Source organism: Schistocerca serialis, chromosome 1 (genome assembly GCF_023864345.2).
Source record: "Schistocerca serialis cubense isolate TAMUIC-IGC-003099 chromosome 1, iqSchSeri2.2, whole genome shotgun sequence".
In the NCBI taxonomy this organism is placed as follows: domain Eukaryota; kingdom Metazoa; phylum Arthropoda; class Insecta; order Orthoptera; family Acrididae; genus Schistocerca; species Schistocerca serialis.
Genome location: NC_064638.1, coordinates 70,410,009 through 70,470,956, shown reverse-complemented (window position 1 = coordinate 70,470,956; position 60,948 = coordinate 70,410,009). Strand labels below are relative to the sequence as shown.

Sequence of the window (60,948 nt, the reverse complement as noted above, 5' to 3'; positions counted from 1 at the left end):
GTTTCCGTGCTCTTACACAGCAACTGCCACTGCCCCAATCTTTTTAGTTCAAATGTGTCTGCTGCATGTAGTGTTTCTGGCCTTACCACCCTTTAATAGTGACTTAGTTTCAAGTTTCAGTACAAAGACTTTTTGTTGTATGTTTTTTGTCATATGTAGTGCCCTTTCCATTTTATGTATCATACCCTTAATTTCTATGTCTGTCTCTTCTTTTGTATTGCTTGTTACCCACTCTCATATACATTTAAGACAGTTTGCTTCAGCTACTGTATTGTTATGAATTTCAAATTTTTTTCTTTTTTTTGGGGGTGGGGGGAGGGAGACACACAGCACACATCATTGATATTTGTCGTGAAGTGTGTCTTTTCAAATGATATTTATAGTCCTGTTTTATCTGCTTGGGTTCTGTAGTTTTGTTATTTGTTCTTTGGCACTACTGTATCCAGTGAATCACTCTATAGTTATTCATTTGGGTTGAAACCATTAATATGGGTAGATTTCCTCCATTCTCTTACTACTTTCTCTAATATGCAGTTGAGAAGTAGAGGTGGTTGGCTATCTCCCTGTCTTACTCCTGATTTCATATTAATATGTGCTAGTCCCTTTCCTTTGCTCATCATCATACTCTTTGTTTCTGTTCTATTGATTCTCATCCCATATTTCACACAAGCATCATTTAGACCTTTCAGCATTTTTTGTACTGTCCATTCACTGTCTGCCACTAATATCATGTCATCAGCAAATCGTATACACTCTATCCTCTTTCCAGCAATACACACTCCTCTTTTTCCATCTAGGCCTTTTGCTATAATTTCTTCCATGTACAAGTTAAACTTCTTCCATGTACAAGTTAAACAATAAAGGCCAGGGTCAACAACCCTGTCTAATGTCACTTCCAAATCTGCATCCTTTTGAAATTTCATTTCTAATTCTTATTCTACTTTCTGTGGTCTATACGTGTTCTGTAGCAGTTGTGTATCCTTCCAATTTACTCACTTCCTCTTCAAAATATCCACAAGCTTGTTCCATTACACTCTGAAGAATGCTTTTTCCAAACCAAAAAACAGCAAAAATCTTTCTCCCTTTCTCAATACATCTTTCCCCTATAATACTTACAAGATCTTGTCCCTTGTGTTTCTTAAAGTTCCTTTCATTATTTCTGTTGTTTTTTGTTATTGATTCCAAATTATAATGTTGGTTAGTCCTAGACAGAATAAAGTATGCAGATGTGAAGCCACTATTCAAGAGTGGGGATAAAACTGTCTAACCACCACCCAATTTCCCTTCTAACAAGTTTCTCCAAAGTTCTTGAAAACTCATTTATAAGAAAATTGTTGAGCACCTGAACATCCACAAGTGTCTTCGCCAATGTCAATTCGGATTCCAATCAGGCCTGTTAACTGATGATGCTATATTTGCATTTACCAATAATGTTTTAGAAGCACTGAACAATAGATTAGCTTCAGTTGGCATATTTTGTGATTTAACCAAGACCTTCAACTATGTGAACCTTGAAATCCTCCTATCAAAAGCTGTCTAAGTGGCACAATGGGAATGTAACTCCGATCATACCTACCTGATCGAAAGCAGGGGGTATTGCTTAATCATAGAGTTGGCACAATAGCCTCGTCTGGTTGGGGAACAGTAAGTACAGGAGTGCCACAAGGTTCTGTGCTGGGCTCCTTCTTCTCTTATTTTTATTAATGACCTTCCACACTGTACAAAAGCTTCTGTCAAGTTAACTCTCTTTGCAGGTGATACATCTCTTTTAGTAGAAAAAACACCTGACAGTGATATTGCAACATCCGCTGTGTGTTCAATTATCTCTTTAAATGGTTCACATGCAATGGCCTGATTTTAAATTTAAAAAAAGTACATTCATTTCCATGGGTCTGATTTAAGTCTAAGCTGTGATGATCAAGATACACATCAAGTATATTCTTCCAAATTTTTAGGCCTCCACACCGACAATAAATTAAATTGGTTGTGCCACACTCTGGACTTGAGAAAAAGACTCAGTTTATCAATTTATGCTCTACGTATTGTAGCAGCAACTGCAAATACTGACTCTGTTAAGGCTGCTTATTTTGGCTATTTTCATTCATTGCCGTCATATGGCATAATGTTTTGGGGTAATCAACCAATGGCAAATAAAGTATTTGTCACTCTGAAAAGAGAAATACGAATTGAAAATGGAGTGTGTAGGAATTATTCATGCAGAAATCTTTTTAAAACACACAAAAGATTAACAGTGACCTCACAAAGTTTCCTTACGTCCTTTCTAAGGTAAGAACCTACCCACGCACAAAATCAACAGTGACTACCATGATTGTTGCAAAGGACCAAAAAAAGACTTGCATGTGGATGGAAAAAAAATTATCTTCCGAAACACTCTTTTTACTCTCTTGATGCTTTCTTTGACATAACACTTCTATTTATTGAAAGCCAGATACGGCATATGTACTTGTAATTTTAGCTGTTACCACATTGTTTTATACCTCTGTTTTACTTTGGAAAGTGCCTATGCTTGTAATTGTTTACATATTTTGTTCCTTTACAGATATTGCGATCGATATCTATTAGCGTATAAGTAGGCTACTCTTCTCATGTATAACTGTGACTCGTTTCACATCCACACAACTGTTTTGTATATTGGATATACGGAGCACGAATAAATAAATTAGTAAAAAAAAGTCTATCAATTGACTCACAGGCATTTTTAAAACCTACAAAAGCTATTACGTATTTCAAGTTCCTGATTCTACTCATTTCTATTGCATTCTTTACATTTAATACTTGCTCCGCATAACTCGTTCTCGTCCTAAGTCCCCCAACAGTTGCTTAAATAAATCAACTGAATCCCCCTCGATTACGTCAACTATAAAATTTCCTACGTCAAAATTGTCCCGCTCCCATCCGTTAAATGTCTGTGTCAATGTCACAATCTGAAATGCGTTGTGGAATACGGAATCAAACCACCAGAAGTGAATGTTTTGGGGTAGCTAACATGGCGGATCTTCACTCTGGGTCAGCTTCAAGTTTGTGACGTAATAAAAACAACTCTTCTAATTTCTACCTCCAACTGTTAAATCCATGGAGGTAAGAATTCTTATCTCCATGGTTAAATCAACCAAGAAACTTATTCTAACATCCTTGGAATCGACGACGAAGGTTTCTTGGAGGTGGCAACCTTCGAATAATGGTCGAAGATGGCAACGCGATCTTAACTGAGGCACTTCAGCGATTGGTCATCCTGTAAATTTGAAATGCTTTGCTGATCAGTATCTCTGGTGCACAAGTGGTCATTAGTAGGATACTGTCAAATTTGAAAGTTGAACTTCAGTAGTTTGAAGTAACTTCGAGATGAACTGCTCACTGAGTTGTTTAAGTCACCTTCTGTGAAATGGGCAATTCAGTCAGTGCATCAGTTCAAGTGGTGTACACATTAATGTATTAATCATCGTGACATACGAAGTCACAAGTAAGACGACACACCTCCTTTTTCCACAATGAAGATAAACGAGAAGAATTTGGCCGCATTTGCTTCCTCTGCAACACCAGTGGATAGGGAAGGCTGGCTTGTGAAAAGGGGTGAAGTAAACAAAGGTTACCAAAAACGCTGGTTCGTTCTTAAAGGAAATTTATTGTTCTACTTCGAAAAACGCGGTGATAAAGAACCAGTTGGCGTGATTATTTTGGAGGGCTGTACCATAGGTATGCTCTTCCTGTTTACACACTAAGAAAAAATAAAAAGGTTGTATTTTGGCCTCCCTCTCCCTCTCCCCCTCCCGCCCACACACACCACTCACATTATTACCCAGTGTAAAATAATTAGGTATCTCACGTTCAATGTTTCCAAATGAGCTTCATTTCCAATAAAATAGCTAAAGTATAGTACATTGTGTGTAGTCAAACTAGTACAACAAAGAGAGAGATCTTGCAGTTTCAAGTTTACTTTCTGCTTAATCACAGAGTTCTACAAGCTGATAAAAAGTTATTCAATCTCACCATTGTTTATAGACCTGATTGGAATAAAAATGAATTTTTATTTTCCACGAAAGGCTAAATTAGTAAGTTGTACTTACAGGTACTGTGTTATGAATAATCTGTACCAAAGTATGTACATATTGAAAAAATAATCATAAATAATTATGAATTACAGTTAAATGTTTGTGTACACTGATTCCCTTATGAAAATAAAAAAAAGGGGTCAAGTGAGAAGGACATCTGGTACCTCACTTTTTTGGATAATTGCACCATGAAAATGGCCTACTCTGCCAAATCAGCCATTGCAGTTGTGACCTCAGCTACGTTTATTTATGTATATTATGTTTAAAATTAAAATGTGTTGCATGGAGACCATTCAGATTTGGCATGGCTTGGAAATATGGAGAAGTACATGTAATAAAGAGTTGTGTAACCATATTTTTTTCGAAGTGTCCGAGATGTGCCAAAATTTCCTCCGTAATTTGAGAATACTGATTTTTCCTCTACATTACAAAGCATGTATATTGGCTGGAAACCGGCTAACTTTATTACATAATAATTTGCATGAAAATAATTACTGAGACTGTATAGTTTTGTTACATGATACAATACAAGAAAAGAGATAATCTGCTGTTTGCCTTATTTATTGTAGTGTCTACGGGGGGGGGGGGGGGGGGATTTTATGAGTGGATCACTGGAAGAGATCCTATAATTAGTTGCCTAGATAACGCACTTAAACAATGTAGTTTTCATGCGAAACAGATAAATTCTTTCGTAGTGTACCTGACTCTCGCATTATTTTCAGAGTTGGCTGAAGATGAAGATCAGTTTGGTTTCAAAATTGTGTTCCATGGTCCTGGAAATCGTAGTTATGTTCTTGGCGCAGAGTCTCAAGAGAGCATGGAGCAGTGGATGAAAGCACTGGCTTGTGCAAGCTATGATTACATGAAACTCATGGTTGCAGAATTACAAAGGCAACTGGATGAAATGGAAGGTAATAACTTACATGTACCACATGTCAACCTTATATTGGAGTGTGGTAGGTAGTAACTTACACATACCACATGTAATTCTTATCTAGGCGTGAGATTTGGAGCTGCATCTTCTCCTCCATTTCATGTTTTTGGCTTTAAGCTCAATCCATCTCATCAAGATCTCACCACTCATTTTTATTTCTTTTTTTGCCTCAACATCCAGGTTATTGATATGCTAAAACCGCTTCAAATAGTTGTATTTGTTGTACAGCATTTGCTCTATTACTTGTTTGACTTCAAGCAATGACCTTTAAAATATTATCAGTTTTGTCATCATGATTTTTGTATTCCTTCTTGTTACATTTATGAGGGGTCTTCAGTAAGTAATGCAGCACAATTTTTTTCCTGAAAGCGGGTTGGTTTTATTCAGGATTCCAGTACATCACATTATTCACCATTCCTTAGGCTATAAAAACCTATTTTTCTACATAATCTCCATTCAATATGATGGTCTTACGCCACCTTGCTGGAAGGGTCTGTATGCCCATATGGTACCATTCTACTGGTTGACTTCAGAGCTAATGTCTTGCTGCATCAATAACTTCCCCATCATCCATGTACTCTTCCCACAGAGTGCATCCTTCATTGGGCCAAACAGATGGAACTCTGAAGTTGCAAGATCCGTGCTGTGGGGTGGATGAGAAACAACAGTCTAGACAAGTTTTGGGAACTCTTCTTAGGTGTGCAGACTTGTGTGAGGCCTTGCATTGTCATTTAGAAGGAGAAGTTTATTTGCATTTTTATGTGACAAACAAGATGAAGCGTTTTCTTCTATTACTTGATGGTAGCACAATACACTTTAGGGTTGATTGTTGCACTGGGAGAGAAAACATCAAAAGGAATTCTTTCAGGGTCCTAGAAGACCGTAGCCATGACTTTACTGGCTGAGGGTGCAGCTTTGGATTTTTTCTTCATAGAGGAACATGGATTGTCATTTTGTTTCTGGTTCAAACTGATGAGCCTGTTTCATTACCTCTGACATAATTTGACAAAAAATTGTCATTATCAGCCTCATAACATGCAAGCCATTTTTCACAGGTCTTTCATTACTCCTTATCATCTTCTATTTGATAGCGTAGAAACCAGCAGGCACACACCTTCGATTATCCCAACTGGTGGGCAAATGTATCATCACTATCAACAGAGACGCCCAGTTGTGCAGTGAGGTGTGTTATTGTGATTTGTCGAACACTTTGAATGAGGGTGTCTGCATGTTCCAATATTGGAGGAGTCACAGCTGTGTGCAGTCAGCTGGTACGCACCAAGATCAGACTGGTTCGTGCAACCTTGTTGCTGTGATGACAGACATCCCCCCAGGGACTCTCAACTGTTTTGTGAGTATGTGCTTGGCACACATGTGGCCCTGACTTAGAGTACTCCTTCATTTTCTGTGCTACATGTCTATCCTCCTCCTATTCTTTCTCTCCTCCCTTTGGGACCAGGTCTTGTGTACAATCGGGCAACCAAAACGTGTGAAGTATGAGAAGACTTAGGTGCATTTCATTTTTGTCTCTCTCTCCTTTCTTGTTCAGACTTCTCGTGTCCTTGCTCCGCTTTGGCATTTTGTCTTTCATCTTTGCTGTGCATGTCTGAAGGCTTGCTCACACATTTGATGTGTAAAGGGCGACTGGATACTGCGTAAGACCCAGCATCCAGGTCGACAGGTAGAGTTCGCGTGTACCCTCTGGTAAAGCCAAGGCCCAGGGAGTGGTGACTGCCTGATATGTTATCTTCCCAATTGCCAACTGGTCCCTCTGTCTGGAGTTTGGGAGGTGTGGCATGAGGTGTAAACAATGAAATAAGGGAGCCCACAGAAGGAAGGAGCACGGTATCAGAGCTGCTGGCAATCATTAGCGGGATTCACTTGCAGTGAGTGCTCAACTCCATCAATGCAACATTTGTCTAATAAATGTAAATGGAATGAGACCAGGAGGTCAAAACTTCTCTGCAGAGTACCCGTTAATCATTCAGAAAGGTGTGGATACAATTGCATATGCTCTAAAAGTCCTGCCCTCGCTTACGCAATGGAACTTGCTTCTAGAGACAGGCAGTGCGCCTTTCAAGACCAAAAACTGCTAACTGCTTATAGTTTTGCACCTCCACAGATACCGCATTCATGTAGAGACTCATTGAACACTGAATCCTTCACGTGGTGTCATAAACTTGGTTGCTTGATGGTATGACTGAGGGAGATATACAACATTATCTCTCTGATCAATGCGTACCCGCAGTACATCGGGTTATGAAGAGGGCTGATGCAGATTAGTGCCCATCCGCACCTTTTTGTTAATATTTGATCGAATGGAGCTCTCATCAAAAAACATGGCAGGCTACGAAGTCGTCAACTTCAGACCCTACATGCCAAACACATTGCGTTGCTACCAATGTCAGTGTTATAACCATACTCAGAAGTCCTGTGAAAATGCTGCTGAAAGTTTAACTTGTAGCAAGTATGATTGTAATAGCAGCTGTAAGCCTGACCTATGTGATCTGACCCCATGAATATTGCATTGGAGAAGAACCATATTAGAAGATACAAGATATCTATCTTCTACGGGGCAATTGGTTCAGTGGCTACCGAATGCCAGATTTTGGATGGGTTACAAGGTTCTGAGGCTGGAGGTTCCTGTTCCATTATTTCTTCAGAGGTACCATTAACCTTCATGGGTCAGTCATATGACTCCTGGGTGGAGAAGCAGCTGGTGATCTGCACTGGTGAAATGGAGGTCGGCTGGACAGAGGTGTCACTGTTGTAGAGACACTCTTTGTTAGAGAAGGGGAAGAACATTTGTCTTTTACTTCTTAGAACATTTGCATTTGTCAGATGTGGACCAAGACATTTGCTGACTTTAGGTGCACAAAAATCATCACAGGAGTATTCCTTTCTAAATTTCCATTCTTCTGGTTGCATCACAAGTGAACTCACCATTGTGGGCGAAGGATTTGTGGTGTGTTGAGCAACTGTAGTGTGCGGAGATTAGGACATCACTTTAGCACTAGGTGATTTTACAACCACAGCACTGAACTGGAGGTCGTAGGTCTGCGTGGCCATATCTTTTGTGGGTCGTGACATAGCAACAACAGTACTGTAACTGCCCGATAATGTATACAAGGCTTTTTGATAGCTAATATTTTGCAAGCAAAATTTCTTTTCTTTCACCCAGAGCTCCTCAACAGCTCACTAATCGAGGTATGCAGGGCATTTGTAAGATGAGGCGGCATGTTTGCCAGTGCAATTGATGCAGTGTGAAGGAGGAGGTGGGAAATTTCCTCATGAACATCCTTGCTACAAGTTAAACTTTCAGCAACATTTTCACAGGACTTCTGAGTATGGTTATAACACTGACATTGGTAGCAACGCAATGTGTTTGGCATGTAGGGTCTGAAGTTGAAGAAAGAAAATCACACCTTCAAGATGGCTTTGACGTCTTACAGTTTATTCCTGTAACTCCAACTCACAGGGAAGTTATGACACTCGTTTGGGATGACGTCCATAACTAAACCATTTCATTGAACACACAGCTATAAGCTGTTGCTGTCCGTCTTTCATTTCCCAGTTATACCTTTTCATTTAGTAATATCTACATATCCCGTCATCTGATCTCAACAGGGCAGATGTACTGCAGCATTCTGCTCAGCTCCTTCAATCCTTTTTGCTACTCCGCAACTTCAGCGACCATCATCCCATTTGTGGCTCTCTGAGAACCTGCCCAAGAGCTCTCTCCTGGTAGATATTATCAACCGGCTTATCTCATTTCTCTCAACACTGGTGAACACACATTTCTTTTAAGTTCCACACACACTGTCTTGGATATGGATCTCTCGTTCTGTAAGGCACAGCTTGCCCACCATCTAGTGTGGTCAGTCCTTTCACTCACCTACTCAAGCGACCACTTGCCTTCCATAATTCTACTGCTAACTCATGTCCCTTCTGTGTGCAAGAGCAGCCTCCTGAAGCTGACTGGAGGCTCTGCTCTTCACTGGCACCTTCAGCAAACATATCCACAGCAGTGATGATCAGGTAGACCACCTTATGAATGTTACCACCGCAGAATGTTTCATCCCCTGAATCTCTTCCCTACTGCGACATGTCCCAGTCCCCTGATGGACTGAGGAATGCTGCGACGCAGTTCACGTGTGGAGATGTGCTCTCTGTGTATTTGAATGCAATCCCACAAAGGAGAACTGTATTCATTATAAACAGTTGCATGCAAAGTGTCGTTGCATTATCAGCGATAACAAAAAGCTAGTTGGATCTCTTTTACTAATTCTTTTAACTGTTTTACTCCATCTTCTGTTGTTTCGGGTAACCTACATCGGGTTTCTGGAATCAAGGTACATCTCCTGATTCATGGTTTGACTGTAGCAAACGATGTCATTGTGGACCCTGTTGATACTTCCAACACCTTGGGTAGATATTTGGAGAGACCTCGAGCTCCCCTGGTTACCATCCTGTCTTCCTACCTCGTAAATGAGTGGAGGAAGCTTGGGAGATATATTTCCCCTCTCAGAATCGTGAATTCTGCAATACCATTTTTACTATTAGGGAGCTTGAACATGCTCTCACCTCATCATGATGCTCTGCTCCAGGCCTTTACAATATTCACATTCAGATGTTGCAGCACCTGTCTCTTGATGGCAAGCACTTTCTCCTTCATACTGTTAATCACATCTGGATGGACGGCTCATTTCCCAGATGTTGGCTTGAAGTAACTCTGTTCCCCGTACTCAAGTCTGCTAAGGACAAACATTATCTGTCCAGCTGCCACCCAATTTCCCTCACCAGGAGCATCTGCAATGTGATGGAACACATGACCAGTGGTCAGATGGTATTTTGTCTTGAGTTCTGGAATTTGCTAATGAATGCACAATGTGCAGTGCACAGTGCAACTGCTGTGCAGTTGATAATCTCATCACCTTGTCAACCCATGTTATGAACAATTTTGTTTGGAGATGCCAGACAGCAGCTGTGTTTTTTGATTTTGAAGAAGGCTTAAAATAACTGCTGGAGGACGGGCATCCTTTGTACAGTCACACATGGGGCTTCCAAGGCTGTCTGCCCTATTTTATTCGGGAGTTTTTGGAAGACCGGATTTTCAAGGTTCATGTGGGTTCAGCTTTATTGAACACTTTTGTTCAGGAGGACTGGGCGCCTCAGGGCTCTGCTCAGGTGCCTTTGCTCATGGAGCATCAACAACGGCTTCCACTTTTTGGGATTACAGAAGTGTCCAATTCCACCCGTCTACCTTGACCCATGACATCATCAATATGGTGAAAATAGCTATTCTAAGCTTCTCCAATATGGCGGCTATGACATCACTACATGCATGCAGCAACACACACAAAAATACATATAAATAAGACAATAACATCTCACTCTAAAAAAAAAAAACAATCACACTAAAGGGACAACTGTGGGGAAATTGGGGGTTTTAGGGTGAGAACAAGAAAAATATAATAGTAAAAAAACACACACACACCACGATCCCAAAACACAAAATGATGAACAAAAACAAAAAAAATAACAAATTTACAACATTCCGCTGCAGGAATCAGACACTTCCCTTGACCTGTATATGTCAATCACAGGTGACGATATCAAAACACCAATACCTACAACTAGAACTATGAAAATTGGAATCTGGCATTTACCGTGACGCATATAGGTCAACCACAGATAACGATACCAAAACACCACCTACAACTATGAAAATGTGAATCGGCCATTTCCAGTGACATATAGATCAACCACAACCATTGATACCCAAAAAACCAACACCTATAACTACAAAAAATAAAACCAAAACCATAACCTCAAAAATCCACAAATCAAACATCCCTACATAAATTAAAACACGTTCAATACACGATAAATACACAAAACACCACAACTCGAGACGAATATACCACAAAAAAAAAAAATTTGCTACCACCAGCAAATTCTGGCACTGCAAACTAGACCAGCCAGCCCAACCTCAACCTGCCCCCTCCTGCCACACACACACACACACACACACACACACACACACACACACACACACACACACACACACACACACACATTAAACGTCTTACCACACTACAAACAACAAACCAATAATACCTAATGGAAAAAAAGAAAGGTTGATAACTCATTGAAAAAACTTCCAAACCTTATGTTTCAAGTTACAAACACTGCCACCACCGACTTCACACATCCAAGACCAAGGCTCAAATAAACCCAATACAACTTATTATACTCAGCACATACACACACATACCACCAGAGGGCACCATGAAACACAAGACGACATCTAAAAACACAACCAACTCATAAACAATGTGACTTAATGACGTCACACACCACAACACCCTTATGTCATGGGTCAAAGCAGACGGGTGGAATCTGACACTTCCATTGACCCAACTTTTTCAGCAAAAAAACTGTCTGTCTGAATTTATGGTGGATCGGAAGATCCTCCTCCATTAGTACCAGTCCCTTGTCTATTCAAAAATGGACTCTGGATGTCTTGTTCACTTATCTCCACAACTGTCTGTTTTATACCATCTCAACACAATCTACCATCAAGGTGTACGTTTGGCCACTGGAGCTTTCTACACTAGCCCAGTTATGGGTATCTGTGAAGTTGTTGCCAAACTATTGCTGTCATAGCGTTCTGATTATCTACTCAGCAGATACATGTGCCGTCTGTCCTCTGTGCCCAACCATCCATCCTATCCATCTTTTTTTTGAGAACTCCCTTGACTGCTAACATGGGGTAAACACAACTTCTTTGTTGCCTCCCAGAGTTGGTTTCTGTATACTGAATCAAAAGCTTAACCTTACATTACGTATCACATTCCCAATGAGTGAGAGTCCTTCACTGTCCTGGCTTCGTGCAGAGATCCGCATTCATCTTGGACTAATTCACTTCACAAAGCCATTACCCTAGATTCGACATATCCCTGTAAGTTTCTCAAACTTTGTGCGCAGCTTGGAGACAGCACCTTCATCAATATTGATGGCTCTAAGATGGCTCGAGTTACAAACACCGCCACCAACTACTTCACACATCCAAGACCAAGGCTCAAATAAACCCAATACAACACATTATACTCAGCACATACACACATATACCGCCAGAGGGCACCACGAAACACAAGACAACATCTACAAACACAACCAACTCATAAACACCATGCCGTAATGACGTCACACACCACAACACCCTTGGTGTCGGATGCGCCTTTGTCATTGGCAACAAACATTTTAGATACTGGCTTCTAGAACAGTGCTTAATTTTTTTTTTCAACTGCAGAGCTTTCCACCCTTTATCAGGTCACCAAGTACATCCAATGACAAAGGCTTCGCAGTTGTGTATTATGCTCTGATTCACTTAGTGACCTCCAGAGCCTCTGTGAGCTTTACACATACTGCTCTCCGGTTCAATGAATCCAAGAATGCCTCCATTTGCTCACTGATGATGGGACCAATGTGTTGTTCATGTGGGTCCTGCTCATGTCAGAATGTCGGGGGATGAAACTGCTGCTGCCAAGACTGCAGTCTGACTACCTAGGTCTCTTAGCTGTTCTGCCCCTTCAGATGATCTCTGTGTTGCTGCATGTATGAACATTGTGTCACTCTGGTATAAACACTGATCTTCACTATCTAGGAGCAAAATCTGGGAAATTAAACACCTCCCAATGGGTTGGACAACTTCCTCTTTTCCCTCTCATTGCAAGGAGATACTTTCAGCTAGGCTGTGTATTGGACACTGTCATTTCAGTCATTGTTATTTATTAAGTGGAGACTCCATACCACTCTGTGCTTATTGCAATCAGCCATTGATAGTGCGCCATTTTCTGACCCAGTGCCTATTTTATAACCTTTTATGTTTTAATGTATATTTGCCATCTGAGGTATCTGATATTTTAACAGATACAGCACGAGGTGTAGATCGCGTTTTATGAGGGTTGTCCATAAAATAAGGTTTCAAGGGCCTGCAGTTGTGAGGGACACTGTTATGCAGTATCTGGCCATCCTGTCATGTAGCTTGGTTCCCAATTTCCCACCCCGGCAAGCTGTCTGTGACACTCAGTCTTGGCTTGGCAGTCAATAAAGATCTAGCTCCCACTTGCTTTTCATGTCGGGTGTGAATTAATGCTACTGTGAAAAGTTGAAGGACCTTCACCGTGTGATCCAAAACAAGAGTCGAGGCATGCTCATGAAGGCAGTGCATTTCCATCCGGACAACACTTGTCCGCACATTGCCCACGTCACAACCAATCTCATCAACAAATTTGGGTGGGATACTGTAACACACCTGTCCTACAGCTCAGACATAGCCCCTAGTGACTTCTGTCTCTTCCCTGAAATAAGGAAACACCTCAGTGGATGCATTTCACAAACAGAGAAGAGCTGAAATTAGATGTTTTAAGCTTATGCCTGCATCATAGAACCCTACCACCATTTCATGAAGGTAGCTTAAAACCTACCTTTGTGGAATGGCAGGAGAGTTCTGCAATGCAGGCATACATACAATGGTACACCGCATCCAAAGATGCATTGATCTCGACGGCAATTATGTCAAAAAATAAGTAAAAGTCTAAGTTTTCCACACATGTATTATTCAGTGCCAATAAACATGCTTTTCATTGCGAAAAATAATTGGGAACATTATTTTACAGACAATTCTCATAATTTTTATTCACAGTAGTAATATGGTGAAGGAAATTTAATTTTCAGCCTTTTGAGCAACCTCTTCAGTGTGGAAGACAGACAATTCTCATAATTTTTATTCACAGTAGTAATATGGTGAAGGAAATTTAATTTTCAGCCTTTTGAGCAACCTCTTCAGTGTGGAAGTGATTGTTTTTTAGCTGTCCTAAACTGTAGGCTCTGAATATTATTGACTTCAGAGTCATTCGGTAATTGGCCATTTTAAATTATGACGTGGGCTCTTATGACCTCAGCTGTTTTGCACCCTGAAGAAGCAGCAGCAGCATGATGACAGGCACCTCACCCAACAACTCGCCATGCTTTTGTTCACTGCCAGGTCTCCTCAGACAATCTGCAAGCACCTGCGAATATCTGCAAAGCTCTGGTTTTCTGCCAAAAGAAACTCAATGACACCTCTTTGCTTGGAACACACCTCCATTTCACATGTCATTTTGAAGGCTATGTATAGTGCTGCTACCTGTTGGAACTTCATGAAACTGTAGGGGAAGCAGGAATACTCCATTATGTCCTGAACAAATTCCACATTTTTTCAACCAAAATAAGCCAAAAAACTAATGTGTTGCATTACTTACTGATGTGCCTTGTAGTACCTCAAAATTCTGCATATGACTTGCTAATTTTACATTGAAAGCAATTCTCAGAGACAGTTTCCACTTCTAAGGCACTCATCTATTCCAAGTTTTAACAACTTATAATTGAAAAGAAAGGTGGAATGTCCCCGTTGTCTGCTTATATGTTGTCAGCCAAGAATTATATTGGTGTTTTTCTCAGTCAAACATTTTGTTATTATTATTATTATTATTATTATTATTATTATTGATGATGATTATTCAAAATAGGCTTGAGTACAAATCAGTGAACAGCTGTTTCTTGACATTCTTTTCTTGTCAGTGGCCACAGCATTCGGTTGGCTTAATGAAGTTAGACATAAAAGAATGCTAGCAAACTAAAAGCTTGAAATTTCTTACTTGCAAATGGACACACAGTGACAGTTACACTTTAGGATGATTTGGGGGTAATTGGAGGGTCAAATGCCACAGTGGTGCACTGGGTCAAGTAAATGCAATGCTGAGGGCACCACCGAACCATAAACCAGACTCCCATAGTCAAGGCGGTATTGAACAAGGGCTCTGTATAGCTGCAGCAGCGTAGGGCTATCTGCACCCCAGTTGGTGTTGTTCAGGCAACGGAGGACATTGAGGTGCTGCCAGCACTTCCGCTTAAGCTAATGAAGGTGAGGAAGCCAAGTCAATTGGACATCGAAAACCAGTGCAAAAAATCGATACATCTCCACTACAGTGAGGGGATTGTCAGTAAGGTAAAGTTCTGGTTCCGGATGAATGGTACGACGCCAACAGAAGTGCAGAACACACGACTATGTGGCCGAAAACTCCAAGCCGTGGGCTACATCCCATGACTGTGCCTTGTGGATGGCTCCATGTAGGCGCCGCTCAGCAACACCAGTACTGGTGGAGCAACACGAAATGCAGAAGTTGTCTGCATACAGAGAGAGTGAGACGGATGGCCCTACAGCTGCTGCTAGACCATTAATGGCCACTAAAAATAGAGATACAGCAATACAGAGCCCTGCGGGACCTCATTCTCCTGGATAGGAGGGAAACTATGAGAGGCACCAACTTGGACATGGAAAGTAAAAAGTGACCGGAAAGTCTGGATAAAAATCAGGAGCAGGCTTAGAATACCCCACTCCTATAATGTGCCAAGGATATTGTTGTGTCGGTAGCTGGGCCGACACCGTGAAGTGGAGATGGCTGAAAATGAACTCTAGACTAACGCTGTAGCCGATAGGGCACGCACGGCTAAAGCAGACGGGCGTGAAGTCTGGAACATGAGAACTTATAAATGAATAAGAAGAAAAGTATTTAGATGCTTATTACTTATCTTTTTATTAGTCCTTGGAATACATCTCTCTTGAATACTCGTAAGCTAGAGGCACTGATACAAATGACGCCTTGCTAGTTCGTAGCCATTAACTTAGCTGATGGCTATTCTGTCTCTCGGCTAATGAGAGAGAAAGACTTCGTACATCTGGTCGGTAGCTAGGTTCTCGTACAACTGGGGCGATAGCTAGGTTCTCGTACAACTGGGGCGGTCCACTCTCGTATCACGAGACCTGCCTTGGTGGTGGCGCTAGGTCTGCGATCACAGTGGCGACACGCGGGTCCGACATGTACTACATGGACCGCGGCCGATTTAAGCTACCACCTAGCAAGTGTGGTGTCTGGCGGTGACACCACATTCCTCCCCCGCAAATCGGCGAACGGTCGTGAGATAAGGCTTCCGCCTGCCGTGGGGAGGACCACACGTTGACGTATGCGATGAGGTGGGGAGCCTAACAACAGGCGAGGCTGTGCCACCCGCACCCGGCCATTCGGTCCGAGGGGAGCTAGGAAACGCCTGAAAAACTAGTCCAGGGTGCACGTCAACATGCGGTGTATGCGCCCGTAAAGAGACAGGAGGGACCGAAGGATCAATTTCCATTGCGTCGGGGTAGCCGACGCGCGATGACGTCATGTGGTCCGGAGCGGGCGGGAGTTCCATGGCGGAGGACAGCTGGTCACGGGAAGCGATCGGCGGCGCGTGACCCTGGGAGGTGCGTGGCGGCTGCAACGAAGCGTCGAATGCGGGCGGCGCCGGCGGGAAAACAAGCGGCGGCGGCGGCTGCTGCTGCTGCTGCGGCGGCGGCGGCGCATCGCCATGGGGCAAAATGGAAGGCATCGTCGGTAACACCTGGGGATGAGGCGAGCCAGTAGATGGGTCCCCAGGGCGCTGACCGGACGGCACCGTCGCTGAAAGCAGACGGGGAGCGGCAGAACCCGAGCGACGACAGAGGCGCAGCTGATTGAGATGCCGACGCACCTCACCAGAGGCCCCCAAAACCAAATACATCGCGCGGCCGAGGCAGCGAAGAATGCGCCCTGCGAGCCAACGCCGTGAACCTCGATAGTTGCGATAAAATACAACGTCGCCTGGAGCAAAAGCAGGAGTCTGCCGCTGCACAGGAACCTGATGCGGCGGATGCAGCAAAGACATCAAGGTGCGATGAGGACGACCGTGAAGCAACTCAGCCGGCGAGCGACCATCTCGGGGCTGAGAGCGATACGAAGACAAAAAGAGCAACAATGCGTCCTCCCGAGAATGCGACTCTTTCAATTTCAACATCTGTGACTTGAAAGTCCGGACCAATCGTTCAGCGGCACCGTTGGACTGAGGCGAAAACGGCGCGGATGTCAGATGTTGAATACCATTGGCCTGGCAGAATGACTGAAATTCTGCGGACATGAATTGTGGGCCATTGTCGGAAACAATAGTCTGCGGAAGACCTTCAATGCAAAAGATAGCAGACAACGCGTGGATGGTGGCGGAGGACGTCGTGGAAGACATCCGGACAACAAAAGGAAAATTACTGAAGGCGTCGACCAGAACCAACCATCGAGCATTCCAGAATGGACCAGCAAAATCAATGTGCAAGCGTTGCCAAGGGGAAGTGGCTTTTGGCCACGCAAAGACTTTCCGCGGCGGTGCGGACTGTTGTTCGGCACACGCCGGGCACGAAGAACACATATTCGTAATCGCAGCATCGATTCCGAACCAAGTACAGTGCTGACGAGCAAGTTGTTTCGTTCGCACTATACCCCAATGTCCTTGGTGAAGAAGCCGTAAAACAGAGGACTGTAACGAACGTGGGACCACGACTCTGGACTGATCATTATCAGAACGCAACAACAAAACACCACGTCGAACAAAAAGTCTCTCCTTGTGAGCAAAAAATCTGCGAACCAACGGATCCTCGATCCGAGACTTTGACAAAGGCTATTGCGTAGCAACAAAACGTAAAACAGTAGCAAGGACAGGGTCAGCAGCTGTGGCTGTAGCGACACGACGAAAATCAATCGGAAACGATTCGACCACTTCATCGGTTTCCGAATCAATGAACATGCAAGCAAGTTCGGAAGAATCGAATGCTTGATCCTCAGCAACAGGCAAACGGGACAACGCATCGGCGTTTCCGTGCTTAGCAGTGGACCGATACAAGATATCGTAGCGGTACGGCGAGAGGAAAATAGACCAGCGAATGAATTTCTGCGCTGTACGTGGAGGTACAGGCTTGGTCGGATGAAAAAGCGATGTCAAAGGTGTGTGGTCTGTGATGATGGTAAAGTGACGACCATACAAGAAATCATGGAACTTAGTAACACAAAACACGAGAGCCAAAGCTTCTTTCTCTATCTGTGAATAATTTCTTTGCGCAGACGAGAGCAATTTGGACGCAAAGGCAATAGGGCGATCATGGGAGCCAACTTTGTGCGCAAGCACAGCACCGATCCCGAAATCCGATGCATCTACCATCAACAAAAGGGGTTTCTGGGGATCGAATGGCGTAAGGCAAGTATTAGAAAGCAACGCCGATTTCAACTGGCGAAAGGCGCGTTCACATTCCGTCGTCCAGACGAACGGAACACCTTTACGGCGTAAGCGATGAAGCGGAGCTGAAATAGAAGAGGCATTGCGCAGAAAGCGATGATAATAATTAATTTTACCCAACACACTCTGTAGCTGTTTCATATTTTGAGGGGAAGGCAATTCTTGTATGGCACGGAGGTGCTCCGGACTCGGATGTATGCCTTGGGCATTAATGACATGTCCCAGGTATGGTAAGTCACGAGCAAAAAACACACATTTGTCCTTCCTCAAGCGAAGACCATTTTGCCGCAAGACCTGAAATAATGTTCGTAAGTTCGCAAGATGATCTTCTTCTGTCTGTCCGGAGATCACTATATCGTCCAGATAGTTTGCTGCAGTAGGGACCGACGCACAAATAGTTTGTAAATATTGCTGAAACAAGGCAGGGGCGGATGCACACCCGAAAGGCAGTCTTTTGAAGCGGTATAATCCAAGATGCGTGTTAACCACCAATACGCGCTGGGATTCGACGTCCACCGGTATTTGCAAGTACGCATCGGCTAGGTCCAACTTTGAAAAATATTTTCCCGGGCACAGTTTAGCAAAAAGATCTTCCGGGCGGGGCAAAGGAAAAGTAGCAGTCACTAGCTGTGGATTCACTGTGGCCTTGAAGTCCACGCAAAGTCTCAATTTGCCGGAAGGTTTTGGCAAAATTACTAAGGGTGAGGCCCAGAGAGAAGCTTGCACACGTTCAATTACACCCTGTGATTCGAGATCGTGTAACGTTCTGGCGACCTCATCACGCAATGCGTGGGGAACATTGCGCGCCCTGAAAAAATTTCGGTTGCGCGTTGACCTTCAGTTCTAAATGTGCTTCATAGTTTTTAGCGCAACCTAAGCCCGGTGCAAAAATGTCTGCAAATTCGTCACACAGCCGAGAAACACTGTCTGTAGGCACAGTCTGATTCACTGATAGGACCTGATTTACAATAGACATGTTAAACAACTGAAATAAATCTAGACCAAACAAATTCACAGCAGAAGAAGAACGAAGAACGTAAAATGACACAAGTTTTGTTTGTCCCTTGTATGTTGCAAGAAGGCTGCACTGTCCTAACACAGGAATTTTCTGTCCGGAATATGTAGTTAGCTTAACATTTGCGGAACGCAACGGAGGTTTGCCCAGTTGTTTGTACGTGTCATGATTGAGCAATGAAACTGCAGCTCCGGTATCGAGCTGGAATGGTATCACTTTGCCTTCAAAGTCTAAGTCCACAAAAAGTTTATTGTCCTGCCGACTGCGCCAGAAGCCTTATCTCACGACCGTTCGCCGATTTGCGGGGGAGGAATGTGGTGTCACCGCCAGACACCACACTTGCTAGGTGGTAGCTTAAATCGGCCGCGGTCCATGTAGTACATGTCGGACCCGCGTGTCGCCACTGTGATCGCAGACCTAGCGCCACCACCAAGGCAGGTCTCGTGATACGAGAGTGGACCGCCCCAGTTGTACGAGAACCTAGCTATCGCCCCAGTTGTACGAGAACCTAGCTACCGACCAGATGTACGAAGTCTTTCTCTCTCATTAGCCGAGAGACAGAATAGCCATCAGCTAAGTTAATGGCTACGAACTAGCAAGGCGTCATTTGTATCAGTGCCTCTAGCTTACGAGTATTCAAGAGAGATGTATTCCAAGGACTAATAAAAAGATAAGTAATAAGCATCTAAATACTTTTCTTCTTATTCATTTATAAGTTCTCATGTTCCAGACTTCACGCCCGTCTGCTTTAGCCGTGCGTGCCCTATCGGCTACAGCGTTAGTCTAGAGTTCATTTTCAGCCATCTCCACTTCACGGTGTCGGCCCAGCTACCGACACAACAGATATGATGTTGGCAGGTGGTGTCATATGCTTTTCGTAAATCAAAAAAGACGGCAACAAGGTGTTGGCGTCTGGAAAAGGCTGTTTGGATGCCAGACTCGAGGGACACAGGTTATCAGGGTGTACGATTGTGGTTTGCGTCCGGTCTCTTCGGCTCATATATGTATACCCCCGTGGTGTACCTTCAGCTGGATTTGGCCCAAGGCCCGAAAGACTCATACACTCCTGAGGCCCTCCGCCAATGCTTTCTTTCCATCATTGCCGCATTTCACGGCTCTGACATACTCTATACCGACGGCTTGATGGTTGCTGGTTGAGTTGGTTATGCTTTTACTCTTGGGGATCGATCTGAACAATGCTCATTGCTGGATGGCTGCAGTGTTTTCACTGCAGAGCTGGTAGCCATCTCTCGTGCTCTAGAGTATATCCCCGCTCCTGCTCAGGTGAGTCCTTTGTCATCTGCAGTGACACTCTGAGCAGTTTATCAGCTATTGACCAGTGTTTTCCTCACTCTCGTCTGGTGATGGCTATCCAGGAGTCCATCCATACACTTGTCTGTTGCGGCCGCTTTGTGGTTTTTGTGTGAACCCTAGGTCATGTCGGCATCCTGGGTAATGAACATGTTGACAGACTGGCCAAACAGGCTATCAGTGTTCGGAATGTGATCTCCAGTCACTCTCACAGCAGAAAGTCCTGGGTACCTAGGGTGATGAATGGCACACCCCACCTTCACCCAACAAGCTTCGGGTCATCAAGGAGACTATAGGTGTGTGGCACTCCTCCATGCGAGCCTCTCTCAAGGACTCAGTTATTCTCTGCCAGCTTCGCATTGGCCACACCTGGCTGACGCACAGCCATTTATTGCGCCGTGAGAACCCACCTTTGTGTCCCTGTGGATCAGTGTTGACAGTGGTCCACATCTTGTTGGACTGTCCGCTTGTAGCTGCACTCAGGCAGACGTTTGTGCTGCCTAGTACACTCCCACACTTTTAACAGATGACGCTGCAATGGCAGGCTTAGTTTTAGGTTTTATTCGGACAGAGGGCTTTTATCGTTCAATCTGAGGGTTTGTGTCTTTTGTTTGTTGACTCTGGCCTTTGGCTTACAGTTTACGATTGGGGATTTGTCTCTCTCTTGGTGGCTGGCTTTTCCATTTTTGTTTCCAAGGTCTTTGTCTTTGTTGTTCTGTGTCATCCCTTGTCCTCTCCGTTGCTTGTTTTTATTCCTTGTGGATGTTTCACAGTCGTGGAAAAAGGGACCGATGACCTTTGAAGTCTGGTCCCTTCAACCCCACAAACCAACCATCCTAAAGGAAGGAAAACTAGATAGGCTAAATCTTTACAGAGAATGCAGAACGAACGCAAAGAGAACAGTTGTGATGAATGCACAAAGGTATCCTGACAGATATTGTCCAACAAGAGTGACAGTTTAGCTAATGTGCAAATAATTGTTATAGGAATGGCATTGGAATAATATGCAAATGTTAATGAGCAAACCTACAATGAGTGGAGTGAAATGATATTTTGGGAGCTGTTTCTCATTATTCACATAGAGAAATTCCCCTCAGGTGTCTCACGGTTCTTTTGTGAGTTTGAGCATGGCACTCATGGGGCCCCGAGCTATTACAGCCCCTACTTCCTTACCAGGCTGCGTTTTGTTCCCCTGCCCCTCCATCCCCATCCTCACTCCTTGCCCGCTGCCTCCTCCTTTCCCTCACTTGGTGTTGTTACTTATGTCAACCTGGTTATCCACATTGTTCTCTGTATTCCTGTGGTTTTGTCCTCCTCACCCTTTTTTTTTCTCCAGCTTGGCATTTTTGTGCCCTCTTTGGATTTTGACCACGACTTCTAAATTTTCTCCCTGTAATTTAAGCGATTTGTGGAAGAATTCCTTCCTAGCGTCATTGGTTGGATTCCTCTCCCCCCTTCCTTCCCCACCATAGCCCCTCTCTGCCCCACGAGGTCATCAGCACTTGTAGTCAGTCCGTGTGGTAGGGCTGTTATTATTCATATGGCTGAGCCCCCTGACAACACAGGGATCACACTTCTGATAATGAGCTGTTGCCTCCCCATATATGCGTAGGAGTGGTTGTTTGTCATTCTGGAGTAACGGCCACCGTGCCAGACGGCCCTTGCTGTGGCTGGGTGGTGCCCTTGGGATATCCCCTGATCTGAGTGGGTCATATCAGGGCAGATGCTTGGCATATGCAAAGTATCAGGCTCCAAAAATCTGGCCGTTCTTCTACAGCCATCTCTTCAGTTGGTAACGGATCACTGAATACTGCTTCTTGTGAGCTTATGGCCTTCCCGTCTGTGGCTACACTCTGGGAAGAGGGCCAAGCTCGCCATCTTGGAGTGAAATATTTTCCCCGCTACCTGGTCTGTACTAGGATGGACAGGAACACATCCACTGCCACAAAGCCATTATTTTATGTGGAAAATATCAAAGACAAGTTGGCTGAAGAGGAGTCTCTCAGCAAGATGCGGTCAGGTTCCCTGTTGATCAAAACTACTACTGCCACACAGTCAGCAGCTCTTCATGCTTGTGATCATTTTGGCAATATTCTAGTGTCCATTACACCTCACCAGTCTTTGAACGTGGTTCAGAGAGTCATTTTTCATACAGACCTCATCCTTCAAACTGATGAAAAACTTGGGACCAATGACCTCGCTGTTTGGTCCCCTGCCCCAAATTAACCAACCAACTTGATGCAGAACTCCGGGCTAATGTGGAATGATGGTGCATTTCCCATTTTGTTCAGCGTTTGCAGAAAGGTCTTTAGGGCAATCACACTGATACCGGTGCCTTTATTCTGGCTTTTGAGGGAGATAGCCTCTTAGAGAAAGTCAAGGTTATGAGTTATTGGTGTGACATGAAGCTGTACATCCACCACCCATGATGTGCTTTTGGTGCTTGAGTTTCAGGCACATGTCATTCTGATGTATGGTGGGCCCTCCATGTGGTGACTGTGGACACCTACTCCATGAGGGGAGCCCTTGTGTTCTGTCACTCCTACGTGTTAATTGTCACTCACCAGATTGCTTATGAGAAAGAAAGTAAAATAAAATGAGAATGGGCCCCTGGGTCCTTTGTCTTACACTAACACTTATAAGAAATTTGACTGACCTCATGCTCTGTCAGTAACTTCTACTTTTGTCTCTGTTACGTCCATTCCCCCTCCTCCCCCTTCCTTAACACAGTACCATCCCCCTCTCCTCTCCTTCTCTCCTGCAGTTTTCACACCCTCCCCTCTGGGTGCTGCTCCCCTACCAGCCGGAGAAGTACCCCCTTCTTTGGTGCCTGCCGGTGGTGAGGCTCCCTCTCAGGATCCCTCCCCCTGGCATCTCTCAGGCTGGAGGCCTGCTATCACAGCTCAGTCACAGGGCAGTCTGTGTGCCCGAGGTTACGTGCCCTCTTTTGGTTCTGGATCTTATAGAAACCTGCTCACCCTCTGTGTCCTGCCCTCTTCAACTTATGAAAGAGGAGGAGGAGAAGGAGAAGAAGTCAGAGGATAAGCGCCCCCCACAGTGCCCCGGAGATCCATCTCCCCCCTTGCAACGTGTGTAGGACCTCTTATTTATGGATGTCATCCTGTCCTTATTTGTGACGGATGATGACCTGACAGCGTGATTGGCTCCAGCCCATTTGCCTTCCATTTGGATACCTAGTCTGTGCTTACTCAGTGGAAGTGTACCACTGTCACCTCCTTATTGCCTTTTACTCAGCAGCTTGTGGCGTTCTCCAGCAATCTCATTTTACTGATACTCGCTCACCACCTCTTGTGGGTTCTATGCTTTCTGTCAGAACCGCATTAACCTCCTGAGGGCTTCTGGTGCTGCCTGCACATTAGTCTTTGCGGATATTGTTAGTACATGGATCCCACTTTGTATCCCATTGGAAACAGTGGCCATCCAGGTTCACTTGGATTCTGTGGTCATAGTTTGCAGTCTCTATCTTCCTCCTGACAGGACACACACATCTGCTGCCCTAACTGCTCTCTTTCAACAACTCTCCCTCTCTTTCTCCTTCTTGGCAAATTTAATGCCCATTACCCTCTGTGGGGCAGTGGTTTTTCATCTAGTCGGGGGCTCCTCATTGACAAATCTCTTATTTCTTGCAGACCAAGACCTGTGCCTTCTTAATGATGGTTTCCCCTACTCATTTTTGTGCCACATATGGCACTTTCTCTGCGTTTGACCTTTTGTTCTTTTCTTTCCCACTTCTTCCTTCCTTACACTGGTCATCACACAATGAACTTTTCCATGACTCTCACGTTCCCTTCCCACCTCCTGATGACCAGGTTACGCTGCTGGTCTTTCCATCGGCTGATTGGCTTATAAATATCTCCCTGGTCATGTTTCCACCTTCTTTGTGAGGTTGTATTGATGCAGTCATCAGTGATCTGTCCGATACAGTAGTCCGCACTGCTGGCATTGCCATTCCCCATTTGACAGGCCATGTTCACCATCAGCCAGTTGCATAGTGGAGGACGGCCATTGCCACCATTATCTGTAATCGTTGTCACACAGCCATTGCCACAATTATCTGTGGTCATCATCACACCTTGTAACAATTGGAAACTGTAGTTTGGCAAGCCTTTTCTCAGTGCCGCCATCTTGTCATAGTTTTCTACAGTCTTCGTAAGGCCTGCGACAGCTTGGCGCCATATCATCCCTCCGTATGCTCCACAAGTGGGGTCTTCGAGGCCCTCTCCTGATTTTTATTAGCTAGTTTCTGTCCCATCAGTCAGTCAGGGTCCAGATTGGCACTGTTCTTACTTCTCTGTGGACCCAGGAGAATGGCATTCCATAGGGGTCCATATTAAGTGTCCTTCTTTTTCTCATCATTATTAATGGCTTCTGCCAAGCAATTGTTCACCCCTGCTCTGTATGTGGATGATTTCTATGTTTGGGTTAGTTCCCACTCAGTGGCCTCTGCAGGACCACGGCTCCAGCGTGCCATCCGGTGTGCTTCCACGTGGACACACTCGCACATTTTCAGTTCCCTCCCCTTAAGTCAAGTCGCCGTACTACGGTCCATCCCGATCTGGAGCTCTACTTCGACGTCCAATGCCTGTCCTTAGCTTACTTGGTTGCCCCCTATCCATCATCTGAAGGTTGGCTGTTTTCGTAAACTGAATGTTCTTCACATCCTTGTCCACACCTCCTGTGGCTCAGATCCTCCAACCCTTCTCCATCTTTATCGGGCATTAGTTCTGTCTCATACGGACTATGTTTGTCAAGTTTATAGATCAGCTATTCTTTCCACACTGCTCCTCTGGGGGGCCCAGTTCACCATCATGGTATCTGTTTAGTCACCAGTGCCTTTCACACTAGTCCAGTCAATGATGGTCTTGTTGTTGACACTGGGATCCCTCCCCTTTCAACTCATTGGTTCCGGCTTCTATTTCCTGTGCCATCACTATCCTTCAATTGCTTCAATTGGAAACTGCAGTTTGGCAGTTTCACCTGCTTACCCCTCCTATTCCTTCTGTGGCTTTGGGTGTCACCAGCCCTCTGCCCACCCTTGGGTGGGTTTACCGGTTTGGGTCTGCCTTGCTTCTCTCCGCCATGACTTCTATCTTCCCTCCTTGTCCTCTTCCTCACATTCTCTCACAACGCCCCCCCTCCCCCTCCCCCCCTCTCCCCCTCCCCCCCCTCCCCCCCCTCCCCCCTCCCCATTGGCTAGTTCCTTGACCCCAGATAGATGGATTTCTTTAGGGCCAGAAGCCTCCATTGCTCTAGTGGTGTCCCATCGTTTGTTCCAAATACTCTTACAGGAGTTTCAGGATGCCATTATTTTTACACGGATGGCCTAAATCCACCACTCATATGGGATGTGCCTTCTCATCTACTGTTGGTATGGAACACCGTCTCTTGCCTGCCGTGTGTGGGGCTTTACTGTCGAATTGATGGCTATCTATCGGCTCCTCTGCTTCATTAAACAGTCCTCACTAACCAAAGTTTTGTGATGTATGGACTCAACAAGTGGCCTCCAGGCTATCGCCTTGAGTTTTTCCCACCAACCCTTTGTTTCTGCCATCCATGACCTTGTTGCTGATCTTGGTTGTGCTGCTTGGTTGATTGATTTGCTTTGGATTCCTGGTCATCTAGGTATCCTGAGTAATGAACTTGCTTATCCTCTGGAATGGACGGGGGGGGGGGGAACCTACTCCCTGTTCTCCATGTCTCCTCTGGGCGCAGATTTGCGGCTTTACATTAAATTCCTTTATGCTCAATTGTAGGCCAACTGTTGAGAGGCTACTTCCCTGTCTAATAAACTTTGCACAATTGAGGAGACTCCCACCACAAGGCATTCTTGCATCTGCCTCTCCCGGTGGGAATCTACCATCCTCGTACTGGCCATACTATTTTGACCTGTGTGTTTTTATTCGACAGTGAGCATGCAAACACGCTATCATTTGTCACTTCACCAGAGGAGTGGCACAAGTGGTGTGGAATTCTGGTGCTCGGTTTTGATGCAACATGAGGACAATAAGTTTTTACCTTCAAAGAATTCTACTTCCCAATGAAGCTACTTTTGCAAGTCATGGAAAGCTAAATGTAAGAAACACAGGGTGAAAAGAAATAACAGGCCAATTGTTTATTACAGACAAACTATAAAAGATAAACACATTGCGCATGTTACTGGGTAGAGGAAGGTTCAAAGTTCTGATAGAGCTGTGCTGTTATTTGTTTGTAACAACATGGTGACCACATCACAAGAGAAACTGTTTTGTGTGTTGGAATTTGCACGAAGTCAGTCGTTCAAGTGCAGCATGCATTCTGCCATCGATTCAGCAAGAAGCTGCCTCTGCACAAGCAGATTATGACGCATAGAAAAATCCGTGGAATTTGGTGGCATATGCAAAGGGAAGAGCACTGGTCAGCCACACGTCTGATGAAAATCTTGAGTGTATCTGAGATGCATTCACACAGAGCCTTCAGAAGTCCACAAGACAGACATGCCATGAAGTTAAACTCCCTGAAATGTGTGATGTGTTCTTAAACAACACCTGCATATGAAGTCTCACAAGAAGTTGCAGTTACTGCAGCAGTTGCATCCCAGCAACATTACAGAAGGTATGAATTTTGCATTTCAGTTCTCCAAGATATGGCAGAGAACACTTTTTCCGAATGACTCATATATCAGGTAAAGTAAACCACCATAACGTAAGAATTTGGGGGTCACAAAACCCTGGCATTGCTGTCGAACGTGAGAGACTAACTGAAACAGAAGATGTTTTGTGCTGTGGACCTATCTTTTTTGCAGAGGTATGTGATACCTGGAGATGCTGCAAAATTGGTTGTTTCCTCAACTTCACAAAGATTTGATTTCATTCTTATTCATGATGGCACCTAGCCTCTGTTTCACCTTGGAGGGCAGCATTATGTTAAGAAGTCCATCCCACAATATTGGATTGGAAGAGGTGGGCAACAAGATCTTGTTAGTTGTTTTTGGCCTCCCAGATTACCAGACCTTACACCTTGTGATTTTTTCTGTGACAGTACATAAAAGACACAGTTTTTGTGCCACATATGGCAGCTGCCCTTCAAGATCTGTGAAACTGAATTGCTGAAGCTGCTGTTTCAATAAAAAGGGACCTGTTGATTCATACGTAACATTAAATGCATTATTGTCTTGGTATTTCTCAAGCAATACATGTTGCTCATGTTGAGTGTACGCTATAGTGTCTGTGTGAACGTAAAACTTCAAAACTTCCTCTATCCAGTAACATGCAAATTTGTTTCTATCCTTCGCAATTTGTCTGTAAGAAACAACTTAAATCTTTTCTTTTTTCTTTAGTTGGCCTGCACATATTATTGGGCAACTGATAACCCACACAGGCTGAGGCAGACCAAACATCAGAGGCAGTGGTGTGTGATTGTTTGGTGCTGGGTTATAGGAGATTACATAATTGGTCCTTGGATCATTGAAAAAACTTCATCTATGTCTTCAATGATACTTTGCAAATCACGTTTAATTACCTGGCGCAGGGTCCATCGAACTACCTTCACAATTCTCTGTTATTCCAATCTCATATAGCGCGCGGAAAGAACGAACACCTGTACCTTCCTGTATAAGCTCTGATTTCCCTTATTTCATCATAGTGATTATTTCTTCCTATGCAGGTCGGTCTCAATATTTTCACATTGGGAGGAGAAAGTTGGTGACTGGAACTTCGTGAGAAGATTCCTCCGCAATGAAAAACGCCTTTCTTTTAATGATGTCCATCCCAAATCCTGTATCATTTCAGCGACACTCTCTCACCTATTTTGTGATAATACAAAACATGCTGCCCTTCTTTTTCAATGTACTCCATCAATCCTATGTGATAAGGATCCCACACCGTGGAGCAGTATTCTAAAAGAGGACGGAAAAGAGTAGTGTAGGCAGTCTCCTTAGTAGATCTGTTACATTTTCTAAGTATCCTACCAATAAAATGCAGCCTTTGGATAGCCTTCCCCACAACATTTTTTGTGTGTTCCTTCCAATAGAAGTGGTTCGTAATTGTAATTCCTAGGTATTTACTTGTATTTGTGGCCTTTAGATTTGACTGATTTATTGTGTAACCGAAGTTGAACGGATTCCTTTTAGCACTTTTTGTTATTTGGGGTCAATTGCCAATTTTCGTACCATAGAGATATTTATTCTAAATCATTTTACAATTTGTTTTGATCTTCTAATGACTAGTTGATAAATGGCCGCGTCATTTGCAAACAACGTAAGACGGTTGCTCAAATTGTCTCCCATGTAGTTTACATAGATAAGGAACAGCAAAGGGCCTATAACACTACCTTGGGGAATGCCAGAAATCACTTCTGTTTTGATGACTTCCTGTCAGCTACTATGAACTCTGACCTCACTGACAGGAAATCATGAATACAGTCTCATAACTGAGATGATATTCCATAAGCACGTAATTTCACTACAAGCCACCTGTGTGGTACATGTCAAAAGCCTTCCGAAAGTCCAGAAAAACAGAGTCTGTTTGAAATCACTTGTCAATGGCACTCAACACTTCGTGTGAGTATAGAGCTAGTTGTGTTTCGCAAGAACGATGTTTTCTAAATCTGTGTTGAGTGTGTCAGTAGACCATTTTCTCAGAGGTAATTCATAATGTTCGAACACAGTATATGTTTCAAAATTGTGCTGCATTTCAACATTAATGATTGGGCCTGTAATTTAGTGGATTACACATACTACCTTTCTTGAATATTAGTGTGACCTGTGCAACTTTCCAGTCTTTGGGTACGGATCTTTCGTCGAGCGAATGGTTGTATGTGATTGTTAAGTGTGGAGCTATTGCATCAGCATACTCTGAGTGGAACCTAACTGGTACACCATCTGGATCGGAAGACTTAAGTGATTTAAGTTGCTTCATTACTCTGAGCATATCTATTTCTACATTACTCCTGTTTGTAAATGTTCTTGATTCGCATTCTGGAATATTTACTTCGTCTTCTTTTGTGAAGGCATTTCGGAAGGCTGTGTTTAGTAACTCTGCTTTGGCAGCACAGTCTTTGATAGTATCTCCATTGCTGTCATGCAGAGAAGGCATTGACTGTGTCTTGCCGCTAGCATACGTCACCTACAACTAGAATCTCTTTGGATTTTCTGCCAGGTTTTGAGACAAAGTTTCATTGTGGAAACTATTATAAGCACCTTGCATTGAAGTCCGCACCAATTTTCGAGCTTCTGTAAAAGATTGCCAATCTTGGAGATCTTGCATCTGTTTACATTTGACATGTTGTTGATACTATTTCTTTGAATTCAAGCCACATCTGGTCTGCACTTACAGTGATAATTTGGAAAGAGTGGAGATTGTCTCTTAGGAAGGCATCAAGTGAATTTTTATCTGTTTTTTTTTTTGAATAGGTATATTTTTCATTTAATTTTGTAGGGTTTGGGGATTGCAGTATTCAATCTCGCTACGACAACCCTGTGTTAACTAATCCCAGTATTCGTTTTGATTATCTTTATTAACTCAGGATTATTTGTTGCTAAGAGGTCAAGTGTGTTTTCACAACCATTTACTATTCGCATGGACTCATGAACTAACTGCTCGAAATAATTTTCAGCGAATACATTTAGCACAATTTTGGATGATGTTTTACGTGTACCTCCGATATTAAACATGTATTTTAGCCAACATATCGAGGATGAGTTGAAGTCACCACCAACTATAATTGTAGGAGTTAGGTACATGCTTGAAATCAAACTCAAGTTTTCTTTGAACCTTTCAGCAATTGTATTGAAGTTCTACCAGCCTCTTAGAGGAAGTACCACTTGAAATGCATTGATATGTGGTACCAGTACAATGAGTTCCCAGCTCACAATTTGCTTGTGGCTAGGACAGTGCCTGCACAGCTCTTTCCTGGTTACAGGATAGGACATAAAAGCATTATCAGTTAGTGTGTACTTTCTCCTGGTTGGATACCAATGGTTGTGTGCAACGATATCGAAGGAATATCTGCAGTCTATCCAGAAGTCCATGCTTCAATGCCTCCAAATATCTATTGCAATAGATGGTAGGCATTTCAAATGCTTGATGACATAAATAAATTCTCAGGAAAAGTTTATGACCACATTCGTTTGTGATTTCCTTTTTGTTGCCATTGTTGATGTAATTTTGCAATGTAAGTATGTATCTTCACATTAAACTGATGGCATGAAGTTAATGTTTAACAATCTTCATACCTTAATTTTCTGTTTTACAGGTCCATTCAGTTTTTAATGTGCACCTCTCTTGCAAGTCACTGGCAGTAACAAAGAAAGTCATTCATTAACTGGTGAATCATCCTTAGATGCTATACCCTTTGCCATCCAGGTGGTGTTTCTCTCCAATCTCATGTGATCAGATTTCGGAGGGTGGAATGTTACTGAAATTCTCTCTTTTTAGAAGTAGTATAGTTACAGTAAAAGTTATGAAAAAGTGCAGTTGATGCTAATGTGTTTGGCTATGAAAGAGGACTACATGTCATTTGGTTCAGATTTTTTTTCACAATTCATTTGGAAGAAAACTGAATGATAATATCTTAAATGTTACAGGAAATATTTGAGGTGGAAAGGTTAGCTCTGTTACTCTACGTATCAAATTTCTCAACCAACTCCCAGAGAATAAATCAAACAATGATAAATCCAGGATGGAATAATCACAGTATTATGAAAAGGATAGTTGCTACTCACCATATAGTGGACGTGCACACATGTGACCACAGGCTCTGGCTGCCAAGACCAGAGTGGTCGGTCTGTCTACTCTGATGAATGCCTGTTTGGCTGAAAGCTTTGTTTGATATTCTTTTTGTTATGCCTATTTGTGACTCACATCTCCACTATATGGTGAATAGAAACTATTCCTTTTGTGATATTCTCAGAGAATAAAGGAGGTTAAAAATTAAGTTTGTTGTGTTGGGGCTTATGCACATGGATGGGTTTGTGACTTGACCATTAACATTCTAGCCAAGCAGACTGTACCAGCTATCGACAACAAATCTGACATGGTGCAGATGTGCACAAGTAGAACTGACAAATCGCAGGAGGTTGACCTCTGGGAAGACATAAAGGAAAAAAACCATTCATTAACAAGAGGAAAAAAAAAATAAATAGAAATATTGATTTTCTGAATGTAGGGAAACAGTTAGAAAAAACAGGATTCCCACAATTTACAACTCACATAGCCGAAGTTTGCATACCTGTGTTCAGTCGTAATGCTAACTGAAACACTGACAGGGGTGAGAGAGCACTTGAATTTTATAGTGTGTAAATTAGTAAGTTAAAGTTGTCAGAGTTTGTTACTGTCACTGTGAGCTGTGGTGCACGCAACATGGTGGTGTGGTTTGTGTTGGTGGCCAGCAAGCTATAGGTTGCCAATTCAAACCCAGCCACCAGCAATTATTTTTTATTTAATATTTATCATTTCTGGGAGGTTCCTGAAATCTCTTACATTTGTGTAATCTAGAATATTTGTTTGTATAAATAGTAGCACTCTTCATCAAAAAGTTTAATTCTGCTCTGGCAGTACATCGCTGTTTGTAAAAAGCTTGCTTTCAGTGCTGTGTGTTGTATTTCATTGATGACGCTTTTTTCGGATTTGGGCTTGAATGTGGTTATGATGTGATGCCTTATAGTTCTTTAATAAATAGCACAACATTTATTCATGTCAAATTTTTGAACGAATGCAGTTTCTTGACTGTTACGTTAAAGCATTGTACTGATTAAAACAAATTAGTATTACTATATGAAAACATTTTATATACAGGATGGACATAAGTGTCCAGGAACACTTTCAATTATTTATTGCACAAGAACTAAACATTCCACAGACGTCATACATATTGCATTTTGAAGAGAAACGCTGAAAGTTTTTTTTTTTTACATACATTCAATATGCAAACCGTGAGTGATCCAGCAGATGTCAATACGGTAATCGAATTCTTGCCACACCCACCCCAGCATGGCATTGTTGACTATGGCAGTCACTTCCCGTATTCTCTCCTGGAGCTCTGCTACGTCACATGGTAGAGGAGGTACATATGCCAGATCTTTAATGTGTCGCGACAAACAAAAGTCACACAGAGTGAGAGCTGGTGATCGGGGAGGCCATTTCATGAAACAGCTGTCCCCTACTGTAGCACAGCCTATCCATCGATGCGACAGCTCCGTATTCAGGTACCCACAAAAATGGAGTGGAGCCCCATCCTGCTGAAAGATGAACGGAGAGTCTGATTGCATTTGAGGCATCAGCCATTGCTGCAACATTTCCAATTAGGAATATCCAGTGACAGTGCACTCAACGAAGAAGAATGGCCCGTACAGTTTTCGATGTGACAAGGCACAAAAAAATTTACCTTTGGGGAATCACGCTCAAATTCAATGCATTCGTGTGGATGCTTTGTACCCCAGATTCAACAATTATACCTGTCCACTTTGTCATTAGTGTGAAAGTGGCTTCTTTGCTAAAAGTTAAGTGATCAACAATGCCATCCCATCCTCATTCAATTGTTGCAGCTGCGAACGAAACTCAAAACGCTTGTCTTTGTCGTCATCATTGAGCTTCTGCACTAGCTCCAATTTGAATGGTTTCATAGACAGCTTCTGTCGGAGGACTTTCCACACTGTCATTGGAGCCATTTCGCGTTTACGGGATGCATGATGCACCAGTTTCTTTGGACTTCTTATGAATGTCTCTCGTATGCTCTCCACAGTCACTTCACTCGCACTGGGACGTCCACTTTTCTTTGCCGGGCATAAGCAAACCACCGTAACAAACTTGTTGTGCCAGTGGTAAATGGCCTTCCTTGTTGGTGGCTTCTTACCATACTTGGTTCTAAACATCCGTTAAACAGCTGTAACACACTTGTTTCTGTCGAACTCCAACACAAAAAGCTCGCTCCGCACCTGAACTCACCATGTTTGCAACTAGCACTGACTATCAGCAAATTACCAAACTACGCTGTGGTGGTATACATGAAAAAAACTTTCAGGGTTTCTTTTCAGAATGACATATGTATCTCTGTACAATGCTTGGTTCTTGTGCAATAAATAATTGATAGTGTTCCCGGCCTTTATGTACATCCTGTATTTTATTATTGCTGTTATAATTAAAGTTATAGGCATGTTAATGGTATGTGTGATCATGTGCTTGAGGAGGGGGCACAAAACAGTTACTAACTGTGACACCCCCTCATCCTCCAGATCCAAACCCTGGATCTGCTGCTAGACTGCCAGGGTGTAAGCTAATTTACATGACTGAGGAGACAGCCCTACTATGTTAAACATGAGCTAAGACAACAGACACTACGCTTAGAACCAGTTGAGGCACTGGGAACTGTAAGTGCCTAAAGAACACCGTCATCAGTTTTGAGGTAGTTGCATGTATGCATGCTCCTGGTATATATTGAACAAGCTTATCTATACTGCAGACCGACATTGTATATTTGAACATTCACAAAAAGTGTTTCACTAATTTGTCTGATATTCACTTCCGTATGGGCCCACAGCACAATTCTGTTGCTGTGCACTGCTCAGTTGTTCCCTATTGTCCCCAAAATAATTTATTATGTACATCAGATATGTAATAGTACTTTGTACTCGGAAGTAGATTGGCAATACTATAACATACTGTTCACTGGAGTCTTGAGAGGTCACTATTTTCTGCAGGCTACATTGAGGGAAAGCACAATGTCTCATTCCCCTACACTTTGTAGATTTTTGGCAAAATCTAATGGCCAAATATGTATATGGAAGTAAAATATCAGTCTTGAAACACATATACTACATTTCATGCCTGGAGTGTGGACAGTTTTATCTGAGCCTCAAGTCACAAAAATTGCTTAATGAAAATGATGATAGTGAGTACCATAAAGTTTTGGAACGGGCCATGATTTTGTCCTTCATGTTGTGATACTAGTTTCACATTAATTACAGACTTTACTACTGCAAAAAGATGTGCTGTTGTCGGCAGGCTATAGATGAAAATTTTCTGAATTAACATTAATACTAATAATCATTCTGAATATGTATTAAAATTTCATAATATAAAGTGAGTAAATGGGTAAATTATTTTTCTTAAGAAATATGGTATGTTGAAACTTTAAAAAATAAGTGAAACCTACTAGACTTATAGTTTGCTTATAAATTTGGTAAGTGTGGTCATTTATTTGAACAATGTAGGAAAAAAGACAACTTGCTACTTACCATAAAGAAGATACGTTAAGTTGCAGACAAGCACAATTAAAAGACACTTACTTAAAGCTTTTGGCCACACCTTCATCAGCAAAAGAGAAACACACACCATTCATAGACAAAAGAAAGCACAGCTTATGCACACATGACTGCCAGCTCCAGCAAGGCCCAGGATCCTGGAGCTGGCCAGCATGTGTGCGTGAGGTGTGCTTGCTTTTGTGTATGCACAGTGTGTGTTTCTCTCTTGCTGATGAAGGCTGCAGCCAAAAGCTTTATGTAAGTGTCTTTTAATTGCGCTGTCTGCAACTTGGCGTGTCTTCACAGTAAGAAGCAATCTGTCTTTTTCTACCTGGAATTTCCATTGTTTCTTTTATTTGGAGTTGGTCATTAAAAAAATGTGCACATATTATATTAATTCCCACAGCATCATTACTTCGTAAAAAGTAATATTCCTGTAGGGTCAAGAATTTTGTAAATATAACTAACGTTGATTGCATAAATAATTTTGCTCTCATACTGACAGTTACTGGATGTCACTCCAATCTGCAGTTTTTGGCCAAGTATGCATGATGCATCGAGGGAAAGCCTGATATAGCGTATTGCACAGAGCTGTATTATTGTGCATTGTTTGCTGTATTGTGGAGCATTCGCTAAAGTGGTTTGAGAAACTGTAGTAGTGTGTTCAGTTTGAAAGAGAGGTTTTTGGTATTTGATGTCTAATTACTGGACAAACAGAGATATGTTTTGTTAGTTTTGAAACTTATAAAGTGATTCCTTATAGATAGAACACGACAGTGAAAAAGTTATGTTAATGCATGAAACGACTGTGCAAGATATGGAGGTATAGAGGAGATCAAAGTCAGCCTCATTGTTCACTACCCAAACTAAGTATTCAGCACCCAGATGCTATTCATTCAACCTGGAAATGGAGCTAGAAATATTTTAAATATATTTTTGTTAGTTACTAATGATTATATTACTTCTTTCCAGAGTGTGAAGTCTTAAGTAAAAATGCAAGTAAGAAAACTACACCTGAGAGCCGTGAACACAAGCCATCGGATTCTCCTTTACCACCACCACGACAGCGACACAATCCCTTCAACAGAATACAACCAGCTACAAGTTTGGATGGCCAGAACGGCTCTGGTTTTCCGCACCATTTCCGTTCTCATAGTATCCGGTCAGCACCAGGCAGATCTGATGGTACCTACAGATCCTATGAGAATGTTCCCCGAACTAAAGTGACTTTCAGAGATTTACATACTGCTTATGGTCGCAGAGTTCTGACTGATTTCAATGCATGGCGACACTCAAAGAGATTAGAGCAGGAGAAGAAGCAGGTGGCAGAGTCATCACAAGACTTACTCATTACACTGTAAGTCATTCATAAACCACAAAATCACTGTGGAGATATTAATCATATTGTTGATATTGCTATAATAATAGATATTCTGTGCTTATTACATTCAAAATGCATTGCTGCAGTATGTGGTGTGTAATTTATCTTATTTATTATTAAGGTCTCGAAAACTTGAGCAGTAAATAAACATAAACAAGTCATACTTATCAGTTGATGAATTAGGACCAAGTGAACAGATTAAAAAAATATATCTTCTTTTAAAGACAATGAACATTTGGTAACTAAAAACTGAGTTTGAAGTGAAAAAATCCATCATTCACGGGATGAAAATAGTATCACTTGATTCTTTGTCTTCAGAAGCTAATGTTATTTTGCATGTCTCATGACCACAAGAGTATTATAGCTCTCTAGGAGTATATTATTTTCCCTTCATTACTGCTGTATTATTTACTGACTAATTTAGAAATGTAGGGGCAAAAGATGTATAATTGATGAGTAATGTCTATTTTGATTCTTGTAGCGTTTATAATGTGCACATGTGTAACGCTGTTATTGTACAACATCTCAGTGACCTGATTATTTAACATGTATTTTCTTCATATTATTTATAAGGCTATGTAAGGTATAGTTGATTATAATAGAGAAGCATTAAATACATATATTTTCTTAGTGGTTTTGATGTACAATGGCAATGACTGTTATGCAAGCTATCTTATAAAAGTCTTCCAATAGAAATTGCCTCTTGTTATTGTACATAAAAGTAAACATCCTGTGTTTTGTTTCTGTAATATTTATGCTGTGTAGAATTATTATTACATTATACAATCTGTAACTGAAAGGACATAACGTAAAATAAACTCATTGATAGAATGTCCTTATATTTATCGTGCATCACACTGCACTTTTAATGCACAGTGGAACGTTGCTTGGACAACCATAAGAGAAAGAAAATTGCCCTAGAAATGAAACATAAAATCATTGAAAAACGTAAATGCAGTGTGAGTGTTAGGATTTAGCACGCACATACAATTGATCTACATCAACTATTTGTATTATCCTCAAGAGAAAGGAAAAGATTAAGGAGATAGATGCTTCAAAGAGAGTGATGAGAGTATCTAACAAAGGTTTCGTATTCTGGACAGTGTCGAAAGGCTGTCTTTATATCGATGCGTGAAAAGCAATTGCAAGGCTACACTATTAGCAAGAATGTCATTTGTGATAAGGTGAGAATGTTTTTTGCCAACCTCGTTAAGATGATGCCACAATCGTCAGCGGCCAAAGGAGTGTTTATATGAAGCCGTGGGTGGTTCGAGAAGTTTAAGAGAACAACTGGCATCCACAGCGTTATGAGGCAAGGCAAAGCAGCCAGCTCTGATGCAAAGGCAACAGAGAACTTCAGCAGCAGCTTCAAGATGCTCATAGATCTGCCACAAAGGGTTTTTAATCGTTACGAGACGGGTCTGTTCTAGAAAAAGATGCTGAAGTGTACCTTTATAACAGTAGAGGAGAATGCATTGCCCAGTCAAAAGCCAACGAAAGACTGTCTCGTGCTGCTATTTTGTGCCAATGCAAGTGCCTATTTGAAAATTACTCCACTAGTCTTCAAGAAGTCAAGTCCAGAAGAGCATATTAAATGTGACGTGGAGGTCCAACACCAAGGCTTGAGTGACACGTGATCTTGTTTGTTATGAAACGTTTGGTCCTTCGGTGAAAGAATATTTGCTTGAGATGGATCTGCCACTCCATGTCTCGCGTGTCATTGACAATGCTCCTGCTCATTCTCCAGGCCTACAAAACCAGCTCCTTGAATAAATTCAGTTTGTCAAATCCAATTTCTGCCTCCCAACATCACTCCATTACTCCAGCATGTGGGCCAGCACATTATTTCTAACTTTAAGAAACTCTACACTAAAGCACTCTTTGAGCATTGCTTTGAGTTAACTGAAGCTACCAATCTCACTCTCAGTTAGTTTTGGAAATATTGCTTCAACATCATTGCCTGCATCAAGATGACTGAAGAGGTGTGTAAGGGGTTGCCAAGAGAAATCCCTATTCTGCTTGGAAGAAGCTTTGACTGGAGTGCATTGTCGAATGTAACTCCGAAGAATTTGAGTCGGCACCTGTTGAGCCTGTAGTCAATGAGATTGTGCCTTTGGCCAAGAGCATGGGATTAGAAGTGGATAACAACAATATTGATGAGTTCGTGGAGCATCACAGGTAAGAAATGACCACTGAAGAGCGTATGGAGTTGCAATGTGTTTCACAGCAGGAAGTTGGGGAGAGCAGTTCAGAGGAGGAGGATGAGGAAGAGGAAGAGGCAGTACAGCAGAGCAGCAATCTTCTGGTGCAACAAGAGAAATACTGAAAGCATGGGAATCGGTTGCATTGTACATTGAAAAACATCACCACAGTAAATCAGTAGCTATTTGCGCTACAAATTTGACGATAATGCTGTGTCGCATTTCCACCAAGTGTTGAAGCATTGGCAGAAACAAATGACTGTAGCCAACTTCCTTGTAAAAAAGAAATAGTTATGTTTTGTGAATAATAAAGTACATTGAACTGTATGTACAAGGGCCGTTCAGAAAGTAACCTCCGGTTGATTTAAAAAAATACACCAAGTTAAATAAAAATATTTTAATATATACATCTTACAACTACATCTTTGCACTATTTTTCTACATAGTCTCCATAGCGATTGAGGCACTTATCGTATCTCTTCACAAGCTTTGAAATTCCTTCTGCATAAAAATCACCCGCTTGTGCCTGGAGCCAGCCTGTGACCGCATCTTTGAGCTCTTCGTCGTCATCAAACCGCTGTGACCCGAGCCATTTCTTCAAATGCATGAAGAGGTGATAATCACTTGGCGCCAGGTCTGGGCTGTAAGGTGGATGGTTGATAACGTCCCACTTGAAGGACTCAAGAAGGGCCGTTGTTCTGCGAGCAGAGTGAGGACGGGCGTTATCGTGCAAAAAAACGATACCGGAAGTCAGCATACCACGGCGTTTGTTCTGTATAGCCCGTCGTAACTTTTTTATTGTTTCACAGTACACGTCTTGATTAATGGTCGTACCACATTCCATGAATTCAACCAACAACACCCCTTTGGCATCCCAAAACACCGTTGCCATCAGTTTTATGGCAGAAAAATCTTGCGAGGCTTTTCTTGGTTTGGTAGGCGAATTTGAATGTGCCCACATCTTTGATTGTTCTTTTGTCTCAGGGTTCATGTACTTAATCCAGGTTTCGTCACCGGTCACGATTCTGTTTAACAATGGTTCTCCTTCGTCCTCATAACATGACAGAAACTCTAATGCAGAGGCCATTCTTTGAGTTTTGTGGTGGTCGGTAAGAATTTTGGGCACCCATCGTGCACAGAACTTACGGTAACCCAATCTTGCTGTCACTATCTCGTACAAGAGAGTCTTAGAAATCTGTGGAAAACCAGTAGACAACTCCGACATTGAGAAACGTCGATTTTCACGAACTTTTGCATCAACTGTCTGAACGAGTTCGTCAGTCACCAATGATGGTCTACCACTCCTCTCTTCATCATGAACGTTTTCTCGTCCACTTTTAAATAAACGTACCCATTCACGGACAACTCCTTCACTCATAACTCTTGGTCCGTACACGGCACAAAGCTCACGATGAACAGCTGCTGCAGAATATCCTTTGGCTGTAAAAAACCTTATGACAGCACGCACTTCACATTTGGCGGGGTTTTCTATTGCAGCACACATTTCAAACTGCCACAAAAACTAAACTAGCGCAGGTACGACGTTCACTCGACCACGGCTTGATGCCGACTGACCTGTTGAGTGCGTGAACGCACAGATGGCGTCGCTACTCCCCCCCACAACCCGCACTGTGAGCAATCGGAGGTTACTTTCTGAACCGCCCTCGTATAATTTTCTTTGAATAAATGGCATGAGTAAGATAAAACTTTTTGTATTTTACATTAATTTATATAGAATCAATTGTTTCACTTAATGAGTGTTTTGCACTACGAGAAAGATTCTGGAACGAATTATGCTCACTGTGAGAGGTTCCACTGTATAGAAACATTACAAAAAGACAGCCACAAGAATATTTAAGATGATGATGTATTGTTGTTATTCTTTCTGCTTTAAATGTAAGGGAATTAAAGCAGAAGAGGGGAGGTTTAGTTTGCTCTAACAACTATGGATAGTGATTGCTGCATATGTAATAAAATGTTGATGCTTATTGTATCATTTGAAAATTTAACCACTCTATAGAAACTGAATATTTATGTGCCAATAAAAATAATATGTCATGACCTTTTTCTTGGGCAGCAATTTAAACAACGTTCTCATGGTCTAATATAGTATTAACCTAGGGCTATACTAAATAAAGTTCTGACCTTTTAGTTGACACAAGGAGTGTATTTGGAAGCTGATAGAATTCAAGTAAAAAAAAGTCATTGTTTTCAATCTGATCAATTGGTTGATGCAATTAGGAAAGATTAGTATGAAATTCAGTACTTTCATTTCATGTTTAAATGTACATACAGGATTTCATGTACCTTGGTATATTTCACTCACTATTTTAGCCAAAAAATATTTCTGTATTTTAGATATTTCTATTCAGAAGGAATAATTTCAGTGGTGTGTTATATTAAATAAAAAGCAGTCTGAGAAATTAATGAACTAATAAGATTCCTTAGTAATGGCAACAGGAAGTAGCAACTATCACACATTTATTCCATTGCTGGAGCTAAACAGCTTACTTTGTTTTGTTATGATTAATTGATTTTGTAACTATAAGTTTTGACTTCTACTTTCTTTTATTTATTTTGTAAATATTCTGTTATGTGTAAATATGAGTGTAAATGTAAAGATGATCCAGTGATATCAAAACACATCATGTCTTTAAAAAATGTACACAGAAATCGAATAATAATTGAGAAATTTTTTATAGTTGCTGTTTCTTGTGACAAACATGTTGGCTGAAATACTAAACATCTACTTGCAAGTGGATATAAATGTGTACTAATAGTGACTTAGGCTTTCAAAGTATTTTAGGACCTCACTGACCAACATAACTACAATCTACACCAGAATCTTGACTTTCACACGCAATGTTCTTTACTGACAGCTATGCAGGTCTGACTCATTGGTTTAATCTCCTAGGAAGTTTCCAAACAGTGCTCACTCCACAGCAGAGTGAAAGATGCTGTAACACTGCTCTATTTCTCCACAGTATACGTTTTCCCAGGAGTTCTACGAGTAGTACAAGGTATGCAAGAGAGCTCCTGTTAAATTTGGAGAGTGAGAGTTGTACTGCCAGAAGTGAAAGCAGACAGTGTGGCATGTTTTGATAAATTAGTTGGGAAGATAATTGCCTGCAAAGGGCAAGGTTTCAGTTTTCAAGTTGATCAGGCTCAAAGTTTCAATCTGCCAAAATGTTTCAAAATAGCACACACTTGGCTGCAGAGTGAAAGATTTGTTCTGGACATGCACAACCATTAGTTTTGTAACAAAAAAATTCACACCACGACACCTTTGCTGGAATTTACTGATTCCTTCAAGAAATAGGTAGTCTTCAATCTGGAGAGGTTTGCTTGCTGTGTATAGTGATCTGTGATGGGCAGCAATGGAGTTACAACAATTGTCTCTTGAAGGACAAGCACAGCTAGGTCTTAGCTGTGGTGAATGTTGGATAGATCTGGTCACTCATGGACAAGACATGAACTGAAATTTAGAGTTGCAAAGAAAAAGCAGAAATGTATAACTAAGTTTCCTAATGTTCCTTTACAAATGAAAACCCAGGAATATTGCCCTAATTCATCTCACACCCTGAAAAGATGAGTGAAATAGATGTTAGTGTCATGACATTGAGAAATAGCTGAAATCTTTAAAATTGAACAAAGCCCCAGAGCCCAATGGAATTCCTATCAGTTTCTGTAACCAGTTTGTGGCTGAATCAGCCCCTATGTTAACTATAATGTATCATAGATCCATGGAACAAAAATCTATGCCCAGTAGCTTGAAGAAAGCACAGCCACACCTGCCTAAAAGAGAGATAGTAGAGGTGACCTGCAGAACTACTATCCAATATCCTTGACATCTGTTTTATGTAGAATCTTGGAACATACTCTAAGCTGAAGCATAATGAGGTATCTTGAACAGAAAGAAATCCTCCGTGCCAACCAGCTTGGATTTTGAAAACATAGATTGTGTGAAAACCAACTTGCCCTTTTCTCAAGTGACATCCTGAAAGCCATGGATCAGGGCAGCCAGGTAGATGTAGGATTTCTCAATTTCCGATAAGCATATGTTTCTGCACAGCACCTATGCTTATTATCAAAAGTACAATCATACAGGGTTTCAGATATGTGTGACTGGATTGAGGATTTCTTGGTAGGGAGGAGGTAACTTGGGTTGTATCCCAGCGAAGTGTGTTAGGCCCCTTGCAGTCAGTATTAATAATAACCTCAGATATTTCACAGATATGATGTAGTTATCTTCAACCAATCATAGTCTGAATGAAGCTGTAAAAATATGCAATCAAACCTTGATAAAATACCAAAATGGTGCAATGATGGGAAACTTGCTTTAAATATTAAAAAATGTAAAATTGTGCACTTCACAAAATGGAAAAAACGTACTATCATATGAATATAATATGAATGAGTTACAGTTGGAATCTGTAAACCCATACAAATATTTGTGGGTAAAGCAGGTAGCACACTTTGGTTTATTGGTAGAATATTTGGGAAATGCACTCAGCCTAAAAAGGTGATTGCTTAAAAATCGTTAACGCAACCCACAATAGAAGATTGTTCAAGTGTGTGGGAACTGTACCAAATAGAACTTGCAGGGAATACTGAACATATACAGAGAAGGATTGTTTGACCCTTGGGAGTGTGTCACTGAGATGCTGAAAGAACTGAATGGGCAGACTCGTGAAGGTAGATGGAAACTATCCTGAGAACGTCTTCTGACGTAGTTTCAAGAATTGGCTTTAAATGACATCTCTAAGAATATACTACTGCCCCTACATACGACTTCCATAGTGATTGAGAGGATAAGATTAGGTTAATTACAGTATGCACAGAGGCATTTAAACAGATATCTTTCCTATTCCATACTTGAATGGAACAGGAAAATGCTCTAATAACTGATACAATGGTATGTGCAATCTGCCATGCATTTCACAGTGGTTCACAGAGTATAGATGTAGTTGGGTTGAATAAGACTCATTCTGTGTCCAGTGTGCTTGCCTGCTTTAATGACATTTTTTTTTCTTTGTATTGTTTCAAGTGGTTAGTGCACATTACTGTCTGTGTGGTCCAGATAGAAATTGGGCATACTCCACAATCAATTGCGCAACACTGTCAGAAGTCTGGCATGAATGAATGTGTGACACACACATTGTAGTGTGGGCTGAGATAGATGAATAGGCATGGTTGCCAGTGGCAGGCTGAATTATTTAACTAATTGGTGCCAGAGCACAAAAATGGCTAGCAAGTCCTCAGATTGTTTGACATATCTCTGTGGCAAATTACAAATAGGGGACAGATATTATTAGCAAGCTTATTCATTAAACTTGTTGACATGTAAAATGCCCTGGTACTGAAAGGTAAATTCACCAAAGGGTAAAAATCACAAAAAGCACTGAAAACATAGTAATAGTTGAAACTTAAACACAGATGACTTGTTGCAGTGTGCTCTAATAAATATGGACTAATGAGGTGAATTACCTACGAAAGAATCTCAGTGATGCTGTGTATAAGAAAAACTTTGAACAGAAAACAAAATTACAATTAAAAGATACGGCATTGTGCTGGTTATACCCACAGTATTCAGATTTGTCCACACATGTAAACACGATTCTAACTATAGTGAAACATGTATTGAATCACCAACACTGAACGTCAGACCACTTGGTGTTACAGGCATTATGATCTGGAGCACACATCAGAGTTCAGTGGAGCAAAAAAGTGTATATTACAATCTGTTAAAGTACAGGTACCGAGGAAAATATCAATTTGGAGATATCAGTGAATTTTAGTACTTCAGGATTTTATGAGCATAAATTAAACTAAGTGCACCAAATATACTCTCCTATTGGGCCCCATCAGATACTAGTGTATGTTCTTAAACTGAAGGAAGCCATCTTGGACCAGAAATCACTCAATACGCATCAAGAATTACTCCCATGCTGTGAAGAACTAGGTGATTCTTTCATTATGTGCATGACACTGTCAATTGACACATCCAGATGTAGGATACACAGGAATAATGATCCAAGTTCAGTTTGAGAAATTCTGAGAAAAAATTTAAACTTTGAGAATTGTTGTCAGGTGTTAATTATAAATAATGTGTAGATTTTATTCCCTAATTATTGTCTATTTTAATGGTATAATAACCACTTAGAATAGAGCAGTAAACAATGAAAAATGTATCAATACAACAATAAACAAAATCTGCAAGGTAAAAATGGTCGAAGTCATTCATAAATGAATTTAAAAGCTTATAAGTTACTTTTCTGAATATTACTACCACTATATCATTTTTATACTGACAAATAAGATATAATCAATAAAACAATCTTTTTACCTTCACATAATAGTAGGTGTATTTGCAATAATGCAGTATAACTGTGAAAAAAATTAATAGAATGATACACAGAATTAATTTTGCGAGTTAAAATAAATAATATAAAACAGTAACGTTAATTAATACTGGTATATAAAACGACAAAAAAAAAGTCTTTAATATTATGAAACGTTATCTTACTAATCTTAATCATTGGTTTCACCAACTGATAACGAAGTGAAACATTGTTGAGCTTCTCCGCCACAAAATTACTTCAAAATTTGTAAATAATCATATTTTACTCTAGGAATGCCAAGTAGTTTTAAGTGTCTGTGTGGAGGTAGGGGCTTCTTTAAGCCGAGGAGCATCAGTGATCGTGTAGGTTTCATATGGACCAAAGTATGACAGTAGCAGGTGAGCTAGTTTGTCATTCAACAACTTGAGGAATCGTGAGATAGTTCTTTGAGCAAAAGGGCATGTCTTCTTGTAACCTTCACTCAGAAATCGTCCTCACTAAAGAAAAAAAAAGTCTTGCTTACAGTCCCCTACCACAGGGGGTTCTGGGAGTCTTCTTGAGTTTTCAATTACTTGGTCCAGTCACTTGACATTTCACATATTGTCTTTGTATTTTCTATGCATGTACTTTTGTCACATTCAAGATAGTAATGACTCTTGACTGGAAAAGTTATATGGATGCAATCAAACCTTCCTATAGCATACAGAAACAAAACATGCTGTCTTTCTTGTCCTGTCCTGAGCAAGAATCACAGAATGCACTAAGTTCACGTACAATGCTGGGTTTGACTTCAATACAGTAATGCCATAGCATAGAGCGGACTTCATCTGAACCTCTGTTTGAAATGATCATAGGTATAGAACCAGACTTCTCTATTGTAAGGCAATGTATGTGAAATGAATAAAATGACAACTGCCATTGCAGTAAGCCTCATTTGTTGTAATATTGAGAAGTGGGAGATTTTTATTGTAATCCATCATAATTGCAACTCTGTTTATGATTTTTGTACACTTTCACCACTCAGTCCACTTTATTTCATTAAACGTGTCAGCCTTTCTCTTGTGTCATTCATTTCAAACAGATAAATGTTTTCTCTTCTTAATCAGGTCCTCTAGAGAAATCTCATTGTGGCTGCTAGCTATCCATGAATCAAGCTGAGTAACATTGGCTTGAAATTATCACATATGCTGTGGATATCATCCTTGGGTAGCAAAACCTTGTTATATTGTGTCATAAAAATTAAACAATATTGTTCATAGGCTGTTGGGTTGTCAGGGAATTTGGGTGTATGTGATGTAACTTCTCCACATTAAGGTCTTCAAATAAAGACTTTCGTACTGTCATGCAAACTGTAATTGGCAGTACAAGTTCATGAACTTTGACCATTGTTTCACGCTTAAGTTTGTGTGACCTGTTACCACGTTTATCCCTGGTCTCGACATATGCTTTCCCTGTAGTGACAAGAGAACATTTCAAAGTGATGGGGCATTGAAGTGCATTTTGTTTATCATAAGATAGTACACCATTAAACTCTTCAGTAAATGCCTTTCTTTCTGTGCTAATTGTATTTACAAAACATTTCAGGCCTGATCACAAACAGTCATCACTAGTATTATGGCTCATGGCTCAAATGTATTTTGGAGCATCTGAAACTGGCCCATGAACCTTCCTTCTCCTTGAACTGTTTCCAGATTTTGCAGATGAATTTTCATTGCAACTAGTACTTGAAATTGTGCAAATTTCCGACTGCTGTCTCAATACAGTTACAGCACAATTAACAATGCACTAACAATGTTATTCCAAGCCTGCATTTACAACAATCAGAAACAATAATGAATAATTAACACCTGACTGTGTGTCTGATTGACTATCAAAAGGGATAATTTGACTTCGATCATTCATCCAAAGCACACTACTACTTTGGACCTGTATTTTATAAGGACATCGGTCATTTCTCTAGAATTAAAATTTGACCGTCTGAAACTACTTCATTTCTACTACAAGATGGCAATGAAAGCTATAATTCTGTTTGGGATAGCCTTTGATTGTTATTTCTGTGTATCCTTCAAATGCATAAGATCATTTAAACAATTTTGCTTTATATTTTAAGTGTGCTAAACTGGTCAGATGCAGAGGAAACCACACCAACCTTCCTCAAGTTTGAATGATAGTTCAAGACTGCAGGTAAGTAGCATGAGCACTGAAGCCCACTGGCTCTCAAAATAGCAGCAGCCTTTGAAAAATGAAACTGTAGCTTCAGTTGAAAGCCAGTGTGTGAATGAAACTGTCTACTCCAACCCCCACAAATAGTCTGTTCTAAGACACTGAATATAACTTGCAGGTACAATATCTAAAGGGAGGCAGCTATCATTAAGATGCCAATGAATATGTTTATCCAAATCCGATTCCATTGGAACCACTGTGCACAGTGACTGCAGACTGTGTTTCAAAATGGGAAAAGGGATTCAGCAAAGCAAATCCAATCTGTAGCTTTTTACTACAGATACAGATTTCAACAATTGAACAGCCATCTTTACTCCATTCAGGTCAAGTCATATAGCATGTTGTCAAAAGCTTGACGAGTCTGTATGACCGTATTTGAATACACTTAAGATAGCTATTCAGTAGCTTAAATCTAGATGTTGTTGTTATTGTGGTCTTCAGTCCTGAGACTGGTTTGATGCAGCTCTCATTGCTACTCTATCCTGTGCAAGCTGCTTCATCTCCCAGTAACTACTGCAACCTAAATGCTTCTGAATCTGCTTAGTGTATTCATCTCTTGGTCTCCCTCTACGATTTTTACCCTCCACGCTGCCCTCCAATACTAAATTGGTGATCCCTTGATGCTTCAGAACATGTCCTACCAACCGATCCCTTCTACTAGTCAAGTTGTGCCACAAATTTCTCTTCTCCCCAATCCTATTCAATACCTCCTCATTAGTTATGTGATCTACCCATCTAATCTTCAGCATTCTTCTGTAGCACCACATTTCAAAACCTTCTATTCTCTTCTTGTCCAAACTATTTATCGTCCATGTTTCACTTCCATACATGGCTACACTCCATACAAATACTTTCAGAAACGACTTCCTGATATTTAAATCTATACTCGATGTTAACAAATTTCTCATCTTCAGAAACGCTTTCCTAGCCATTGCCAGTCTACATTTTATATCCCTCTCTACTTCAAACATCATCAGTTATTTTGCTCCCCAAATAGCAAAACTCCTTTACTACTTTAAGTGTCTCATTTCCTAATCTAATTCCCTCAGCATCACCCGACTTAATTCGACTACATTCCATTATCCTCGTTTTATCTTTGTTGATGTTCATCTTATATCCTCCTTTCAAGACACTATCCATTCCGTTCAACTGCTCTTCCAAGTCCTTTGCTGTCTCTGACAGAATTACAATGTCATTGGCAAACCTCAAAGTTTTTATTTCTTCTCCATGGATCTTAATACCTACTACGAATTTTTCTTTTGTTTCCTTCACTGCTTGCTCAATATACAGATTGAATAACATCAGGGAGAGGCTACAACCCTGTCTCACTCCCTTCCCAACCACTGCTTCCCTTTCATGTCCCTCGACTCTTATAACTGCCGTCTGGTTTCTGTACAAATTGTAAATAGCCTTTCGCTCCCTGTATTTTACCCCTGCCACCTTCAGAATTTGAAAGAGAGTATTCCAGTCAACATTGTCAAAAGCTTTCTCCAAGTCTACAAATGCTAGAAACATAGGTTTGCCTTTCCTTAATCTAGCTTCTAAGATATCTCGTAAGGTCAGTATTGCCTCATGTGTTCCAATATTTCTACGGAATCCAAACTGATCTTCCCCGAGGTCGGCTTCTACTAGTTTTTCCATTCGTGTTAGTATTTTGCAGCCGTGACTTATTAAACTGATAGTTCAGTAATTTTCACATCTGTCAACACCTGCTTTCTTTGGGATTGGAATTATTATATTCTTCTTGAAGTCTGAGGGTATTTCGCCTGTCTCATGTATCTTGCTCACCAGATGGTAGAGTTTTGTCAGGACTGGCTCTCCCAAGGCTGTCAGTAGTTCTAATGGAATGTTGTCTACTCCCGGGGCCTTGTTTCGACTCAGGTCTCTCAGTGCTCTGTCAAACTCATCACGCACTACCATATCTCCCATTTCATCTTCATCTACATCTTTTTCTATTTCCATAATATTGTCCTCAAGTACATAGCCCTTGTATAGACCCTCTATATACTCCTTCCACCTTTCTGCATTCCCTTATTTGCTTAGAACTGGGTTTCCATCTGAGCTCTTGATATTCATACAAGTGGTTCTCTTTTCTCCAAAGGTCTCTTTAATTTTCCTGTCTGCAGTATCTATCTTACCCCTGGTGAGACAAGCCTCTACATCCTTACATTTGTCCTTTAGCCATCCCTGCTTAGCCATTTTGCACTTCCTGTCGATATCATTTTTGAGACGTTTGTATTCCTTTTGTGCCTGCTTCATTTACCGCATTTTTATGTTTTCTCCTCTGATCAATTAAGTTCAATATTTCTTCTGTTACCCAAGGATTTCTACTAGCCCTCGCCTTTTTACCTACTTGATCCTCTGCTGCCTTCAGCACTTCATCCCTCAAAGCTACCCATTCTTCTTCTATTGTATTTCTTTCCCCCATTCCTGTCAATTGTTCCCTTATGCTCTCCTTGAAACTCTGTACAACCTCTGGTTCTTTCAGTTTATCCAGGTCCCATCTCCTTAAATTCCCACCTTTTTGCAGTTTTTTCAGTTTTAATCTACATTTCATAACCAATAGATTGTGGTCAGAGTCCACATCTGCCCCTGGAAACGTCTTACAATTTAAAACCTGGTTCCCAAATCTCTGTCTTACCATTATATAATCTATCTGAAACCTGTCAGTATCTCCAGGCTTCTTTCATGTATACAACCTTCTTTTATGATTCTTGAACCAAGTGTTAGCTATCATTAAGTTGTGCTCTGTGCAAAACTCTACCAGACGGCTTCCTCTTCATTTCTTAGCCCCGATCCATATTCACCTACTACGTTTCCTTCTCTTCCTTTTCCTACTACCGAATTCCAGTCATCCATGACTATTAAATTTTCGTCTCCCTTCACTATCTGAATAATTTCTTTTATTTCATCATACATTTCTTCAATTTCTTCGTCATCTGCAGAGCTAGTTGGCATATAAACTTGTACTACTGTGGTAGGCGTGGGCTTCGTGTCTATCTTGGCCACAATAATGCGTTCACTATGCTGTTTGTAGTAGCTTACCCGCACTCCTATTTTTTTTATTCATTATTAAACCTACTCCTGCATTACCCCTATTTAATTTTGTGTTTATAACCCTGTATTCAGCTGACCAAAAGTCTTGTTCCTCCTGCCACCGAACTTCACTAATTCCCACTATATCTAACTTTAACCTATCCATTTCCCTTTTTAAATTTTCTAATCTACCTGCCCGGTTAAGGGATATGACGTTCCACGCTCCGATCTGTAGAACGCCAGTTTTCCTTTTCCTGATAACGACGTTCTCTTGAGTAGTCCCCGCCCAGAGATCCGAATGGGGGACTATTTTACCTCCGAAACATTTTACCCAAGAGGAGGCCATCATCATTTATCCATACAGTAAAGCTGCATGACCTCGGGAAAAATTACGGCTGTAGTTTCCCCTTGCTTTCAGCCGTTCGCAGTACCAGCACAGCAAGGCCATTTTGGTTAGTGTTGCAAGGCCAGATCAGTCAATCATCCAGACAGTTGCCCCTGCAACTACTGAAAAGGCTGCTGCCCCTCTTCAGGAACCACACGTTTGTCTGGCATCTCAACAGATACCCCTCCGTTGTGGTTGCACCTTCCGATACGGCTATCTGTATCACTGAGGCACGCAAGCCTCCCCACCAACGGCAAGGTCCATGGTTCATGGGGGGGGGGGGGGGGTAAATCTAGATATGGAATACAAAAAAATTCTGTAATCAGTCGCAAATTCAATCTGATTTTTTGTACTCTTAATCTAGATATGGAGTACAAAAAATCAGATTGGATTTGCGACTGATTACAGAATTCCTTTTTCTTGTAATCTATTTATTGTGTCCCAAAGACAACAGAGTTCTGTTCCTTCCTATAAGACAAGGGATTCTAACAACTGTCTGGCCATCCATATTAATGATTCTTTTTGTTATCTTATATTGCATGAGATGAATGCCAATATAGTGAGGTGAAAAATATCACTTCAATGAAAAGATGTTTTATAGTAGTAACAATTTTTAATCACCAAATATACATTTAATTTTTATTGGTAGGTTTAGGGAGTTTGGCTACATATATTGTGTGAAGAATTTGCATTGTTTGTACATGAAAATGAGCCTGATGGACGCAGTGTTCTGCGAGAAGGTGGCAACACTGGTAGTTTCATCACACTTTGCGGCACCTGCTGATTTGGCAGTTACTCCATGCAGCTGCGCTCCTGCGTCGGAGACACACTGCACCCCATGGAATAGTGCATCTCTTGACAATAGACTAAGTCATGAAAAGAAAGAAGACAGTTCAGCTGGAGAATATTCTCTGAAGCCTGTTAGAGAGTGAATGTTGAACTGTCTATAAATTTGTAATATTTGATGTAATTGTAAAGTGAAACTGCAGACAGTTGCATATGGAATTTTCCAAAGCTGTAAAACTGGGATGAATGGGTGCACATCTTCAAAAAATGACTTCAGTTATTTGATAGCTTGTTGGACATAGATAAGCACAATTTTCATCTCCAGCACAGGCCAGACTACACAGGAGACGAAGTCCACAAAAAGAAGATATTAAGAGGGGAAATGTACTCTAGATAAATGAGTCAGTAACTACAGATCTGAACATCACTGCATCAGAATTATTGCACAAAATCCCTCCTTTGAACAGTCATCAAATACAGCAGGCGACATACCATTTTGGCGACCATGACAGAACACAAGACATTTCTGTATTGAAGAGAAAATCAATGAGTTAAAATAAAATGAAATTGAAGTTTTTCATCAAAATATTTCATGTTTGCCCACGATAAATGACCAGCTTTGCTGCAGTGCATAGCAAGTCAAGCTCGTGGGTATACATTTTGGATGTTCACAAATTTTTAGATTCAGATGAATTTGAGAGTCTTAAATTAATAGCATCTGATGAATAAAAGTTTTGCTTATCAACAATTTCATACAACTACAGCCACTGTCAATAATAACAAGACTAATAGTAGTAATTATAAGATGCATAACGTATCTGACAAAAGAAAGAATTGTTTTGTGGATTTTTGTTGTTTTGCACATATGTTGTTGTTGTTGTTGTTGTTGTTGTTGTTGTGGTCTTCAGTCCTGAGACTGATTTGATGCAGCTCTCCATGCTACCCTATCCTGTGCAAGCTTCTTCATCTCCCAGTAGTTACTGCAACCAACATCCTTCTGAATCTGCATAGTGTATTCATCTCTTGGTCTCCCTCTACGATTTTTACCCTCCACACTGCCCTCCAATGCTAAATTTGTGATCCCTTGATGCCTCAGAATATGTCCTACCAACCGATCCCTTCTTCTAGTCAAGTTGTGCCACAAGCTCCTCTTCTCCTCAATTCTATTCAATACCTCCTCATTAGTTATGTGATCTACCCATCTAATCTTCAGCATTCTTCTGTAGCACCACATTTCAAAAGCTTCTATTCTCTTCTTGTCTAAGCTATTTATCGTCCACGTTTCACTTCCATACATGGCTACACTCCATACAAATACTTTCATAAACGACTTCCTCACACTCAAATCTATACTCGATGTTAACAAATTTCTCTTCTTCAGAAACACTTTCCTTGCCATTGCCAGTCTGCATTTTATATCTTCTCTACTTCGACCATCATCAGTTATTTTGCTCCCCAAATAGCAAAACTCCTTTACTACTTTAAGTGTCTCATTTCCTAATCTAATTCCCTCAGCATCACCCGACTTAATTCGACCACATTCCATTATCCTTGTTTTGCTTTTGTTGATGTTCATCTTATATTCTCCTTTCAAGACACTGTCCATTCCATTCAACTGCTCTTCCAAGTCCTTTGCTGTCTCTGATAGAATTACAATGTCATCGGCGACCTCAAAGTTTTTATTTCTTCTCCATGGATTTTAATACCTACTCCAAACTTTTCATTTGTTTCCTTTACTGCTTGCTCAATATACAGATTGAATAACATCGGGGAGAGGCTACAACCCTGTCTCACTCCCTTCCCAACCACTGCTTCCCTTTCATGCCCCTCGACTCTTATAACTGCCATCTGGTTTCTGTAAAAATTGAAAATAGCCTTTCACTCCCTGTATTTTACCCCTACAAATGCTAGAAACATAGGTTTGCCTTTCCTTAACCTTTCTTCTAAGATAAGTCGTAAGGTCAGTATTGCCTCACGTGTTCCAACATTTCTACAGAATCCAAACTGATCTTCCCCGAGGTCGGCTTCTACCAGTTTTTCCATTCGTCTGTAAAGAATTCGCGTTAGTATTTTGCAGCTGTGACTTATTAACTGATAATTCGGTAATTTTCACATCTGTCAGCACCTGCTTTCTTTGGGATTGGAATTATTATATTCTTCTTGAAGTCTGAGGGTATTTCGCTCGTCTCATACATCTTGCTCACCAGATGGTAGAGTTGTCATGCCTGGCTCACCCAAGGCCGTCAGTAGTTCTAATGGAATGTTGTCTACTCCCGGGGCTTTGTTTCGACTCAGGTCTTTCAGTGCTCTGTCAAACTCTTCACGCAGTATCATATCTCGCATTTCATCTTCATCTACATCCTCTTCCATTTCCATAACATTGACCTTTAAGTACATCGCCCTTGTATAGACCCTCTATATACTCCTTCCACCTTTCTGCTTTCCCTTCTTTGCTTAGAACTGGGCTTCCCTGTCTGAAACCTGTCAGTATCTCCAGGGTTCTTCCATGTATACAATCTTCTTTCATGATTCTTGAACCTAGTGTTAGCAATGATTAAGTTATGCTCTGTGCAAGATTCTACCAGACGGCTTCCTCTTTCATTTCTTAGCCCCAATCCATATTCACCTACTATGTTTCCTTCTCTCCCTTTTCCTACTGATGAATTCCAGTCACCCATGACTATTAAATTTTCGCTACCCTTCACTACCTGAATAATTTCTTTTATCTCATCATACATTTCTTCATCATCTGCAGTGCTAGTTGGCATATAAACTTGTACTATTGTAGTAGGCATGGGCTTCGTGTCTATCTTGGCCACAATAATGCGTTCACTATGCTGTTTGTAGCTTACCCGCTCTCCTATTTTTTTTATTCATTATTAAACCTACTCCTGCATTACCCCTATTTGATTTTGTGTTTATAACCCTATATTCACCTGACCAAAAGTCTTGTTCCTCCTGCCACCGAACTTCACTAATTCTCACTATATCTAACTTTAACCTATGCATTTACCTTTTTAAATTTTCTAATCTACCTGCCCGGTTAAGGGATATGACGTTCCACGCTCCGATCTGTAGAACGCCAGTTTTCCTTTTCCTGATAACGACGTTCTCTTGAGTAGTCCCCGCCCGGAGATCCGAATGGGGGACTATTTTACCTCCGGAATATTTTACCCAAGAGGACGCCATCATCATTTATCCATACAGTAAAGCTGCATAACCTCGGGAAAAATTACGGCCATAGTTTCCCCTTGCTTTCAGCCGTTCGCAGTACCAGCACAGCAAGGCCGTTTTGGTTAGTGTTGCAAGGCCAGGTCAGTCAATCATCCAGACTGTTGCCCCTGCAACTACTGAAAAGGCTGCTGCCCCTCTTCAGGAAACACACGTTTGTCTGGCATCTCAACAGATACCCCTCCGTTGTGGTTGCACCTACGGTACGGCCATCTGTATCACTGAGGCACGCAAGCCTCCCCACCAACGGCAAGGTCCATGGTTCATGGGGAAGAACATAATTAAGTATGATTTAGGGTAATAATGAAAGAAAGTGGGAGTTTTCATGCTTTTCCACTTTTTCGTACAAATGTACAAGATCGGTAAGAGATGTATTAGTTCACGAATTTACTTCTGGGCTGAAAATCATATATTCTTATGCTGCATCTACACAACAACTTGTGTTAATTGTACACTTCCTTGTTAAATGTTTGCTTGTAGTCACACTTATTTGATTTCGTCACTCTCTCAATCAAAGGAACTGTTCTTGGAGGCCCTAGTTCCTTCACGGCTAACTTTTCATTGTAATTTAATTTTCTGTTTCCAGCGGAGTGTGCACTGATATGAAACTTCCTGGCAGATTAAAGCTGTGTTCTTGACCAAGACTCGAATTTGGGACCTTTGCCTTTCGCGGGCAAGTACTCTACCAAGCACAACTCACAACCCGTCCTCTGAGCATTACTTTTCTGTTAGATTATAAAATAGATCCAACAATTCATATTTACACTGCATACGAAAGCTGATTCCTGCACAGTAAACAGCCAATTCCAAGTACAAACTGCCATTTGTGGAAATGAGTTTGATTAAACTCGTGTAGTAATGTCTATCAACATTGTCACTTGACTAGAACACAAATGATATGTGGAGATCCGTAAGAGTCTAAAGCACACCGCCATCGATCCAACATTTAAGTGGGTATCAGAGAAAGCAGTGATACAGCTTTTCGTGAATTTTTGTATATACAATTTGGGCCTACAGTGCAGATAAAACGTTCTCACCATAAAGGTCAACAGATTTCAGAAGCATGAATAAATGCTACACTCTCTCAACTGACAGTGATGTGCCGTAGACCCTTATGATTCTCAGTGCCTCAAGTGCATTACTGTATGATAAAATTCGTGACTTATACATACAATAACTCACTCAGAAACCCAAAAAATAAATTTATTGTCAGTAGAACTTTAACATATAGTGATGTCCAATCTAATTTTACTACACAGTGAGTGAATTAGCATATCTGAAGAGTGTACTACCATCTATCAGGATTTATGCCGAGCAAACCGAGATAAGTCTGCCGCAGTGTACTACCACTGGGCAGCACTGACGTAAACTTCTAGTTGAGCAGCAAGAGCTAGCTGTGCACATTATGAGCTGTGCGCATCATGATCTGTGCATGTTGTTTATCAAATCCGTATGTATTTGGCTCATGCACAACTGAAGGTGTGCTTGCGACCCTGATGCCAAATTTCACGGAGTCTAAAAGAGCAGTACAGTCAAGTGCTGTATCTTTCAGTCTGTAGCATTTATGTTATGTTTAACAGTATTCAAAGAAAAATAACCAATAAATCCGCAAGGTGTTGAAAGTTAGGGTGTTCATGTTGTCTTGTGCTATTACACAGCAGTTGCCACTGTGCATAGGCTAATATTAGTACTGCAGTTGAGGAAAAAAAGATGAATTAATTGTTTGGGGAACCAATTTATAATTTATCAACCTCATTTATGACGAAGAACTTTTTAAAGAAGCCTCGAGTTGGAAGACATTGGCTGTATATCACTGACATCCTGTGTGGCCGACTGCCATTCCCTCGCCCACTCATCCCATCCAGCATTGGTGACTAAATCAGATGCACTCACCTTCAGCAATGCAACTTGCATAGCACATCATCACTGTAATGTGTCAATGTTGTAAGAACAAGAGTGAAGCAAGCTGTTTGGTGAGTTGTGTCTGTGTAGCTTTCAGTCATTTCTTCTGTGAAAACTGGGGTGGTGGTGTGTGCAGTTTGGTCATGATGAGCAGTTTGACAGTCTGTTTATTGATTTTGTTATAAGGCTTTTGACACTGTAACAATGAACAATTGATTTAGACTAGTTATAAGTTATTGTCTTTACCACTGAATGTCTGTTGTGACCAGAAATACGGAGGCTAACCTCCCCAAATGGTTTAGAAGATTCAGCAAAAAATTTAAACCTACACTATGTGCTGTACAGACTATGTTGAAGACAACTTCAACTGATTTAAATGCTTTCGCATTAAAAGCAGAAATAAAATCAACTAATGTTAATCTCGATCAGTGTAAAATGCAAATAAATAACCAAATGTTGCAATCACAAATAACAATATATGGTGTAAGAGAGGAGTCAAATGCTGAGGTACTTAAACAATATGATTTAGTTTGCAGTAAGGATCGATAATTTAGGGAAGTAAATAATGCAATTCAACCACTTAAAAATCTACCTGAACAAAAAAAATGATGAAGCAAAGAATCTGAATCTCAGACACACTAGTCAGTTCTCGAGTTTCAGAGCACAGTAAGGAGGCTGATGCGATTGCTTTTATAACATATAGTGTTGCAGCTTTGGATGGACATGTTTGTGACTTAAACATAGGACGGCAGATGAGGGAGGGGAGGGGGGAGAGAGGGGGGGGGGGGGAGAGAGAGAGAGAGAGAGAGAGAGAGAGAGAGAGAGAGAGAGAGAGAGTGTGTGTGTGTGTGTGTGTGTGTGTGTGTGTGTGTGTGTGTGTGTGTGTGTGTAAATATAAAATGTTTTCCCTGTCGTTTATTGAATATTGTATGAAAAATAAGTGTCAATAAATTTTATATTCATCGATATGATGGTCAACTGTGGTCCTGAAAAGGACCAAGATGATGTTTCTAGTGTGAAAGGATCAGCCGCCAGAGAAGCCTGACACCCAGGGTACGCCCGATTGCAAGTCTTATCTTGGTCGGAAATCATTGCAATCTTCGTGGCAGCAGCGTATGATACTGTCCATCATCGGTTACTCCATGCAAAACTATACAATATGATCAACAACCCCCACCTCGTTAGACTACTCAGCACCCTCCTCCAAAACCGCAGGTTTTTTTTGTTGAATTTCAAGGACAACGCAGTCGCTGGAGAGTGCAGAAAAATGGTCTACCTCAGGGAAGCATCTTGGCTCCACTTCTCTTCAACATCTATACCAACGACCAGCCATTGACCCCAGGCACAAGGAGATTCTTATATGCAGATGACCTAGCCCTTGTTATGCAGAGCTCATGCTTTGGAAGAGTGGAAAGAAACCTGACAACAGCACTTAGAACACTATCAAGCTACTACAATCAGAACCAACTCAGATCAAATCCTTCGAAGACACAAGTGTGTGCCTTTCATTTAAGGAACAGGGAAGCTAATTGTGAGCTACATATTGCATGGTCAGGCATCCAACTCCAGCATCATCACACACCTAAATACTTGGGAGTCACTCTCGATAGAACTCTGACATTCAAAACTCACTGCAAGAACACCAAAATGAAAATCTCCGCTTGAAACAACCTAATTCCAAACTAGCGGGGACACAGTGGGGATCACATCCACAAACTATTCACTGTTCTGCAATGGCACTGTGCTTTTCTACTGCTGAATATGCTTCTCCAGTCTGGTACAGGTCATCTCATGCCAGACAAGTAGACATTGCTCTCAACGAAACCTGCTGGTTGATCACAGGTTGCTTAAGACCAACCCCAACTGATAAGCTCTACTGCCTGGCTGGAATAGCACCACCATGGATACACAGAACAGTGGCTGCCAACAAGGAGAGACTGAAAGTGGAACAGGACAGTGCCCATCCACTGCACAGACATAATCCACCACAGCAACAGCTGAGATCGTGAAAGAGCATCCTGAGAACATCCGAGAAGCTCACTATTTCACCAGAGAAGGCAAGGCTGGAGTTATGGAAGAAGTCAATGCCTCACCTGCAGACGCCAGAAGCTGGAGAACTACCACCTGGACACAACGAGAGCTGGCTGGTGTAGGAATCTTGAAACAGATTACGATCAGGAGTTGGACAATCCAGAGACAACCTGAAGAGATGGGGCTTCATAACAGAAGATATGTCCTGTGATTGTGGACAAGAACAAACCACAAGCCACATGCTCCAGTGCCTTTTGTGCCCTACATCCTGCACGGAGATTGATCTGCAAGCCACTCCAAGAGCCTTGGAGGTTGCAAAGTACTGGGCACATGTAATATAAATACAATTTGTGTGTGTGTGTCTATATATATATATATATATATATATATATATATATATATATATATATATATATATATATATATATATATATATATATATTGATGTGTATGGCTGCTGTAAATTTGTATGTTTCTGATTCGAGAATAATAATAAATTTTATAGAAAACTCCTCATTTGAACGAAAAAAATGGAACTTTTATTATCGGATCAACAACTCCCCCCTCCCTTTGGTTTCTATGTGACAAAAATTTTTTATTTCCCACATCTACAACAAAGCAAGTCTATGCTTCTTGTTGGCTGGCATTCTGATGTTCTCAACAATTAGTTAATTTTCAGAGTAGGTGATTGTTGATGACATGCAGCTGCTATTTATCTTGCGTACCTCCACAAAGTTTGTTCAGTTCACTGCTTTTCACCCTGAGACTGAGGAATGTTTAAAAGAATATATGAATCATCTTCAGAAGAAGTTCTAAATGAAATTTAAGTTGAGGATTCTAATGCAGGGAATGAAAGTGAAGATGAGGTCAATATTATGGAGTATTATTCAAATCACAAAAGTGATGTGACTGTTAGAGATTGTGAAGATGATGAAGATAGTGTAGCTTCAGGTACTGACCATTAGAACTGACAGTGGCCAACTCTGGAGGAAGGTATGAAATCACACAGCACAGAATACCTGAGCAATCTCTTGCAAATATTGTGAAGGAGCAGGCAAGACTAACTCCAACCATGAAGGAGATCTTCACTCTGCAGCAGAGTGTGCACTGATATGAATCTTCCTGGCAGATTAAAACTGTGTGCCAGACCGAGACTCGAACTCGGGACCTTTACCTTTCGCGGGCAAGTGCTCTACCAACTGAGCTACCCAAGCATGACTCATTTCCCATTCTCACAGCTTCAGTCTCGAGTTCAAGTCTCGGTCTGGCACACAGTTTTAATCTGCCAAGAAGCTTCATATCAGCGCACGCTCCACTGCAGAGTGAAAATCTCATTCTGGAAACACCAACAGGCAGTGGCTAAGCCATGTCTCTGCAATATGCTTTCTTCCAAGAGTGCTAGTTCTGCAAGGTTCGCAGAAGAGCTTCTGTGAAGTTTGGAAGGTAGGAGATGAGGTACTGGCAGAATTGAAGCTGTGAGGATGGGTCGTGAGTTGTGTTTGGGTAGCTCAGGTGGTAGAGTACTTGCCCGCGAAAGCCAAAGGTCCCAAGTTCGAGTCTCAGTCCGGCGCACACTTTTAATCTGCCAGGAAGTTTTCAACTCCAACCATGTTTACCATTCTCTTGGAGAAGCGGTAATGTTACTTTTCACACCTAACATCATGGATGTTATGAAACATTCAAATGAAAAGGCCATGAGGCGAAATGTCACTTCTACTATGGAGAAAGAATTGTTTGCCTTTATAGAAATCCTGATACTTACGGGTGAAAAAGGGCACTTCTGTCGATGTACTTAATTTCTGGTCAAACCTAATGGGTCATCCTGTTTACAAGGATATTATGCAAAGAGAAAGTTTCAAGGAACTTTTTCCATGGTCCAGTCACAATAAAGTGGCCACCACCTATGTTCAATATCAATGTGCAATAACCACAGGCCGACAGCAGGTGACAGCTCTAGTAGTGGAGGGTATATAAACTGTCAGGGGGATGCAGAGAGCAGTGCAGCCATTGTTATGGTGCAGAAATGGAGTGATTTATCTGATGTCCTAAAGGACATGATCATTGGCTTTCGGGCCAAGTGTGGAAGTGTGAAATGGCTAAGTCTGTAAACTGTTCATGTGCAAACATGGTTAAAGTATACCGTGCATGGCAAAATGGCACTATCCAAAACTGGCACAGAGGCAACTATGGTGCACCACAGTCCAAAGATGACAGCTGCAGAGATGTGTGTGGGTGAATAGATGTGCAATTGGTGAGCAGCTGACCACTAACAGTATCTCGTCAATGACTGTTGAGTGAACATTGTTGTGTATGGGCCTCTGCAGCAGGTACCTGGTTCATACACCCATCCTGACTGCTGTTCATCAGCGTTGAAGGCTGGAATTTGCACACCAGCACTGCAACAGGACATCCACTGTCTCGCAACAGGTGGCTTTTTGAGATGAATCACATTTTATGCTCTTATCGTACCAACGGCCACTGTCATGTACAGCGTGAAACATTTGAAAGCAGCAACAGTTGTTGGAAGGATCAAGGATGGAGGTGGGAGCATTACAGTTTGCGGACATTTTTGTGGCATTTCCTGGGCGATCTCGTGATTCTGGAAGGCACAGTGGATCAACTCAAGAAGGCCTTTATCCTCAAGGACCATGTCCATCCCTACATCCAGTTTGTTTTTTCTTGA

At 41.4% G+C, this 60,948-nt stretch overlaps 1 protein-coding gene across 1 annotated transcript; it reads left to right on the top strand.

The window, feature by feature from the left end:
* Positions 1 to 3,287: 3,287 nt before the first annotated feature.
* On the top strand, positions 3,288 to 36,960 carry LOC126461688 (sesquipedalian-1-like). Its single transcript, XM_050096014.1, has 3 exons — positions 3,288 to 3,714; positions 4,793 to 4,981; positions 35,721 to 36,960. Exons 1-3 carry the CDS (start codon positions 3,510 to 3,512, stop codon positions 36,107 to 36,109), a joined length of 783 nt encoding a protein of 260 aa, XP_049951971.1. The 5' UTR covers positions 3,288 to 3,509; the 3' UTR covers positions 36,110 to 36,960.
* The last annotated feature ends 23,988 nt before the right edge of the window (positions 36,961 to 60,948 follow it).

Bases quoted from the DNA above. Each gene is read 5' to 3' on its own strand.
- LOC126461688 (XM_050096014.1), top strand. From the start codon at position 3,510: ATGAAGATAAACGAGAAGAATTTGGCCGCATTTGCTTCCTCTGCAACA. The intron at 3,715-4,792 runs GTATGCTCTTCC...CATTATTTTCAG, and splicing joins TTTGGAGGGCTGTACCATAG to AGTTGGCTGAAGATGAAGAT. The intron at 4,982-35,720 runs GTAATAACTTAC...ACTTCTTTCCAG, and splicing joins GCAACTGGATGAAATGGAAG to AGTGTGAAGTCTTAAGTAAA.